Below are 72089 nucleotides of genomic sequence, written 5' to 3'. Positions count from 1 at the left end.
GTGTATATGTGTAAATAAATGAACACTGAAATTCAAGTATTTCTTTATATATATATATTTATATATATATATAAAGAGAATGGGAAATTGTGTTAGATGTAAATATAAAAGGAATACAATTATTTGCAAATCATTTTCAACCCATATTCAGTTAAATATGCTACAAGCACAACATATTTGATGTTCAAACTGATAAACCATTTTTTTTTTTGCAAATAATCATTAACTTTAGAATTTGATGCCAGCAACACGTGACAAAAAAGTTGGGAAAGGTGGCAAAAAATACTGATAAAGTTGAATGCTCATCAAACCCTTATTTGGAACATCCCACAGGTGTGCAGGCTAATTGGGAACAGGTGGGTGCCATGATTGGATATAAAACCAGCTTCCCAAAAAATGCTCAGTCTTTCACAAGAAAGGATGGGGCGAGGGAAACCCCTTTTGTCCACAACTCGTGACCAAATAGTCAAACAGTTTAAGAACAACGTTTCTCAAAGTGCAATTGCAAGAAATTTAAGGATTTCAACATCTACGGTCCATAATATCATCAGAAGGTTCAGAGAATCTGGAGAAATCACTCCACTTAAGCGGCATGGCCGGAAACCAACATTGAATGACCATGACCTTCAATCTGTATCACTGTATCAAAAACCGGCATCAATCACTAAAGGATATCACCACATGGGCTTAGGAACACTTCAGAAAACCACTGTCACTAAATACAATTAGTCGCTACATCTGTAAGTGCAAGTTAAAGCTCTACTATGCAAAGTGAAAGCCATTTAACAACAACATCCAGCAACGCCGTCGGCTTCTCTGGGCCCGAGATCATCTAAGATGGACTGATGCAAAGTGGAAACGTGTTCTGTGGTCTGAAGAGGCCACTTTTTTAATTGTTTTTGGAAATATTCAACATTGTGTCATCCGGACCAAAGAGGAAGCAACCATTCAGACTGACGCAAAGTTCAAAAGCCAGCATCTGTGATTGCATGGGGGTGCAGTAGTGCCCAAGGCATGGGTAACTTACACGTCTATGAAAGCACCATTAATGCTGAAAGGTACATACAGTTTTTGGAACAATATATGCTGCCATCTAAGCGCCGTCTGTTTCATGGACGCCCCTGCTTATTTCAGCAAGACAATGCCGAGCCACATTCAGCACATGTTACAACAGCGTGGCTTCGTAAAAAAAAAGTGCGGGTACTTTCCCGGCCCGCCTGCAGTCCAGACCTGTCTCCCATTGATAATGTGTGGCGCATTTTGAAGCATTAAATACGACAGCAGAGACCCCGGACTGTTGAATGACTGAAGCTCTACATAAAACAAGAATGAGAAAGAATTCCACTTTCAAAGCTTCAACAATTAGTTTCCTCAGTTCCCTGACACTGAGTGTTAAAAGAAAAGGTGATGTAACACAGTGGTGAACATGCCCTTTCCCAACTACTTTGGCACATTTTGCAGCCATGAAATTCTAAGTTAATTATTATTTGCAAAAAAAAAAAAAGTTTATGAGTTTGAACATCAAATATCTTGTCCTTGTAGTGCATTCAATTGAATATGGGTTGAAAAGGATTTGCAAATCATTGTATTCCGTTTATATTTACTCTAACAACATTTTGCAAATAATAATTGCCATTTATTTATATATATATATATATTGTAGCTGAGATAGGCGCCAGCGCCCCCCGCGACCCCGAAAGGGAATAAGCAGTAGAAAATGGATGGATGGATATATATATATAAAATACTTGAATTTCAGTGAATTCTAGATACAAATACCCCCCCCCCCATTCTCCCGAATTCGGAGGTCTCGAAGTTGGCAAGTATGGATGAACATGCTACCAAAACACATACTAGACAATGTGAAATTGCTTCTGCAGGTGATGTCAGCAGCCTGATGCCCCATTTTCATGCCTGCCCCACTACATAAAGTACTGGTCTAATGTTTGCAAAACTGTAAAACAATATATCTGTATTTTGTGTGTAAGAAGTACTGCAACCTGCCTGAAGGCTTGTGTAACATTCAGGTATTTAAAAAAAATGTGCCAATACTGAAATTCCCCTGCTTCTCAGTCCCCCGCGTACACCTAACCGTGCCGACGGGGGCGGGGGGGACCGCACTATTTGAGAAGCTCTGTATTAAAGTAATATTTGTTATGGCTGCTTTTCAGGGAACATTTGTCTTTTCCTTGGTTAAATACCAACCTCTGAAATTCAACAACACCATTGTGTATCCATGGTGGGGGTACGCTTTGGGCTGGTGGTTTACTCTCTCCTCCACACTCAACGTTCCTTTATGGATGATCTACAACCTCAGCACCACTTCTGGGACACTTCGACAGGTAACAAGGATTAGTCTGTTTTTTTGTTTTTTTATGTCATGGATTCTGTAGTAAAAGCTAGCATTCTTTCTCACTAGCGGGTGGCCTTTCTATGCACTTCATCTGAAGATCTTCCCATGGCCAAATCTGACAAGAAAGCACTCAAACTGCACACCTTGGTGCCCAAATCCGACATAGTGTGAGCAAGACACAGGAAACACTGAGGCACAACACACACTTTGGAACTGTCTTGGCTATCTCCGGTGATTTAACAACAGCAAAGCACAACACACATCAATGAGCATTGAGGGTGCACTGAAAGTCCGCTTGTATGGGTCCATTCCTATCAATCACCAATATTTGATGGTTTACATGAAAGGTATGAAAGAGCATGGGTGAAATTTGTATTAGTAATCAAAACACAGTTTAGCCTATAGATGGAGTTCCATGGCTCAAAATTGTGCTTGTAACTGCCTGTAAATGTTCAAATGTGTTGATTTAACCTCAATTTGTGTATTTGTGGAGGTGCTAATGAAGCCATACAGATCAGCTGATAGTTGCGACTACCTACTCTGCATACTTGAACCTTGACTAAAGCGTAAAATACAATGTGTTCAGTCCTTTCCAGTCGTTGATTGAAGAAAACGATTTGGACAGGAAGTGCCTTCAAAAAAAACTCCACTTCTTCCATTATTAACTAAGGAACTAAACGTTACGCTCCATTTGTCAAATGTATTGGATTATTCCTTAAATAAGGCGCTTTTAAATTTACTTTTTAGGGGAGTTGCAGCGTGTCTAAAACAAAAGAAAAATGTCATTTTCAAGCATACTTTATTCACTAAAGAGCGCAAAAATGCTTCAATTTTGTTTGTTTTTTTGCCTAGTCTGTGCCACACCGCTTTATTTAGTCACCAATTTAGTGGAATACTGCTGACTGCTAGCAAATGACCGTTGAAACACACTTTAACCAGGTTGAGAGGTACCTAGGAATAAAAAAAGCATTTAAATCCAGACCATTTTAAATTGAATCAGTCCACCTTTATACTTATACGTCCTTTACCATAATTTATTCACCAAGAAAAAAAAAAACGTGCACTAAAAATCCTCTATCTATCATACAAGCTTAACAAAATCTATTTTATTATCATTACTATATTTACCCAAGTATTAAAAGACCTTGAATATAGGGCTCAAAAGTGTGACATGTAAACGCAACGTCTAAATGGCTTGATTCCTAGATGCTGTCCTAAAGTTATGTTCTTTTTTAACAAGTTGAAAACATTGATTCACATAACTAGGATTTGAAATATGTTGAGTTTCTCCAGGAGTCAGCACACAGTGAAAAGTCCTACTGCCTTGAGGACCCATCAGTCTTCTCTTCCTGATGTCAATTTCCGATGTATTGGACACACGTGTTGATGTTGGTTTGTCCGTGAGCATTTACCCACTTGACATTCTGAAATGTTTGGTCCGTAGAAAAACTTGACTCCATTGACGAGCAAGATACAGGACACGTCCAGCAGTTTGCTAAAATGTTGTCTGTTGGATGTGCTCATGTGGATAATTTCTGCTAATTGTACTTATTCTTTAAGGTGGGGAGCCTTCACAACAGTTTGTTTTGTTACATTTTTTTCTTTTATACAATTTTTGTTAATCCAGTTTGTTTGTCTCTCTCACAATACTGCTGGTTGAGTACAGCCATGTCAACAAAAACTGTCTCCAGCAACAGTGACTACCCATCCCCACAATGCATTGCAAAATCACGTGCCCTTTAAAGCCCTGTAAGACCTCTTTTTATGGACCGGTTTTCATGTCTTCAAAATCATTTTTTTTTTAAATGGTAGATTGTAATATAAATATATATCTTTGTTTTGCTTCTGGACAATCATGCCTAACTGATCACCGTTATCTTTAAATGAGCAAGTTGCTAACAACCAGGCCACCTGCGTTGCCTTGACTCACATATGATTGAAGTGCCATCCCATTCCTAACCCATAGGGTTCAATATGATGTTGGTCCATCTTTTGCAGCTCCAAACTGTTCCCACAAGGTTGGGAGCATGGAATTCTCCAAAATGTGTTGGTATTCTGGAGCATTCAAAGTTTTTTTCACTAGAACTAAGGGGCAAAGTCCAACTCCCTAAAAAAACAACAACCCCACACCATAATTCCTCCTCCACCAAATTTCACACTCGGGACAATGCAGTCTGAAATGTACTGTTCTCCTGGCAACCTCCAAACACAGACTCGTCCATCAGATTGCCAGATGGACAAGCGTGATTCATCACTCCAGAAAACACATCTCTACTACTCTATAGAGTCCAGTGGCGACGTGCTTTACACCACTGCATCCGAAGCTTTGCATTGGACTTGGTGATGTATGGCTTGGATGCAACTGCTCAGCCATAGAAACCCATTCCATGAAGCTCTCTGCGTACTGTACATGGGCTAATTTGGAAGGTTGCATGAGGTTTAAAGTTTTGTAGCAACTACACTCTGCACTAAGCATCCCCTGACACCACGCCCCCCCTACCACTGGCCTACCACTCAGTGGCTGAGTTGCTGTTGTTCCCAAACTCTTCCATTTTCTTATAATAAAGCCGTCCTTGGAATATTTGGGAGTGAGGAAATTTCACGACTGGATTTGTTGCACAGGTGGCATCCTATGACAGTTTCACGCTGGAAATCACTGAAGCGGCCCATTCTTTCACAAAAGTTTGTAGAAACAGTCTGCATGCCTAAGTGCTTGATTTTATACACCACCTTGATTGTATACACCTGATTCTGATCATTTATATGGGTGGCCAAATACTTCTGGCAATATAGCGTATAAAACACAAGTATCTGTATCACACTGTCTTTGTCACTGCTGCAAGTGATGAGGAGAAAAGCTTCAGAGTCTCTTTGGGAGAAGACTTTTTGTGCCACCTTTTGGTTTGCCTGTTTAAATCTCAAGACCTCGAAATATAAGACCTGTCTTTTTTTTTTTTTTCTAGGGGAACAATACCATCGTCTTAAAGTTGCGTCTTTGTGGTATTGCTGAAATGACCCTCCATAAAATGACGCCAAGATTATATGTTTGTTGGAAGTCTTGCTAAACACAACCAACCAGCTCCTCCATCCATCTTCATCCGCTTATTCGAGGTTGTGTCGCGGGGGCAGCAGCCAAAGCAGGAAAGCCCAGACTTCGTCCAGCTCTTTCTGGTGCGTCCCGAGGTGTTCCCAGGTTTTCCTAACATGTCCTGGGTCTTCCCTGAGAGGTGTTCGGGTGGCATCCTGACCAATGCCCAAACCAACTCATCTGGCTCCTCTCGATGTGGAGGAGCAGCGCCTTTACTTTGAGCTCCCCCCAGATGGCAGAGCTTCTCACCCTATCTCTAAGGGAGAATCCCGCTACCCGGCAGAGGAAACTCTTTCCGACCGCTTGTACCCGTGATCTTGTCCTTTCGGTCATAACCCAAGGCTCATGACCATAGGTGAGGATGGGAACGTAGATCGACCGGTAAATTGAGAGCTTTGCCTTCTGGCTCAGCTCCTTCTTCACCACAACGGATCGATACAGCGTCCGCATTTCTGAAGACGCCGCACCGATCCGCCTGTCGATGTCCTGACTCCTCTACTTGGGGCAGGGTCTCCTCCACAATACGGAGATGGCACGATCAGCTCCCTGACTCAGTAAATAGAAGGGGTTTGTGCATGTGCCTCAAACACGAAGGTCCGGAGTAGTCCTGGTTTCAATCCCGGGCTCGGGATCTTTCTGTGTGGAGTTTGCATGTTCTCCCCGTGACTTTGTGGGTCCCCTCTGGGTACCTTCGGCTTCCTCCCACCTCCAAAGACATGCACCTGGGGATAGGTTGATTGGCAACACTAAATGGTCCCTAGTGTGTGAATGTGAGTGTGAATGTTGTCCGTCTGTCTGTGTTGGCCCTGCGATGAGATGGCGACTTGTCCAGGGTGTACACCGCCTTCTCCCCTATTGTAGCTGAGATAGGCTCCAGCGACCCAGAAGGGAATAAGCGGTAAAAAAATGGATGGATGGATGGACAGAAGAGTACAGACCTGTACCAAGGCTGATAAATCCTCACCAACTTTTCATGTACAGTGGAACCTCGATTCACGAACGCCTCTATTTGCCTTCTTTTCGATCGAGCCAAATATGCCTCGTGTGGGACCAATGTCTCAGTGTACAATCACTTCATTCATTGTTTCATTTTGATGACAACACTTTTTGTAATACACCATTTTTAAGAGGCGGGTACCAAACGTCACACTCTGTTTATGTTTTACTCGGGGTACTCTCCCAACGGTGCCGCCAACGGGACTTAAGAGCATCTAACATGTATGGCAAAAACAAGTCCCCAATTCCAAGCGTTATCAAAAAGGACATTTGTAAGGTTGCTGGCTTTGCCCAAGGAGTTAAACATCTTTGAAAGAATGGAAAGTTGTTGCTCGTGTAGCTAATGAGGAGCAGCGAGCCGGCGATAGGAATTCCAAGGCTATCAATTGAGAAAAGGCTTGCCATTTATACTGTATAGGGGACCTGGGCAAATTAAGGCCCGGGGGCCACATGCGGCCCGCTCGTAAAAGGCTAATAAAACCCACTACTACCGACCCAGCAGTCTGATAGAGTATATATCAATGATGAAATCTTAACATTGCAACACATGCCAATACGGCCGGTTTGGTTTACTAAATAGCAATTTTAAATTCCGCGCGGAAGTATCTTGCTAAAACGTCGCGGTATGATGACGCGTCCGCGTCATTGTAGAGGACATTTTGGTCCAGCACCGTTCACAGCTATAAGTCATGTCTTTTCATCACATCATTCCACAGTATTCTGGACATCTGTGTTGCGGAATCTTTTGCAATTTGTTCATTTAATAATGGAGACGTCAAAGAAGAAAGATGTAGGTGGGAAGCGGTGTATTGCGGCCGCCTTTAGCAACACAAACCCAGCAGGTGTTTCCTTGTTTATATTCCCGAAAGATAATAATAATAATAACAATGGATTAGATTTATATCACGCTTTTCTATTGTTAGATACTCAAAGCGCTCACAGTGAGGTGGGAACCCATCATTCAATCACACCTGGTGGTGGTAAGCTACATCAGTAGCCACAGCTGCCCTGGGGTAGACTGACGGAAGCGTGGCTGCCAGTTTGCGCCTACGGCCCCTCCGACGACAACCAATCATACATTCATCATTCATTCACCAGTGTGAGCGGCACCTGGGGCAAGGGTGAAGTGTCCTGCCCAAGGACACAACGGCAGCGATTTGGATGTCAATAGGTGGGAAGCGAACCTGCAACACTCAGGTTTCTGGCCCGGCCGCTCTACCCACTACGCCTAACGGTGAAGCTTTACTATGTAACAGAGCGGACAAGCAAACATGGTTCCCTACCACATGTCAACCGGCAGGTTTCGGTGAGAAAATTGTGGTAATAAGTCGGCTCTTACCGTAGACATGAGCGGAGAGCGTGCGTCGTTCCTCCTGCACCTGTCAAAGAGGCAGCTGCAGACTCTCTTGCCTCCTCCCACCGTCCGCCCCCGACCGTCGGATGCTTCCACCGTGGAGGAAGCATCGGCTGCCTTCGCCTCGTCGAGAAACGTGGCTTCCCTCGGAGACACCGGCGGTCACCACACCCCTCCGACTTTCAGGTTGTACAGGTACGACCATATAAATTTACTAAAACACTTGTAACAAAATAAGTAGATAAGGGTTTTTTGTCTAATAACATCTGAATCGCTCTGCCGTCTATTTTTTTTCTTCTAGTCCTTCACTCTCACTTTCCTCCTCCACGAATCTTTCATCATCGCTCAAAAAAATGGGGAAATCGTCGCTTTCTCGGTCCGAATCGCTTTTGCTGCTGGTGGCCATGATTGTAAACAATGTGAGGAGCTCCACAACCCGTGACGTCATGCGCACATCGTCTGCTACTTCCGGTACAGGCAAAGCTTTTTTATTAGCAACCAAAAGTTGAAAACTTTATCATGGATGTTCTCTACTAAATCCTTTCAGCAAAAATATGGCAATATCGCAAAATGATGAAGTATGACACATAGAGTGGACCTGCTATCCCCGTTTAAATAAGAAAATCTTATTTCAGTAGGCCTTTAAGCTTTTCAATCTGGCCCGCCGGACATTCCCAAATATTTTTTTAGATCTTTAAGAGGGAAAGTGTAGCTGCCATTATGATATGCAGTGATGTTTTCTAATGACCGTAAGTCTTGAACTATACTAAGTATTTTAATGGATGGAATATGCGCTTTTGCATGACATTTTAGTGACTAGTGTTGTCCTGATACCAATATTATTTTGATACTTTTCTGTACTTTGATACTTTTCTACATAAAGGGGACCAGAAAAATTTGCATTATTGGCTTTATTTTAATAAAAAATCTTAAGGTGCGGCGGACCGGTACTTTTCAGCGGCGGTATGGTACCGAATATGATTCAATAGTATCGAGGTGCTATACTAATACCCGTATACTGTACAACCTTACTAGTTACTATGGTAATCTACGTCACAGCAGGTCAGACGAGGCACCAAGCAGTGTGGGTAGAGAGCGTTTCCACAGAGTGTTTCCAGAGCCTGAAATGCGGGTGTCAGGGACAGATGCGGAAGGAGATTTTTACAAGAAAGTTCTAAAGCTTAGTGATACATAAAATATATCAGATTGTAGATGTTTTGTTTTTTTCACCCTTCAAGTTCATATTTTGCTGTGTTTGTTTTTGCATTTTTGTTGCATTTGGCTTGACTGTATATATGTCGATTGAGGGGGAGGGGTGTTGTGACGTACATTTTTTCCCAATATTCAGGGTTTTATCATTCACAGGAATAAATACAATTCCATTCCGTTTTAAAGCGGTCTGCCATAACATTTTCAGCATTCAGTCAGACTTTATCGTGAGGTTTTGTATTAGTTTTCCCAAAAATATATACCGGCCCCGAGACACATATTTTTTCTCCAAAAGTTTCAAAAGAGCAGCCTCTTCAACTTGCATTTAATTGCAAGAGGAGATACCTACTTGCCTTTTTTTTTTAAACTGTGACAAGACTTTTTGGGGGGCGGGGGGGAATGTTAAATGCTAGAAGGGATCTTTTTCGCCAGAACAGCAAAACACACAACATAGAGCAGTGGTTCTCAACCTTTTTTCAGTGATGTACTCCCTGTGAACATGTTTTTAATTCAAGTACCCCCTATTCAGAGCAAAGCAATTTTGGTTGAAAAAAAGAGATAAAGAAGTAAAATACAGCACTATGTCATCACTTTCTGATTTATTAAATTGTATAACAGTGCAAAATATTGCTCATTTGTAGTGGTCTTTCTTTTACTATTTGGAAAAAATATATTTGAAAATAACTAAAAACTTGCTGAAAAATAAACAAGTAATTCAATTATAAATAAAGATTTCTACATAAAGAAGTAATCATCAACTTAAAATGCCCTCTTTGGGGATTATAATAGAGATCCATCTGGATTCATGAACTTAATTCTAAACATTTCTTCACAAAAAAAGAAATCTTTAACTTCAATATTTATGGAACATGTCCACAAAAAATCTAGCTGTCAACACTGAATATTGCATTTCTTTTCACAGTTTATGAACTTAGTATTATTATTCAATAAATATATTTATAAAGGATTTATGAATTGTTGCTATTTGTAGAATATTTTTAAAAAATCTCACGTACCCCTTGGCATACCTTCAGGTACCCCCAGGGGTACGCTTTGAGAACCCCTGACTTAGACGACCACCTCACACTGCTAATTTGTGATAACTCAAGATGTGCTTGTTTACTTCTCCCAGACTCTTCACCAAATGTCACAAATATTCAAAGTCACAAGGTGAAATAATCATCTTCAGTGTGTTATGGTAACAACGTGTGTGTGTGTGTGTGTGTGTGTGTGTGTGGGTGTGTGTGTGTGTGTGTGTGTGTGTGTGTGTGTGTGTGTGTGTGTATTGACGGTTAAGCAGGCTGTTGTGATGTTTGAATAAAAAAAAGTTTAGCTATTACCCGCTCGTTAAGTTCTTTTTATACATATACAGTATATACACACACATTATAGTGTCTTCAAAGTGTGCATTTTAGAATACAAAACGGGGACTTTGATTGAGGCTGGAATCAACTATTTATGTTATTGTTCCCTGCGGAGAAATCCGTGTCACTCAACGACCGTTGCGGTTGGTAAATTATGTTCAAGAACCGATTAAGTTCGTAGATCGAGGTTCCACTGTATTAAATTTCTCGCAAATGTCCAATTTTTATTTTTATTTTTATTTCATTTTTTTACATTAAGTGTAAGACCTTTATTTAAGCGTTTGAATGTCTTGGGGATTATTTGCCATATTTTAAAAAGTCCCTCATCGACTTTTTGCTCCCTTTTCTCATTATTGTGAGAAAATACAATAAATACATTTTTAAATAATTAAATGTGTAATTAATGAATAATAATTAGAATAAAGATATCTGTTACCAAATATTTCATGAATTGTTATTAGTTGAAATACATTCAATTATTGATATAATTATTTCACAATTTAATTATTAATTTTACCGTTGCATGATTTAAATGATGACACATTTAAGTAATTATTTAAACATGTATTTATTTAATGCTGGTACTGAATCCGTCCTCCAAAAATATTGGTAATGTAATGAAATGGGAATCAAAACATGTCTGGAACATTCCACCAAATCAATACCATTTACCTATTGTATATTTCTCAAAATAAACTTCAATTTTTATAGTTTTTCTTTTTCAAGCCTGATCAAACACAAATAGAGCTACTAAAAATGTATTTTTGTCCATCTTATGTAACTTAAAACTTTTTTTTTTGCAAGTCCATAAGATGAAAATGTCTCATTTCAACAAAACACAACTGAGTGAGTTGAGGCATTTAATTAGCAAATATATCCACATAGCATTTATTGTTTATTGTGTCTTTGATGTTATTTGTTGGCACTAAGCACATTAAGATCATTAAAAATATATATTATATTTTAAAAATAGACATTTAAAAAAATAATGTGCTGAGATTTTAACAAGCAAATGGGGGTGTCCTGATCCGATAAAAAAAAAGTATTTAAAATATCTCAAGTACAAGCGAGTTAACATCTAATTGTCCTCCAATAAGCACACAATGTTGGCCCTTTTCTTCTGTTTTAGTCAAGTCATTTACAAAAGGTGTAAACGTGGTAGGCTATGCTACTAGGAGCTATAACAGCAGCGACACAACAGCTAAGCACACAATAGCGCACAAGCTAGACATATGTATGGTCCTTAATTGAAAAATATTGCAATGTATAAAAAGCACATTTGTCAATACAAACAAGTATCAAATGATCAAAGTTGCTTCACACATACAATGTCTCCAAGGATGTATCTAGTAACAAACGAGTCCGTGTCATTCAACTTACTGCATTATTAGCGCAATGAAGTGTTGTAGCTACCTAAGTGTCTGCTAAAAAGATTTAAAGTATCAGTCTACTTCACAAGGTCATTTTTAATCATTTCTTCAATTGTTGTCTTTTTAAGCCTGCTAAACTTGATCAAGCGTTTTCTAACATTACATGCTACAAAATAATAAAAAGTATGTTTAATTCCTGCTGATGTCATATCAGGTTAATATCTTTTTCTAGGCTCCAATATCGGTATTGTATCGGAAGTCAAAAAGTTGGGACACTCCAAGTAGAAAAAAGTGTATCATAGAATATCCAGAACAATAAAGGAGTCATCTTAACTGGTCTTCTTCCCATGGCCTGCAGAGAACGGAAACGATGCCAAAACATTTTTTAGAGGGTACAACGCAGGAGTCCCCAAACTACGGCCCCCCAGCGTCCAAAATCGAGAGAAGCGAGAAGTCCCAAGTTATTATTTTATTCTAATTATTTTTTTTTAAATCTGTCCTTTCTAATCCATTTTCTACCACCTGTTACTCTCGTGGTCTCCTAGCCGCTCAGGCAAATCATATTGTCTAAAAATTTCCCTGCTCTTCAGGGGATTTTATTATATATTATAAAAATCCCCTGAACAGCAGGAAAACCTGCGGAACAGGCTTGTAAGGTACACATATACGTACACGTATACATATATATATTATACATACATACAGTCCGGCCCCCAGCCAGATTTTTTTTAACCCAATGCGGCCCCCCGAGTCAAAAAGTTAGGGGACCCCTGGTCTAGCCTTGTTAGGGTAATTGAGTTAAAACCCAGGAACACCACTAAATACATTTTGACTAAATATAGATTTTTTTTTAAGGAAACTGAAAGTTTAGTTGGGATACAAAGAATGTAAAAAAAAAATTTGACATTTTTGAAATATTTTAATGATTACATTTTATGGTAAAGTCTTAATTTTAGGAAGCAGAGTCAAAAGAAAGCATTTTTTTGTGTGTGTGTTTAGCGTAATTTGCTTCTTTTAAAATGTGTTTATTAAATATGCAATCAGATCAATGTACGAGACACTTTGCTTATTATAAACTATTATTTTACTATGAAATGTACTTTACACATTTAATTTCCTGGGCACACAAATGACACAGATTTGGTGAATCTACAAACACAATCAGCCAATAAGAAGCATGATGCTCACAATCATTCAGCCTTGGAAAGAGTAAACAAGGAGACAGTTGGCTGTCCAAGAGGATTCACACTTGTGACCATTGAAAGCATGTATTAATTTTTTTGTTAGCGTCTTTTGTCTTATAAAAGACTAAACTGATTTGTATAATTTTTACATCTAATTGAAACGTGTGATCTTTGTGTAACACTACTATGCCATGATATAAAAAATAAAAGGCCTGAAATGGAAGTGTCGTGAATTATTATTGTTGTTGTTTTGTGGCAATGTACTTTCATACATTGTATATTAAATGAGTTCACCAAGTCAATAAATCACTAATCATTTTCATTTGAATTCCTGAATGATAAATTAAAAATATATACTGTTCAAACAATTAAAACTATTTGTTGTGTTACTTATAGACATTATGAATATTTTGTACTTGTTTCACAGGGAGTGTGAGATATTGATAATTGAAAAGCTTAATGGAGTATAAAACAATAGAACATGGGTGTCAAACTCTGGCCCGCAGGCCAAATTTGGCCCACAGTGTATTTTAATTTGGCCCTTGAGGCAATATCAAATTAACATTAGAACTGGCTCGCCGGTACTATACAGCGGCACTGCCGCTGTAACACAACATTCACCGCTAATACACATACTTGCTAACCCTCCCGATTTTCCCAAGAAACTCCCGAAGTTCAGTGCCACTCCAGAAAATCTCCCGGGGCAACCGTTCTCCGGACTTTCTCCTGATTTCCGCCCGGATAACAATATCCGGGGTGAGCCTTAAAAGCACCTTTAACCTGCCGTCACGTCCACTTTTCCTCCACACAAACAGCGTGCCGGCCCAGTCACATAATATATGCGGCTTCCACACACACACACACAAGTGAATGCCACGCATACTTGGTCAACAGCCATACAGGTCACACTGAGGGTGGCTGTATAAACAACTTTAACACTGTTACAAATATGCGCCACACTGTGAACCCACACCAAACAAAAATGACGGGAGAACATCCGCACCGTAACACAACATAAACACAACAGAATAAATACCCAGAACCCTTTGCGGCATTAACTCTTCCGGGACGCTACAATATACACCCCCCGCTACCACCGCATTGTTATTTTATTTTCAAATGTATTAGCCTGCGGAAAAAGTTAATGATGATATTTACCTCAGAAGGCTGCAAATAGAAAAGAGGCATTCATTTTTTTATTTGAATTTTATTCAAGATATATGTTATGTATGTTTTTCTTTTGTTTTTTGAAAGTTGATTTTGCACTATTAAGTTGTATAAGTGTTGCTTGTTCCATATTCAGTGTTAAAGCGAATCAGTGTAGCAAATTGAGAAATAATTAACGTTTTTATGCATGCACTTTCTCTTGCTACTTCAGAGCTTCAATGTTTGATTCATTCATTATTGTTATTTTATATTCAAATATATTATTAGCCGGTGGAAAAAGTTAATTTTGATGTTTCCCTCAGAAGCTTGCAAATAGAAAAGATGCATTCAATTTTTATTTAGATTTTTTTTGATATGTCATTGATATTTTGTATTATTATTATTTGAAACTTGATTTTGCATGTCACTATTAAGTTATAAGCCTTGCTGGTTCAATAGTCATTGCATAACTTGTTTTGGTCCCTATTAAAAGGTTAATTTGTTCAACCTTGGCCCGCGGCTTTGTTCAGTTTTAAATTTTGGCCCACTCTGCATTTGACTTTGACACCCCTGCAATAGAACGTTCTATTGAAGCTTTTAATTACACCGCAAGTCCACAGGATGGCGATAAACGAAGTGAAACGTGGCATAAAGCGGTTACACTTCAGATCTGGGGAGTCCAAACAACACCCTGCGTCTTCAGTTTGGCCCGAGAGACGTGAGTTTAAGAATTTTGATTTCAGTGGGTTTTTGAAAATCTGACTGCTGCAAGTGTGCCGCCATCATGTGAACAACGCAAGGAAATCAGATCAATGACCATGAAATGTGCTTCGAGACCTAATCCAATGGCGCAATAAAAAATGCTACCAACACAAAATGACTCACTGAACTTTGTGGATATTATAAAAAAGCGTCCAAGAACCATAAAAACATATACCAATTTAAATTCAATACAATGCATGATGGGAAAATACAAAAGAGTCTGTACACTTAATACATTCTAGCTGCTTGATATTTGAATGACTAAAAAAACTTTAAGGTGGTCGTCATGAAAGTTACCAAAGTCAAACTTTTACATACTCTTTAATACCCAAGTGTACTCATTAGTAAGTAAATATCCATTATATCAATGTCGTTAATTTGTTTTTTTTTCGTTTTTGTCTAGAAACTCATAGCACTTTTCATTATTAAGTAAATATCCATTGTATCAATGTAGTTAATTTGGTTTATATAGCGTTTTTGTCTAGAAACTCAAAGTTCTTTTCATGGTGAAAGCCATTATTACATCTTGAAGCTACATTTAAACCAGTGTGGGTGGCACTGGGAGCAGGTGGGTAAAGTGTCTACCAACCGACCCACGCTGCCCCCAAAAGTGACAAAACATCACATGGACAAAGATAAGACCTTCTGGAGGAAAGTTCTGTGGTCAGATGAAACAAAAATGGAGCTGTTTGGCCACGATACCGAGAAATATGTTTAAAGGAGAAAAGGTGAGGCCTTTAATCCCAGGAACACCATACCTACCATCAAGCATGGCATTGGTAGTATTATGCTCCGGGCCTGTTTTGCTGCCAATGGAACTGGTGCTTTACAGAGAGTAAAGGGGACAATGAAAAAGGATGATTACCTCCAAATTCTTCAGGACAACCTAAAATCATCAGCCCGAATGTTGGGTCTTGGCGAAGATGGGTGTTCCAACAGGACAATGAGCCCAAACACACATCAAAAGTGGTAAAGGAATGGCTAAATGAGGCTAGGATCAAGGTTTGAAAATGGCCTTCCCACAGTCCTGACTTAACGTGTGGACAATGCTGAAGAAACAAGTCCTTGTCAGAAAACCAACACATTTAGCTGAACTGCACCAATTTTGTCAAGAGGAGTGGTCACCAATTCAAGCAGAAGCTTGCCAGAAGCTTGTGGATTGCTACCAAAAGCGCCTTATTGCAGTGAAACTTGCCAAGGGACATGTAACCAAATACTAACATTGCTGTATGTTTACATTTGAGCAGATTTGGTCACATTTTCAATAGACCCATAATAAATTCATAAAAGAACCAAACTTCATGAATGTTGTGTTCCAATCACTTTGTAGCCAAAAATATGAGAACAGCCATGACAATATGTTCTATACAAGTGTATGCGTCGGAAAATGTTTTAATCTTGTTCTGACGCCGTTTTGAGATGTTAGATTTTCTGTGCTCTTAATTTGGCGATCTAGTCTCAGACGTAATTTCCTGTTTGTAGCGTTTCTTCGTAACATGGGTTCTTGGGTGATTGTGTAAACAGCATTGTGTGCCTTCTTGACTAAAATGTAAGTGTACGTCAAATATAGCAAGGTTATTAATGCTAAATGCCCATAATGTGTTAAGATGTAGCCTTAAACGAGTGTTTGTTCGCAACAATGTTTCTGCTTGATGATACAATTCGCCAGCTCAACTTTCGCCCCGTTAATACTTTACACAGTAGTTACCCTATCCAACCGCTAGAGGGCGACACAGACTACGTTTTAAACACGGTTTAAATCAACAGTGCTTATTCTCTATTTATCTCTAATGGACTGCTTTAATAGTCCATGTACATTTGTTTGTGTATTTATTTTATAACACACTGTAGAGTATATTATATTATTTATAACATTGTACATGTCCTGCTATGGTGCGGATGGTGTTCTGCTGACTTCGACTGCGGATGTTGTGGATCGGTGGAGGGAATACTTCGAAGACCTCTTCAATCCCACCAAAACGTCTTCCTTTGAGGAAGCGGTGCCTGGGGAATCTGTGGTGGACTCTCCTATTTCTGGGGCTGAGATTGCTGAGGTAGTTAAAAATCTCCTCGGCGGCAGGGCCCCGGGGGTAGATGAGATCCGCCCGGAGTTCCTTAAGGCTCTGGATGCTGTGGGGTTGTCTTGGTTGACAAGACTCTACAGCATCGCGTGGACATCGGGGGCGGTACCTCTGGATTGGCAGACCGGGGTGGTGGTCCCTCTCTTTAAGGGGGACCGGAGGGTGTGTTCCAACTATCGTGGGATCACACTCCTCAGCCTTCCCGGTAAGGTTTATTCAGGTGTACTGGAGAGGAGGCTACGCCGCATAGTCGAACCTCGGATTGAGGAGGAACAGTGTGGTTTTCGTCCTGGTCGTGGAACTGTGGACCAGCTCTTTACTCTCGGCAAGGTTCTTGAGGGTGCATGGGAGTTTGCCCAACCAGTCTACATGTGCTTTGTGGACTTGAAGGCATTCGACCGTGTCCCTCGGGAAGTCCTGTGGGGAGTGGTCAGAGAGTATGGGGTATCGGACTGTCTTATTGTGGCGGTCCGCTCCCTGTACGATCAGTGTCAGAGCTTGGTCCGCATTGCTGGCAGTAAGTCGGAAACGTTTCCAGTGAGGGTTGGACACCGCCAAGGCTGTCCTTTGTCACCGATTCTGTTCATAACTTTTATGGACAGAATTTCTAGGTGCAGTCATGGCGTTGAGGGGTTCCGGTTTGGTGGCTGCAGGATTAGGTCCCTGCTTTTTGCAGATGACGTGGTCCTGATGGCTTCATCTGGCCGGGATCTTCAGCTCTCACTGGATCGGTTCGCAGCCGATTGTGAAGCGACCGGAATGAGAATCAGTACCTCCAAGTCCGAGTCCATGGTTCTCGTAGGAAAAAGGGTGGAGTGCCATCTCCGGGTTGGGGAGGAGACCCTGCCCCAAGTGGAGGAGTTAAAGTACCTAGGAGTCTTGTTCACGAGTGGGGGAAGAGTGGATCGTGAGATCGACAGGCGGATCGGTGCGGCGTCTTCAGTAATGCGGACTTTGTATAGATCCGTTGTGGTGAAGAAGGAGCTGAGCCGGAAGGCAAAGCTCTCAATTTACCGGTCGATCTACGTTCCCATCCTCACCTATGGTCATGAGCTTTGGGTCATGACCGAAAGGACAAGATCACGGGTACAAGCGGCTGAAATGAGTTTCCTCCGCCGGGTGGCGGGGCTCTCCTTTAGAGATAGGGTGAGAAGCTCTGCCATCCGGGATGAACTCAAAGTAAAGCCGCTGCTCCTTCACATCGAGAGGAGCCAGATGAGGTGGCTCGGGCATCTGGTCAGGATGCCACCCGAACGCCTCCCTAGGGAGGTGTTTAGGGCACGTCCAACCGGTAAGAGGCCACGGGGAAGACCCAGGACACGTTGGGAAGACTATGTCTCTCGGCCGGCCTGGGGACGCCTCGGGATCCCCCGGGAAGAGCTGGACGAAGTGGCTAGGGAGAGGGAAGTCTGGGCTTCCCTGCTTAGGCTGCTGCCCCCGCGACCCGACCTCGGATAAGCGGGAGATGGATGGATGGATGGATGTCCTGCTATATTATTGCACATTATATTGCCTAAATGTATCCTAATCATTCTTTTGTGTTTCCTTTAGACCACAAACCCATACACAAGTATACCACGCTTGTTCAATTTCACCATTAAAGAGTGCCTGAAAGCCTTTCAGTGCCCTACTCTCTGACCGGAGTCCTTGTGCTAAGAAGTTATCACATCCCGCATCCAGAGTAATTTGGTGAACATCATTTTGTCCACCTCATTTCGGCGGTTCTTGAACACACCATAGTGTGGACTGTGACGCAACAGTTTGTTTACATGTATATCTGTATATGTATATCTTCCACTCCTTCTTGGTCTCATTTTGTCCACCTAAAGTTGTATGCTGTGCCTGAATGCACAAAGGTGAGCTTTGTTGATGTTATTAACTTGTTGGGAGTGCTAATCAGGCATATTTGGTCAGTGCATGACTGCAAGCTAATCGATGCTAATATCCTATTTAGGCCAGCTGTATGTACATAGTGCATCATTATGCCTATTTTGTTGGTATATTTGAGCTATTTCAAATCCTTTACTTGTATCCTCTTATATAATTTTCTCATGACACAGTATCTATATGTAAAATCGGCTGCATTTCAGATAGTTGTGTGGAGTGTTGTTGCAGACCAAAGCAAACATTACCTGTCTTGCCAAAAAAAATAATAAATCTATTAAAATACATTTCCTTTAACTTTGACACCTTTGGCCATTAAAAGCCAGTCATTTCCAGGAGTTCTCGCCTTCTGAGTAGCCTCTGAATTACAAATAGTTTCTAATGTTGTAAAAATGTGTAGAATATTACATTTCAACATTTCTGTCAGCAAAGATTAGCTTCAGCCTGTGACGACAGTCGTTTGGATAGTAGTCTATTATAGCTAATATAGACACTTACATCATGTGTTGCCTTCATTATAAGAATTATACGCTTTGGCTTTTAATTTTTTGCGGCTACAGACAAGATTTTTTTGTATTTTTGGTCCAATATGGCTCTTTCAACGTTTTGGGTTGCCGACCCCTGACTCAGTGGCACTGAAAGGCTTTGAAAGAGAAAGCAAATACAATAAACTCACTAAAATCCTCCTCTAAAGCAAAATGTCTGCAGAGTTGTGACCAAAGCACCATTATTACATGTTATGTAGACTACCATGTAGTGTTTAGCATGTACATTAATAATTATAATAAGACCTCTTATAAAATGTATAGTTGAGGGGAAAAAAGAGTAACAAGGATGTAAAACATAGAATTATTTAAAATTTCATGATAAAAGTGTCTACTTTTTGTCACGACACAATAAAGGAGCAACTTGAAAGAAAGACAACATTTCATCCTGTAATGCAAACATCGGGTTTATTAACTCATTTTCACGTGCAAAATAATACAAATAAAATATATATTTATACCACACATGACCTGCACTCTACATGGTTTGTGACTGTATTTGATTGGCAGGTCGATAAAAACAGGATTGTGTCGTTTGCAGTGTGTAAACTTTGTTGAACATAACCCGTAGCTTCCGTTTCAAAGCAATCTTGTTTTACTGTTGGTCAGAGTTACATTTGACCCGAATATGAATATAAATTAGACTACAAATGATCATTTATATTAGAAAAGGTACTTCATCCTCAACAGCCAGCACTGTACAAAATGTTTTGAGCCAAAGCAACACATTTAGAAATGAAAAAAACACTCACACAACTAATTTAAGACAGATAAGGGTTTTTTTCCCAATCTATAAACAATGTTTATAAAACATTGCAAGATTATTTATTGTCTGGTCTTTACAGACATTGAAGTCAAAAGATTGCCTCGACTCGAGTGCATCGTCTGAACAAAATGTTCACGGCATAAAAAAAAATGGTTGCTCTGTTTAAATGTTCCCAATTTCAACATTATTTTTAAAGCTCCAGAACTGTCCCTCATCATAAAACATACTTTCTGTGATCTGTCACCAAATATATGACAATGGGAGTCTGGCCCTAAGTTTCAAAAAGCTGCCACTAAACCTCATTGTTTGTATTATGCAAGAGCAAAGTTAAGCCCTGCAGTCATATTGTGGACAAATGCTGAGTTTTTATCTTTCAGTTGATAACCACGCAAAACAAGTCAAAAAAACAGCCAAGTGTGAAGACATAATAATGACAATTAGTCACACTCTGCATACGCTTTAAAATACTATTTTTGTCCTACTGTTGTTTACAATCATCCCATCCATTAATGCTGACTACCGTATTTCCCTGAATTGCCGCCAGGTATATAGTATGCAAAATAATTAGCGCATGCTTAGTATTACCGCTGGGTCAAAATCGTCACGTCACGAGTGACACTTCCCCTGTCATCATTTAAAATGGAGGAGGCTGATTTCAATAATTTGAAATCGCATAAAGGGAAGATTAAGAGCTATTCAGTAGCATTTAACGTCCAAGCTATTGACACAGAGAGTTTTAAAACTGAAGAAAGATAAGGAAGACTTCTATAAACAAGTTATCGATGGTTTTGATCAGAAAAGAGCTGCGCAAGGACTTTATAAGTAAAGGTAAGACCATAATAACGTTTTTGTTTATTGTGCTTTTCATGATGGTATCCTTACATCACACTAAATTTTTAAGCGCAGGCCTAAATTTAACGCATGCCTTTGGTTAGTGCCGGAGTGAGAAGAGGTTTTAAAATAATTAGCGCATGCTTGCCTTTACCGCATGCATGCCTTTGATAAGCGCCGGAGTGAGAAGAGGTTTTAAATTAATTAGCGCCCCGGCAGCAATTCAAGGGAAATACAGTAAGTAGTTTGCCAGTAAAATTGGGGCAATTTACATCCAAAAAAATGTTCGCACTTTATTCAGTCCCTCCAACATTTTGAGATGTCACAATTGGGCCAATTCATGAACGAGTTTTAGAACACTTCTTTTAAGTGAACAATAAGAACGTTGAACAATAAGAACCTATTCGCATTTGCGTGTCGCTTTTTTGGGAGCCATTTAAATAAAAAATACCCAGGCATGTTTGAAAGTAGTCCAGGTAATATTTTGCATTCACAATTTTACCCCTACACATTTTTTTAGGTCATGTTTGTGTACTACAAAGTTTTCTTATAAATATTTTTACTGGATATGGGATATGGTATTTCCTAATGGCATTTGTTGTAAAACATTAGCAAAAATCTATTATTATTGATGTTTCAGAATAATTAATCACCAATATTGGGCTTCACAGTGGCAGAGGGGTTAGTGCGTCTGCCTCACAATACGAAGTTCCTGCAGTCCTGGGTTCAAATCCAGGCTCGGGATCTTTCTGTGTGGAGTTTGCATGTTCTCCCCGTGAATGCGTGGGTTCCCTCCGGGTACTCCGGCTTCCTCCCACTTCCAAAGACGTGCACCTGGGGTATAGGTTGATTGGCAACACTAAATTGGCCCTAGTGTGTGAATGTGAGTGTGAATGTTGTCTGTCTATCTGTGTTGGCCCTGCGATGAGGTGGCGACTTGTCCAGGGTGTACCCCGCCTTCCGCCCGATTGTAGCTGAGATGGCGCCAGCGCCCCCGCGACCCCAAAAGGGAATAAGCGGTAGAAAATGGATGGATGGATAATCACCAATATTGTACTGTATACATAACTTTGAATTATTCTGATTTAAATCTTATAACTTCTACCTGTGATTCCCTGATAAATACAACTTAATAATAAACGAAAATAAGATTTCAGAATATTTAATCACCATTAGTGTACTGTATATATAACTTTGAATTGTTCCGATCTAAATATCCTAACTTCTACATCCAATTCCTTGATTAAAAAAAACAACAACTTAATAATAAACAAAAAAAAGAAATACAACAATGAGTCAGTCTTTTTTTTTTAAAGGAACGGTTCCTCAAGATCTGGCTCCCTTCAAAGAGCCATAAATACCATCTCTACTATCAACGCTTAGCTGAGTCCGACTCCTTTTTCCTGTCTAAAAGCGCTGAGCCTTCTGTGTAATGTAGTATATTTTTATTTGCAATGCATAACCTAGCAAAGAGGCCGCAGTTACATATTAGAGATGTTGGAGTGTGATGATAACCTCTCATACGCCAACAAAAAGGAGCACTATAGGTTGCTTTTAACAGTTCACAAAAGGTGAATGTGTTTGAACAAATAGTAATAAATAAATGAATGTTTAGATGGACAAATACTTTTCCAAGCAAATTGTGGGTGACAGCGGACAATAAAGAAGTCTTTCGGTAGTGTTTCTCTCTGTAATTGGAATTACTATTACTCTAGTTATAATGAATTAAAACAGTACAAACCTCTTTGAGTATGCCTTTTTACTAGAATCTGGTGTCTACTTTTAAAGTTTGTGCAGTATGAAATGAGTAAAACATCCATACGGTATTTCTGTTGAAATCCTGTGCTTTTTGAGGTTACTTTCTGAAAAAAATGCAGCAAAAGCCGACAACGACATCTGCAAAATCCTGGAGGCGCTGTTTATTTGTGTGAAATCATTGTCATAATATATGACTCAGACTTGAAATTAAAAATACATTTTGGCCCTGATTAACGTGAATTCCGCTATATCAGGGGTCGGCAACCCGCGGCTCCGGAGCCGCATGCGGCTCTTTGGCCACTCTGATGTGGCTCAGCTGCATATGGCTCAGCTGCATAATCGCCGACCCCCCCGATTGTTTCGGGGTGTTTCCGGATTTTGGTGCCTCTCCCGGACATCACCTAGGGTTAACATCTCCGATTTTCACTTGGACTACAATATTGAGGGCGTGCCGTGATGGCTTTACTTTTAACGACCTCTACAACATGTCATCGCCCGCCTTTACACCATGCTATCCGCGTGCGGGCCTGACGCATGCATCTCGCTGCTTCTATCGTCACACGTACGAGATTGCAAGGCATATAGTCAACAGCCATACAGGTTACACTGAAGGTTGTGATATAAACAACTTTAACACTCTTACTAATATGCGCCACACTGTGAACCCATTGTCACAACTTTAACACTCTTACTAATATGCGCCACACTGTGAACCCACACCAAACAAGAATGACAAACATATTTTGGGAGAACATCCTCACAGTAACACAACATAAACGCAACATAACAATTACCCAGAATCCCATGCATCCATTACTCTTCCAAGCTATATTACACCCCCGCGCCTCCAACCCCGCCCACTTCAACCGACGCACGGAAGGGGGGGATTGGTGCTAGCGGGGTTTATAATATACCCTGGAAGAGTCATGGATGCATGGGATTAATTGTAATTGTTATGTTGTGTTACTGTGAGGATGTTCTCCCGAAATTGTGTTTGTCATACTTGTTTGGTGTGGGTTCACAGTGTGGCGCATATTAGTAAGAGTGTTAAAGTTGTTTATATCACAACCTTCAGTGTAACCTGTGTGGCTGTTGACTATATGCCTTGCAGTCGTGTACGTGTATCAGCGGAAGCCACGTACAACATGTTACTGGGCTGGCAAGCTGTTTGTACATGTTGAAGGCGTCAAAGGCAATGGCTTCATAGCACGTCCTTATTGTTATCTGGGTGACCATCAGTAGATATTAGCGAGGATGGTTGCGGCTCCCATTATCTTCTTTATTTTGTGAAACAGGTCAAAATGGCTCTTTGAGTGGTAAAGGTTACCGACCCCTGCACTATATCTAGCCTACAAGACCAGTGCATGAAATTTGACAACTACAATAATCGGGGGAAATTTGCTGTTTACAGTGACAAAGCATGAAGCGGCGAGGAATAACATTTCATATGAAGCGCCCCTTCATTCATTGGCATTTTACATTCGCTTCTCCGCGCACAGCGCATGATCCGCAGATAAGATTGCTCCTCGCCAACATTGGTTCTGTTGCTGCTGCGCTATACTTGATGAAATACACTTTACGTTTGCCACTTTCTCATGCACTCCTGAGACTTATCCTTATAAAAATGACCATACATGTGTTATACAATGAAACATGTTTGTTTTTTCGTGAATATCTACAAACACAACCACTAGTGGTCTTTTGTTGTGGGGTATTTTTTTGCTAAAATATACCCATTCAACTAGTAAAATAATGCATTTTGACTCAGAATTTGTCCACTTTATGACTGATTTTAGGGTGGATACAGAATGGTACTGTATGTGTGTGTTCCAGTGGCAGCTGTGTTCTAGCAATGCATTTAAGCTGAAATAAATGTAGGCTATTTCTGAACTGATCCTTGTTTGTGTAAAAACATGCTGATGTACATCATTGCTAGGGTGGCAAAACTGGAAATTTCAGAGCTGTATGAAGATTTTTTACAGGAATGCGCAGGGAGTTTGCATGTTCATCGGGACTACAAAACGTGTACTTCTTGTTTGTACTTTACAGGTAAAGGGGACGCTATGATGTTCTAAAAGTAACACTGTATGTCTAGATTACTCACTTGTTTGCTCCACTTTCAAGAGGAAAGACGCTCAAACGCCCGCTTTCCAAGTTGGGGGTTTTCATTACGTCATGAAGAATGGAACCACCGTCTGGCTAAATAAACTCGGTAAGTTCAGCACTTTGTGAAAAGTATGTCATCTACACCTCTTAAAATTCTACCGAGAGCTTCGCCAAGCATACAGTATATCAGTCAGCTACAGACGTGTAAGTTTGATCATGTTGTTCTTCAGTGATTACGCTAACCTAGCATGGTGGTAGCATGTATGTTAGCATGTAGCTCACATAGCTAAGCTAGTGTTGCTAACGTTTGTGTCTCCCCGTCTCACTCTTGTTTCAAAGGGACATTCAAATGAACCAATTTTTTTTTTTTCTATTATGAGACAAAACTATCAATTACCAAAACATACACTGATTTTTCCATTTGAAACTACTGATAAAAAAATGGATTGCTACAGACCAGGGGTGTCCAAAGTGCTGCCTGCACCTAATGCGGCACATTCTAAAGAAATATTTGAAAAATATTGAAAAATAAAAACAAACTAAGAAAGTGGAAGAGCAGGTGAAATGTCATGAAAAAAGTTGCAATCTTGGCTGAAATAACAAGGCTGCCATGTGCTCAGGTTACAATAAAGAATCAAAATAAATTGTTGTTGACCAATTACTGCAAATCAAATATTCCACTTTGAAATATTGTTTAGGAGCAAATACTGCATATTTTGTTAGTTTGCCAAATAATAAAATATTATTTGACCCAAAAATTTTAGTGGGATTTAAAAAAAAATGTCATTGCTCAAAAAACAGTCAATGGTGTTTTGAATTATTGAATTTTTTAGGCCTGTAAATACTTAAAATATTTTGGGGAGGAAATACTGCATATTTTGTTTGCCAAATTTTATTTGACCGAAATAATAAAAAAAAAAACTGATCTGAAGTTGATCTCGAGACCAAAGAGTTGTTTTTTTTGTTTTTTAAATGTAAGACTTTTTTTATAATCATTTTTTGATGGACCCCCAAGAATTGTAGTGTGATTTAAAAAAAATTAATCGCTCAAAAAATTATGAGAATTAGCGACCTTTTTAGGCCTGTAAATAATTCACATAAAAATCTTCCACTTGTAAATGTTTTTTTGAGAAAATACTGCATATTGTTTGTTTGCCAAATTGACCAAAAGGACATCAAATAAACAAAAATAAGAACAGATCTGAAGTCTACCTTGAGACCAAAGGGGGTTGACTTTTAATTTTTTATGCAAGACTTTTTTTTAGCATTTTTTTATTATGATGGACCCCCAAGAATTTTAGTGGGATTTTAAAAAAATGTCATTGCTCAAAAAATAATGAATCAACGTCTTATGAATTATTGACCTTTTTAGACCTGCAAATACTTCACATCAAATATTTTGCTTGGAATTTTGTGGAATATGTTGTGTTTTTGACAAAAAGGGCATGTAACAAAACATTTTTTAACACTTTATATCACCAGATAGACCTGCAGTTGATCTAGAGATTCAAGCGTTGAATAGTAAAAAATACGTAATTCATTTTTAACATTTTTATGACTCAGACCCTACTGGGTCCTTAGCCCAAAAGATGGGGAAAAAAACTATACATTGTATTGGTTTTGAAAATGAAAAATATCAAAATGGCCCTCGTATGATTAATGTTTGTGGCCTTCAGTGGAAAAAGTTTGGACACCCCTGCTATAGACCCTTTTCGTGTGATGTCATACATCTTCCGATTTTGAAGGCGTTGACATATTGCATGGGTGAATGCAAGTAAACAGCACGTAACCAATCGTCGGTGTGGGCAGTGTGCGGCATCGTTCTTTTGACTTCAGCCTTTCCACTTTTCAAATATAGCTAGTATTATATGAGGCACATTCTTAGGTAAGTTGTTTATCCTTTTTACCAACATGGACTAAAAGCTGTGGCTGTATTTGAATTGTTTTTCCAGACATCTGCAGCACATAAATTAGACATTTTGTCAGAAGAAGAAATTGTACATGTGGTTCAAGTCATAACACACAGTAATACTTGCAAGTCGTAATGTTTTTGGATGTGATTTCCCTGTTGATGCCCATCTCATCATAGAAGCATTATAAAATGGAGCTCAGTGTGTTGTAATGGTAATAAAACAAAAAGTTACAGGAATAGGCAGTCTGTGTGACCAAATAGTGGAAATATCGGAGTATTTGAGTGTGCAAGAGCTCTTATTCCTGCCTGTTGGGAGTCTTCTTGGTTTTGACATAGATGTCACTGTTGTGAGCGGCGGTCCTGACTCCTTCGGCGTTTAACGCCCACTTCTCCGTTCATGCTGCTGCTCACACTCTCCTCTTGCTTCCTTTTCATCCTCCCAGTCTGCTTACAAAAGCACAAAGTTGTCATTAAGCTATCAAAATGTTCCATTGAATCTTTATTTGTGGGACGAGTTGTATTAGAGTTACGGTTCAAAATAAATGTATTACAGTACAACTTTTTATAGCAGGGGTAGGGAACCTATGGCTCTAGAGCCAGATGTGGCTCTTTTGATGACTGCACCTGGCTCTCAGATAAATCTTAGCTGACATTGCTTAACAAGGTAAGTAAGGAATAATTCCGCTGGTAATCACAGTGTCAAAAATAACATTCAAAATATAAAACATTCTCATGCATTTTCATCCATCTATTCGGTTTCTACCGCACCTGTTCAAGAAGTCGCATTAATGGTAAGAAGTATTTATTTATTTTTGGTTAGCCTCAGAATAACAATGTTATTAAAAAGAATAAGAGACTTATTATACTCTAAAAATGTTGGTCTTTCTTAAAAATGCACGCATATAGTTGTATTCAGTGTTAAAAAAAAAAAAAATGATATGGCTCTCACGGAAATACTTTTAAAAATATTTGGCTTGTATGGCTCTCTCAGCCAAAAAGGTTCCCGACCCCTGTATTATAGCATCGTTTATTTGAGTAAAAAAGTGATATATATCGATTAGTTTTTGTCCATATATACACTTTATAGCCTCAATGCATATTTTAAGGAAGATAGTTTAATTAAACAAAACATTCTACAACAACTTTTTTTCCTCATTTGAAATTTAACTAACGCAATAATAATTTAAAAAAAAACAGCACCTGCACACCACCGCTGTCAGGTGCACTCCATGCAGTCCAGATATAACAATTGTAATGCTCATTAACGATTAATCAAAGCAACACAATTTAATTCCATGCTTTTTACTGTTCCATTCATTCTTGCAGCCCTACATAACAGTTCATTAGTATGTTTCCATGCACTAAATTAGACTGATTTTTGTATTTTCTCACACCCGTGTGGGGCACTTATTTCCTTTTAGCGCAGATAAATGTATAGGTGTTTTCGTTTGACCTTGACGTCACACCAAAACAACGCATCTGAGGCGCCTTTACAAGTCAACAGCACAGTTCTTGCTGCACCTAGAGTCTGCTGTAATATTGGCAAATATGACATCTGTAATGTCTATGCTGATACAAAAAAATGATCTTACTGCGCTAGTTTTAAAGACATTTCCGGACGCAGAATCATGGAAAGAAAACGAATGTCCTGGAGTTCATTCAAAAAGGCTATGTGGTTTGATGGAAGGAGTTTTAAATTGAAGGAAAAGACCGTCCGTGCCCCGACCTGTTCCAGATGAGGACTATCTTGGCAGATATTGTTTATCAGTTTGGAGCGCACATATCCAGCATGAAGAGGTTTGTGTACACTTTCTTCTTTGCCTTGTAACATTCAGTACCTGCTTTATTCTCCATCTCAATCGTATTTGGTTTGGCAGCCCGTATGAAGTCAACGTTCCCAATTTTTATAGCCACCTTCTTAAGTAAATCTGTTTGTTTTTTCTCCCATCTTTTAGCTTGTAAACTGTCTCTTCTTCATTCTTGTCGTTTCCTCTTTTAGCTTGTAAACAGTCTCTTCTTCATTCTTGTCGTTTCCTATGTTTTGATTGAAGGATGTCAGTGGTTTGTGTTGTGGTTTGTGCAGCCTTTGAGACACTAGGTATTTAGGGCTATATAAATAATCATTGATTGATTGATGGATATGAGAGTGACATGTGCGATACAAAGGATCCCCTTTGAAAGAAACTCCCACTTGAGAGATATGGTTTCCAAACCCATAATCTAGGTGGGCTGGTCTGGTTTCACAAAAGCCAAACATGATCAGATTAAGGTGTTTCCATGGCTCGTAGGATGCTTTTTTTAAGCCGAACTATTTGATGAATCAGACTGATTTATTATGTAAACGTAATCAGTATTTTTATTTTTTTCCCCTAGCAGAGAAGAGCATCTTCTGGCAAGAACATCTACAAGCTCCGCACATGACCGCCAGAGGTCAGTGCAGTACTAAAGCAAGCATTCATGCAACTTTAGAATTTCTCAAAAATATTATGACATCTACCATATTCTAAAAACCCAAAATAACAAAATCCTGCCTTTTTTATTTTGGAAAATAAATCTAGAGGCACCTTATAGGAACTGGCATTTGCTCATTTTATTGATTCTCTATAAATGCTGTCCGACGATTTTAATCAGATTAAGCACAGGGTTGCTGGAAATTAAATTTGATTGATCATGATTAAATATCAAATGTTATACTTGTGAGGAATGATTAAAGCATACTGTACTTAAAACAAATACCTGACAGTGCCAATCAAAATGTTATGTTATTATTATCTTTGTGAGGTTAAATGTGAGCAGGTGTGAAAAGACAAGATCCTACAGGTGATTATTTGTCAAACCACTTCATGTGTGAGAGGAAGCGAACATTTACAGACCTTGGCATCCCGCTCAGCAAACTTCTGGAACATGTTGGCGTAAGTCTTCTTGTCCAGCTCGTGATATTCCTTCATTTTGCTCCGACAGATTGTTATCCGAGTTCGGGCAGCACGATTGGCAGCGTTGACCTGCAGCACTTGTTGAAAATCCGCCAAGGCCAAGGTGAACTCGTTACGGAGCAGACGGGCCTCACCGCGGCGATACAGAGCCTTCTCGTTGCAAGGGTCTATCTCAATCACCTGTGGTACACAAAACAGGTGAGTTGAAGTACATATCTAACTTCATGAATCTTTTCACACAAAAAGGTGAAAATGTATCAAGCCTTTGTTGCCTGTAGAGTGGCAAGAGGTGGAACATTGCCATGAGAAACTAAATTGGGGAATTTCGTGTTGTCATTTCCTGTCTACTACATCGTATATCACAGTTGATCTTAAAATGCAATAATGTTTTAACCAAATAAATCAAGTCTCTAATCTGGAATATTTCCAAAACTCTTCAGGTTAAATTCCAATTGAAATGCTGATGAAAACTTCCCGTAACCTTCCACCCAATCGCAATCCTAGCTCTAAGTAGGAAAAAAAGTAAATATTTTAGTATCAGCGCCACCATGGGGTGTATTTGTCAGAAAAACAATAGCCCAGGCAACTACAGTTGCAAAGGATTAATACTTTTTCTGTAGATATCGGTACTTTTTTTCCTACTTAGAGCTTGGATTGCGATTGGGTAGAAGATTTACAGAAAGTTTCCATCAGCATACATATATATATATACATACATATATATATATATATACACACACACATATATATATATATATATATATATATACACATATATATATATATACATACATATATATACATATGTATATATATATACATACATATATATACATATGTATGTATATACATACATATATATATATACACATGTATATATATATATATACATACATACATATATATATGTACATACGGTGTTAGCTTTCACTGTTATGCTGATGACACCCAACTCTACATGCCCCTAAAGCTGACCAACACGCCGGATTGTAGTCAGCTGGAGGCGTGTCTTAATGAAATTAAACAATGGATGTCCGCTAACTTTTTGCAACTCAATGCCAAAAAAACGGAAATGCTGATTATCGGTCCTGCTAGACACCGAACTCTATTTAATAATACAACTCTAACATTTGACAACCAAACAATTAAACAAGGCGACACGGTAAAGAATCTGGGTATTATCTTCGACCCAACTCTCTCCTTTGAGGCACACATTAAAAGCGTTACTAAAACGGCCTTCTTTCATCTCCGTAATATCGCTAAAATTCGCTCCATTCTGTCCACTAAGGACGCTGAGATCATTATCCATGCGTTTGTTACGTCTCGCCTCGACTACTGTAACGTATTATTTTCGGGTCTCCCCATGTCTAGCATTAAAAGATTACAGTTGGTACAAAATGCGGCTGCTAGACTTTTGACAAGAACAAGAAAGTTTGATCACATTACGCCTGTACTGGCTCACCTGCACTGGCTTCCTGTGCACTTAAGATGTGACTTTAAGGTTTTACTACTTACGTATAAAATACTACACGGTCTAGCTCCATCCTATCTTGCCGATTGTATTGTACCATATGTCCCGGCAAGAAATCTGCGTTCAAAGGATTCCGGCTTGTTAGTGATTCCCAAAGCCCAAAAAAAGTCTGCGGGCTATAGAGCGTTTTCCGTTCGGGCTCCAGTACTCTGGAATGCCCTCCCGGTAACAGTTCGAGATGCCACCTCAGTAGAAGCATTTAAGTCTCACCTTAAAACTCATTTGTATACTGTAGCCTTTAAATAGACTCCCTTTTTAGACCAGTTGATCTGCTGTTTCTTTTCTTTTTCTTCTATGTCCCACTCTCCCCTGTGGAGGGGGTCCGGTCCGATCCGGTGGCCATGTACTGCTTGCCTGTGTATCGGCTGGGGACATCTCTGCGCTGCTGATCCGCCTCGACATCTCTGCGCTGCTGATCCGCCTCCGCTTGGGATGGTTTCCTGCTGGCTCCGCTGTGAACGGGACTCTCGCTGCTGAGTTGGACCCGCTTTGGACTGGACTCTCGCGACCGTGTTGGATCCATTGTGGATTGAACTTTCACAGTATCATGTTAGACCCGCTCGACATCCATTGCTTTCCTCCTCTCTAAGGTTCTCATAATCATTATTGTCACAGACGTCCCACTGGATCATTATTGTCACCGATGTCCCACTGGGTGTGAGTTTTCCTTGCCCTTATGTGGGCCTACCGAGGATGTCGTGGTGGTTTGTGCAGCCCTTTGAGACACTAGTGATTTAGGGCTATATAAGTAAACATTGATTGATTGATTGATGTATATATACATACATATATATATATACATATGTATATATATATATATATATATATATATATATATACATACATATATATATACATATGTATATATATATATATATATATATATATATATATGTATATATATATACACACATTTATATAGTGTGTGTGTGTGTGTGTGTGTGTGTGTGTGTGTGTGTGTGTGTGTGTGTGTGTGTGTGTGTGTGTGTGTGTGTGTGTCCATTCATCCATCCTTTTTGTACCGCTTTTCTTGTTCGGAGTCGCATGGGGTACTGGAGCCTATGTCAGCTGCATTCGGGCAGAAGGTGGGATTACCCGGAGGCAGAGGTGGGTAGAGTAGCCAGAAATTGTACTCAAGTAAGAGTACTGTTACTTTAGAGATGTATTACTCAAGTTAAAGTAAGGAGTAGTCACCTTTACTTGAGTAAAAGTAAAAAGTATGTTGTGAAAAAACTACTCAAGTACTGAGTAACTGATGAGTGACCTGTTTGTTTAATGATTACGGCAACAAATAATGCACAAAAACATAAAAATAGCAACGAGCAAATTTAAAGCCAGGAATATCTCTTAACCAACTAAAACAATAATATATATTAAATAATAAATTACAATTAAAAAAAATAAGGCAAATTGAGCCACAATAACAGCACCATAGGCTCAGTAGGCATTCATTGATTGATTTATTGATTGATTGATTGAAACTTGTATTAGTAGATTGCACAGTACAGTACATATTCTGTACAATTGACCACTAAATGGTAACACCCCAATAAGTTTTTCAAATTGTTTAAAGTCGGGCTCCACGTGTGACGGTCATGTGACCACCTGGCTCTGTTTGATTGATCCAACGTCACCAGTGACTGCATGTGATTGGTGAAACGCAGGCATGCGTAATCCTACTTTGAAGGTCTGTCATAAATCAAAACAAACACTAACATATCGATAAAAAAAGTAGCGAGTAGCGAGCTGAGTGTAGATAAATGGAGCGGAGTAAAAGTAGCATTTCTTCTCTATAAATATACTCAAGTAAAAGTAAAAGTATGTTGCATAAAAACTACTCTTAGAAGTACAATTTTTCCCAAAAGTTACTCAAGTAGATGTAACGGAGTAAATGCAGCTCGTTACTACCCACCTATGCCCGGAGGGAACCCACGCAGTCACGGGAGAGCGTGCAAACTCCACACAGAAAGATCCCAAGCCCAGGATCGAACCCAGGACTTTCGTGTTGTAAGGCATATGCACTAACCCCTGTGCCAAATGTGCATTCTTGAAACCATCCCACTATAAATACAAACCCTGTTTCCATTTGAGTTGGGAAATTGTGTTGGATGTAAATATAAACGGAATACAATGATTTGCAAATCCTTTTCAACCCATATTCAGTTGAATATGCTACAAAGACAAGATATTTGATGTTCAAACTCATAAACTTTATTTTTTTTGCAAATAATAATTAACTTAGAATTTCATGGCTGCAACACGTGCCAAAGTAGTTGGGAAAGGGCATGTTCACCCCTGTGTTACATCACCTTTTCTTTTAACAACACTCAATAAACATTTGGGATCTGAGGAAACTAATTGTTGAAGCTTTGAAAGTGAAATTCTTTCCTATTTTTGTTTTATGTATAGCTTAAGTTGTTCAACAGTACGGGGTCTCCGCTGTCGTATTTTACGCTTCATAATGCGCCACACATTTTTCATGGGAGACAGTTCTGGACCGCAGGCGGGCCAGGAAAGTACCCGCACTCTTTTTTTACGAAGCCACGCTGTCATAACACGTGCTGAATTTGGCTTGGCATTGTCTTGCTGATAAGCAGGGGCGTCCATGAAAAAGATGGCGCTTAGATGGCAGCATATGTTGTTCCAAAAGCTGTACCTTTCAGCAATAATGGTGCCTTCACAGATGTGTAAGTTACCCATGCCTTGGCCACTAATGCACCCCCATACCATCACAGAAGCTGGCTGTTGAACTTTGCGTCGATAACAGTCTGGATGGTTTGCTTCCCCTTTAGTCCCGATGACACGATGTCGAATATTTCCGAAAACAATTCGAAATGTCTGTGATGAGATGGCGACTTTTGGTGAGTTTTGAAGCATGTTAAGGGGGTCAAATTATTTGTGATGAGATGGCGATTTGGTGAGTTTTGAAGCATGTTAAGGGGGTCAAATTATTTGTGATGAGATGGCGACTTCATTCCGCCCGATTGTACCTGAGATAGGCACCAGCGACCCCAAAGGGAATAAGCGGAAGAAAATGGACGGATGGATGGATGGAATTTGAAATGTGGACGTCAAGACCACAGAACACTTTTCCACTTTGCATCAGTCCATCTTAGATGATCTCGGGCCAATAGAAGCCGGCAGCGTTTCTGGATGTTGTTGATAAACGGCTTCCGCTTTGCATAGTAGAGCTTTAACTTGCACTTACAGATGTAGCGACGAACGGTATTTAGTGACAGTGGTTTTCTGTTTCTGAAGTGTTCCTTAGCCCATGTGGTGATATCCTATAGAGATTGATGTCGGTTTTTGATACAGTGCCGTCTGAGGGATCGAAGGTCACAGTCATTCAATGTTGGTTTCCGTGGAGTGATTTCTCCGGATTCTCTGAACCTTTTGAAGATATTATGGACCGTAGATGTTGAAATCCCTAAATTTCTTGCTATTGGACTTTGAGAAACGTTGTTCTTAAAACTGTTTGACTATTTGCTCACGCAGTTGTGGACAAAGGGGTGTACCTCGCCTCATCCTTTCTTGTGAAAAACTGAGCATTTTTTGGGAAGCTGTTTTTATACCCAATCATGGCACCCATCTGTTCCTAATTAGCCTGCACACGTGTGGGATGTTCCAAATAAATACTTTATCAATATTTATTGCCACCTTTCCGAACTTCTTTGTCACGTGTTGCTGGCATCAAATTCTAAAGTTGATGATTATTTGCGAAAAATTATTGTTTATCAGTTTGAACATTAAATATGTTGTCTTTGTAGCATATTCAACTGAATATGGGTTGAAAAGGATTTGCAAATAATTGTATTCCGTTTATATTTACATCTAACACAATTTCCCAACTCATATGGAAACGGGGTTTGTAAACAATGTTTACTAAACATTGTATTTTGCCGAATCACAACAAAATTTGGTGCACACCTTTTTGGACTAACAAGGACGTGTGTGAAATCTGATCCAAGATTGGTTCAAAAACGAGACGTCATCAAGCAAAATGTCTTTGTAAGGTCACAGGCGATTAAGTACTTAATACATTGTCAAAAGGCATTGATCATTTGTCTAATATTGATAAAGTTTTAAAGGGGTCATATTATGATTTTTTTTATGTTTAAAACACTTTATTGTGGTCTACCTAACATGTAACAGCTATTTGGTCAAAATGTTTGCATGGACTATGTTTTACAGACCAACTTCAAGGCGCTTTCTGAATGTCTCTTCAGAATGAAGCCATTTTGTAGGCGGTCCTATTTACATGCCCCCACTTCTACAGCGTTTTTCTCCGAGTCGGCCATGTTGTAGTTTTTTGTGCTTCCATGTTGAGTCTACTGACAGTTGGCAACTATACACTAATTCGTATAAGAAATGTCAACAACGGAGGATGAATGTGCATGTACGAGACAGTCTGCCCCACAAAAAGATAGAGAAAAAGAAACTTATTGATCACAATGGCTGTCACGTAAGGGTCGCATGGTGATGCATTTTTTTCTCCCAGTGACGCAAAGGACAATCCGGACAGGACTTGCAGGTAAGGACTTGATTTAATGGTAAAAATAACAACACTGGTACAAAAACAGAAAACAAACCGACTGGATGAGGTGCTGAGCGCACCAGAGGCTAAGGCTAACACTTACCACAGACTAAGACAACTAACTAGCAGGGGCTAGGAGACAAGACTTACGTGGCAGTCGCGTGATGCAAAAACAAAGAAGCCAGACCGACTAACTGGCAAAGACAGGCTTAAATAAAAATGTCAGTGATGACAAAAAGTTGTGCGTCAGGAACACAAGCGGCAGGTGAAAGTAATAAGTTGCTATGGTAACAAACTCAGAGGTGCATAAACAGGAACTAAACAGAGTCTAACACTGACAGAAAAACAAAAGTGACCCGAAAAACCCAAACAGAATATGATCCGCATAGCGGATCATAACAATGGCGACCTCGCACAAAGATCTTTTGGTAAATTTCAATCCATATATGGAGAGATATCCACTGCCTACACCAATTTGAAAAATGTTATAAATTGGGCAATTTTATTCCAAATACACAAACATGGGTAAAAAGGTAAGAAAAATGTAAAGATAAAAGGTAAGAATAATTGGTTTCGCATAATAGGGCCCCTTTAAGGATATATGTATTACATTTACACTAATATGTCTTCCAAAATGTTACACACAACCCACAGGGGCCTGAGGCGGTCTTACCTTGTTGCAGTTCTGCACCACTTGGGAGAAGTCTTTGATGCGCAGGAAACACAAAGCTAGGTTGAGGTGGGCCGTCGAGAGCAAGTCATTAATGCGATTTTGCTGCTCCAAACCGTTACCACACTCCATCTCCAACCAGGAAACGATGCGCTGGTACTGTACTACCGCCTGGTAGTAGTGCCCCCCCTAAAAAAACATAGGATTCATGTGTCAGCATGCTTAACAGGCTGAGTACTATAAATGAAAACAAAGTCAAAAATACTTATCACTGACAAGCATTTTTTTCTGACCCAGTTTGCTTACCATAAGAACTATGTACTTACACACTGAGGGTCAGATCCGGCCCGCCAGCCTTCGAGATATGGCTTGCCCCGCGGTAAAAAAGTTAAAAAATGTTTTTTTTTTTGTTTTTTTAATCTGTCCTTTCTAATCCATTTTCTACCGTTTGTTGCTTGTTATCTCATAGTCTCCTAGCCGCTCAGGCAAATCACGTTGTCTAAAAATGCATTTTACATTCAATGACGTGATATCATATGTGTGTATATTTATACATATATATATATATATATATATATATATTATATATATATTTATATATATATATTATATATATATATTATATATATATAAATAAACAGCCCTGCCCCCGGCCAAATTATTTTAACGCAATGCGGCCCCCGACTCAAAAAGTTCGGGGACCCCGGCTACATAGAATAAGCAAAAAAAACAACAAAAAACATTCAACCTGCAAAACAATATTTCGCAAGCATTTTGGCATTGTTTGATCCAAAAAGTCTAAGTGCATGTTGGAATTTCCCTGAGTAGCCTGCCTTTCCCCAGTGTCGGCAGTGCTCGTGTGAACCCAAGACAATTATTTTGTTCCTCACTTTTTTTGCCAGATATTTAGACCATGACTGCGTGTTGATTCATTTTCAGCAGATAGTACACCTAGTGTTTCCTATACGTTTATTAATTTGTAGCAGCCCACCAGGGATAAATTTGGCGGCATCTGCTTTGTTTTTATTAAACTGCTCACAAACACGTTTAAATAGAGCTGTCTGAGTGGCTTTTGGTACAACTTTGTCCGCCGTTTCAAAATTATTTTGGCGCCCTTGTCTGGCGTTATCAACTCCTACTGCATCAGTGTGGTGCAGACAAGTGAGAACGTTACAATTCCCATTAAAGGGGCTGTTTGCAACATTTACACAGATGGAGCTAACTTTCCATTGTTTTTCACACAGTAAATCCCGCCCGCCCTCTTCCGGCTTCTAGGACGTAATGACGCAACTATATATGTATGTACCACTTGAAAGTACGCGGATGACATGGCCCTGGTAGCCCACCTTACTAACTCCCAAACCATGACAGTACCAGCAGGAAATGTGGTGTAAACTTTTGCCAAAAGCTCAATAGAGCTCAATATATCAAAATCGAAGGAGCCGTGCTACAGACCCAGAGGGAAACACCCAGAGGACCTGTTTTAACGGCTAAGCATACAAAGTCAGCTGGTAGAGCAGGTACAGAATTTGAAATATCTTGGGATTAAGATTGACACTTGCATGTCCTTCTCACAACATGCTGAGTCAGTCTACAAAAAGGTCAAATACTTTAATCTATAACAGTGGTGTCAAACGTACGGCCCACGGGCGATATCTAGTCACAAGCCTGCTCAGTGGCATTGTGGATAGAGTGTCCGCCCTGAGTTCAGTAGGTCGTGAGTTCAAACCGACCGGCAGAGTCATACCAAAGACTATACAAATGGGACCGTCACCTCCCTGCTTCGCACTCAGCATCAAGGGTTGGAATTGGGGGTTAAATCACCAAAATTATTCCATAGCGCAGCCACCACTTCTGCTCACTGCTCCCCTCATCTCCCAGGGGATGGAACAAGGGGATGGGTCAAATGCAGAGGTTAATTTCACCACACCAAGTGTGTGTGTGTGTGACTATCAGTGGTACTTTCATTTTAACTTTATCCGGCCCGCGAGATGAGTTTTCTAAATACTAAATATTAAAATAGAAATGAGCTATACAAAAATGTGTCCACTAGAAGCAATTCTTTGTATGCCCTGCACTAGGTGTACATGACCTCAGAGCTATGTGCCTTGTCAACACTTCCGTGTTTGGACACTATGTACTTTCGCTGCTTATTAGTGATAGTTACAACATGTGGATTGTTACATTCATGTTGGGAATGTAACTCGGGATATTTCTACCCAAATAAATGCCTTCGATAATCTGTACTTTGTGTGAAATTTTTAATCCATTTTCCGGGGGGACATAAATACGCTGAAATACTGTGTATCCCCTTTTAACTTCATGTGTGATTATGAATTGAGTCTAAATTCACAAGTTTTGTTCAAGATGATGCTACATATGTACAGAATAAACCACATGATGTCAGTACATCATCCATCCATTTTCTACCGCTTATTCCCTTTCGGGGTCGCGGGGGGCGCTGGCGCCTATCTCAGCTACAATCGGGCGGAAGGCAGGGTACACCCTGGACAAGTCGCCACCTCATCGCAGGGCCAACACAGATAGACAGACAACATTCACACTCACATTCACACACCAGGGCCAATTTAGTGTTGCCAATCAACCTATCCCCAGGTGCATGTCTTTGGAAGTGGGAGGAAGCCGGAGTACCCGGAGGGAACCCACGCATTCACGGGGAGAACATGCAAACTCCACACAGAAAGATCCCGAGCCTGGGTACATCAATTGAGGAAAATTAGTCAATAATAATAACATCCTGTAATGTGATTTTGATGTTTATTTCATTTTCTGACGGATTAAAAATGACCTTAAAGGCCTACTGAAATGAGATTTTCTTATTTAAACGGGGATAGCAGATCCATTCTATTTCATACTTGATCATTTCGCGATATTGCCATATTTTTGCTGAAAGGATTTAGTAGAGAACATCCACGATAAAAGTTCGCAACTTGTTAAGACAAACTCCCTGCCTCTACCGGAAGTCGCAGACGATGACGTCGCAAGTGTGGGGGCTCCTCACATATTCACATTGTTTTTAATGGGAGCCTCCAAACAAAAAGTGCTATTCGGACCGAGAAAACAACAATTTCCCCCATTAATTTGAGCGAGGATGAAATATTTGTGTGTGAGGATATTGATAGCGACGGACTAGAAAAAAAAAACGAGTTAAAAAAAAAAAACGCAAATGCATTGGGACGGATTCCGTTTTTAAACACATTTACTAGGATAATTCTGGGAAATCCCTTATCTTTCTATTGTGTTGCTAGTGTTTTAGTGAGTCAAATAGTACCTGATAGTCGGAAGGGTGTCTCCACGGGTGTCTTGACGCGCAGTGTCTCAGGGGAGTTGACGGCAGCTATGGACGGCACAAGCTCAGCTGATCTCCGGTAAGAAGCTCATTTTTAACCACAATTTTCTCACCGAAACCAGCTGGTTGACATGTGGTTGGGATCCATGTTGGCTTGACCGCACTCTGATCCATAGTAAATTTTCACTTCCGGGAATTTTAAACAAGGAATCACTGTGTGTTTGTGTGGCTAAAGGCTAAAGCTTCCCAACTCCATCTTTCTACTTTGACTTCTCCAATATTAATTGAACAAATTGCAAAAGATTCAGCAACACAGATGTCCAAAATAATGTGTAATTATGCCGTTAAAGCAGACGACATTTAGCTGTGTGTGTGCGTAGCGCTCATACTACGTCTTGCGTACACGTCATCATTACACAACGTTTTCAAGACGAAACTCCCGGGAAATTTAAAATTGTAGTTTAGTAAACTAAAAAGGCCGTATTGGCATGTGTTGCAATGTTAATATTTCATCATTGATATATAAACTATCAGACTGCGTGGTGGGTAGTAGTGGGTTTCAGTAGGCCTTTAAAACTGTCAGATTAAATTCCATGTATTTGACTGATGAACATTATCACATAATTTATTCCGAAAGTATAAATAACGTCAAACAGAGATAGAATAGTATTAAAGGACTGTCAAAGTCAACTATAAGTTCCTGTAATGGCAATATTTTTTTTAACACGCAATTAATGTTTTTGACCCTCTGCACCATCCGTAGCTTGGGGAAATGTGTAATGGTGTAGTTACTCATGAGCAACAGGCTCGAAAATGATTCGCTGAACTGCCCAAAGAAAGGGGGACTTGATGGAAATCTCAGAACCACAGCCACAGCGAATCGTTCTCTGGACAAGACAAGACAATTTTACCTTCAATCGACATCATTGGAGCAAACGCTGCTAAGCCAAATTGCTGCTTGGAGTGAGAAGCTTCATGTTCGTGGTTGGATTACAGTTAAAGGAGCCGTATATAATAATTTAATGTCAAGTCATCATTAAACGGCTTATGTCAGAAGGCATTATTAAATCATGCTCTTTTTGAATACCTTTATAACTGATAACGGTAGTTCAGCAGGGATATGTTAATTTCCAAATTACATTTACAGGCCCGATATATTGTTATTGTTTTCATTTCGATGGGCCGCCCTCCACCGTTTAACTAAATTGGAAATTCTGAGTGTGTCACATCCAGGTTGCCAGTTACACACCGCCACCTTCGTCGAGCTACTGCCACTGGTAAACTTACTAAACATGTCAAACCTTAGTAAATCTAAAAGGTGTTGTTACGATTCTCAACTTCTTCATGACAAAGCTGGGCCAGGAACATGAGGATTTGTATTGGCGATGCCTTTGAAAGATGGAGACGGTTGAAGGCAGAGAAGATTTTTTTCTCGAATCATATAGGTAAGTAAGGCATTCACGTTTTCTAACTACTTTACTAGTTTAAAGGGGAATGGACATTTTGTATGCATATAATATAGTCTGTAATCTTGTCTAACAAAGCTAATATGTATGTGCAACGAATGCTTAAGAGCGAAGCACCATCACACTAAGATGTAGCTTAGCATGCGAGTCCGGTCAATGACACATCGACATAACGGGGGAATTATAAGCCCGTTAGCCTGTATGTCAATGTGTATTCCAACTGACAGGGCAACATATATTTTTGACAAATAAAACCTAAATGGAAATGCGTAGTGTCAATGCCTATTTCGTTCTCAATATGCCAACACGCTGAGGAAATACGTTCCAATAGATGTCAAGTCTTTTCTCATACCAATCACACACGTCCGTTTGGCGGCTTCACAATAATAGCGCTACGCTCATACTTGCCAACCCACCCGGATTTTCCAGGAGACTCACGAAATTTAGCGCCTCTCCCGAAAACCTCCCGGGACAAATTTTCTTCCGAAAATCTCCCGAAATTCAAGATGAGCCGGAGGCCACGCCCCCTCCAGCTCCGTGCAGACCTGAGTGACGTGTATAAAGAGCGTGTCTGCCCAATGACGTTATAACTGTAGAATGATCAAGGGTGAGTTCTTGGTTTCTTATGTGGGTTTATTGTTAGGCAGTTTCATTGACGTCCTCCCAGCGCAGTAATAACACACAACAACAGCAGTCAGGTTTACGTCTACCGTAAGGCAGTTGTCTGCAGTAAACAGCATGTGACATTAAACAGGACAATACTGCCATCTACTGTACATGCACCACAACACCTCCAGGCAACTTCAACCCTTTACTAAACCTCCTCCATTCACATCCCATCTCCCCGGATTATAAATACCCTAATGTAAATAATCAAATTAATTTCTAATGTATATGCTTGTTCTTATGCTATCTGAACTCACTATGTTCTCTGCTCGCTGTACATATCCTACTAAGTAAGACCTACAGTAATACAATTTCAATGTCCACTTCTCTGTTGAAGCAATTGTTGATGACTGAAGTACTGATATCAACCAAAACTCCTCATCCCACCCCCCGGATTGTATATAATTCAATGTATATACTATGATGATTAACTTGTGTGATGACTGTATTATGCTGATAGTATATATTTGTACCGTAAATTGATTAACGTGGACCCCGACTTAAAACAAGTTGAAAAACTTATTCGGGTGTTACCATTTAGTGGTCAATATGTACTGTACTGTTCAATCTACTAATAAAAGTTTCAATCAATCAATCATGCATATGTGACAATAACATCTACAGCTTTTAGAAAGTGCAGCGCACAACTGTGCACACAACAGCTGTAAATATACTCCTCCCCTCTTAACCATGCCCCCAACCACACCCCCCGCCCCACCCCTGACCACACACCCCACCCCCCACCTCCCGAAATCGGAGGTCTCAAGGTTAGCAAGAAAGGGTACGCTTCACATCCTAGCTTCACATCCTAGCTTCACATCCTACCTAACCAACAAAACAACGAAAAATGGTCTTACACAACGATTATGCTTTTCTGTTACTCTGGGATGTTTCTACCTAAATAAATGTATTCTGGCAGATTGAGATTAAGTGCATTGTAATGGCAGCAGCAATATGAAGGAGGGATCTTTGAACAATCTCGCTTCTTCTCTACCACTGAGACAAGGTCTAATACTGCATGCATGCCTGCCACTGCCCTCTGCAGCCCACATCAGATAATTACAGTTCACTACACAATATTACCATCGCTATGGTGTATTATTTTACAACCTGTTCTGATTGATAGTCCGCAATTGCAGAATGTTTACCAAGCTGAATATTACATTTTATTAATAAGTAAGTAGAGAAGGTTAAAACATGGTCATGCAGATATATGAATGCCATTAACTTCTTGCACTACTGTGCAGAAGTTTTGGGCGAAAAATTGCATAAGCACACTATATCCGCTCATGACCCTGCATAAAAAAGCAGTAAGGGTCATTCATAAGGCAGGATAGTGATCACACAAATACATTTTTATAACATTCAAAATTATTGAAATGTGTAACTACAAACAGTACAAATGACATATAAAGCAAAAAAAAGTGTAGATTGGGTAAAGGATTATTGATAATATATTTTATTAAGACCGGTAAGTTTATCATTGTTTATATTATAGAAAGCTAGTTCTTTGATATATAAGATATGGGGTAGAAGTAAATAAGTTTCCCTCCTTCCCATTCCTTTTTGGTTTTGAAATAACCATATTTACTTTTTAATGTGTTCATATAGTGAAATATTTGTTTCTATTGATTTACCTTACTGTAATGTTATCAAGATTATTTCTTTTTTTCGATTGTTTTTTCTTTTGCTTTGTTTTTAACATGTCCAAAATAAACTACTACTCCTACCACCAACTTGTACCACATGTAAAAGTACAGAATACAGAAACATTTAATCATATTCAAAAAATATTATCCAACATTTTTGACAATCAAAGCATTCTCAAAACAATTTACTATGTAGTGTTATTAAAGCAAGAAACTTCTATATAAACATGGAAGTGTAGCTCCACTGCTCGAATTGCAAGTGCTCCTAAAGCAGGAATACAAATGATGTTATTCCTACAAAATACAAAATCTGGCAAGACACCAGCGCTCCGCAAGTATTTTTTTATTATCTTTAAAAAACAGTTACACTAACCGTCCGAAGTTTTACCGCCTAATTATTACAGTTTATCATTACATCCCTTGTCCGCACTAGATCCGCATTTTATAACTGTCTATTTTACCTCCTGTATTAAACTTGTAATAAATGTATTAAAATCATCAATATTTGGACATATCTCCATCGATTCAGGGACATCCATGTCCTAATCGTACGGTGTGACTCCTTCACTAAGTCTGCTACATATGTTTTTGATTATTTCTTATTTCAATGAATATTATCCGCTACTTTTCAGCACTGTCCTTCACACTCAATTTCGTTGTTCCAATGGTTGGAAAAACAAAGTTATGTGCCTCTTTGGCTTGCAACTAAACCGGATATTTTGTTCAGAACTCAAGTATGTACCATTGTGGCATTCACTACACAAAGGCTTTTTCTTGCAACCTAAAGAATAACAATCAGCAGAGTGACATCTCGCTGAAAAACTCCTACGTTGGGACTCATATCCCAAGGTAGCACTGTGCTCTAATAAAAACGCTTGTGAAATGTGATGATAACCTTGATATGATTTGACTTTTTTTCTAACAGTAAATTCAATATAAAAGCAAGCAGAATCTACCTTGTAATACAGATTCCCTTTATGCTTTGTTTCAGAGGCCAGACTCAGCTTTTCTTGCAAGTCCATTTCCCAGGATTCCTTAGCCTTGACACAACACACGGTAGTCAGACGACTGTCTTTAATTTAAGTTTCATTCTGAAGCACACTTACCCTTTTAAAGTCTTTGAGCGTAACCTCGTACACAACTTCTTTGTCTGGTTCAATTTTAAATTCTGGTTTTCCTTTATGGCCAAAGCCATACCTGTGAGGAACAAACATATGTAAATAAAAAATAAAATTAAATGACACTTCCTGAATGGTATTGTCAAATTAGGGACAAAGGTATTGGCAGATGTCACAGACGATGGTTCCAGAGGTTGAAATACCCTCTGTGATGTCGTAAATACCAACAAACAGCTGCTAGCAATGAAACGATGCCTGAGTGACACACGTCGTATGTTATAACTTTAATTCTGATGCTTTGAAAACACATGTTTGAAAAATAAGACGTGAAAGTCTTTGAAGCATCATTGCGTGTGACGTCAGCAAATCTCATACAATTTGGGCTCATTGAGCCTCGAAGTTGTGCGTTTTACTTACAACTCCACAATGCCAACCATTTCAATGGTGACTACGCAATTAATTGCGGAGCCGGAAGGCAAAGCTCTCAATTTACTGGTCGATCTACGTTCCCATCCACACCTATGGTCATGAGCTCTGGGTTATGACCGAAAGGACAAGATCACGGGTACAAGCGCCCGAAGTTAGTTTCCTCCGCCGGGTGGCGGGTCTCTCCCTTAGAGATAGGGGAAGCTCTGTCATCCGGGAGGAGCTCAAACTAAAGCCGCTGCTCCTCCACATCGAGAGGAGTCAGATGAGGTAGTTCGGGCATCTGCTCAGGATGCCACTCGAATGCCTCCCTAGGGACGTGTTTCGGGCACATCCGACCGGTAGGAGGCCACAGGGAAGACCCAGGACACGTTTGGTAGACTACCTCTCCCGGCTGGCCTGGGAACGCTTAGGGATCCCCCGGGAGGAGCTGAACAAAATGGCTGGGGAGAGGGAAGTCTGGGCTTCCCTGCTTAGGCTGCTGCTCCCGCGACCCTACCTCGGATAAGCGGAAGATGATGGATAGATAAGAGGAAACCAATCAGAGCGTACTGTTCAGTTTCTTACCCGCTGATTGACTCAGCCTTAGGGCAGCATTATTTTATTAGATTAAACGAGTATGACTCTGTGGGTCTTATTTCATGTCAAGAGAGCTCCCAGTGTTAAACATGTAGAAGGTTGTAAACATGTTTTATGCTCCGGTTACAAAAAAGGTTTCCTTTATTGTGAACAATTCCTACCTTGTGGGAATTAATTCCAGGAATTACCAAACATGTTCATGCTATGAGGCGCTTAAATTAATTCCAGGAATTACCAAACATGTTCATGCTATGAGGCGCTTTTATCGGCTGAGGCACTACAACTATATATATACATTGAAGCATAATGAATGTCTAAGCCTCTTATGCAGATGCTTAAATATATATTCTGTTTTATCATCAAAATCCAATGCAAAAAAAAAAAAGCACTCACTTTGGTGATAAGTGAAGTATACAGCACTCTCCCTTCTGCATCTTGTCCATGGCACGGTCCACTCCAAGAGGAACACCTTTATCCTCCGACTCACTGACCACAAATGTGACATCTCTTTTGTCAAACAATCGGCCGTCGCAGCTTCCCTCCAGATGAACTGATGATGGATTTCAAACACATATATCTACATTTATTGTACAGTATTTCACACTTTAGCAATCATTTTATGTGAAGTGAAGTGAAGTATATTTATATAGCGCTTTTCTCTAGTGACTCAAAGCGCTCTACATAATGAAACCCATTATAGTTGCATTTAAACCAGTATGGGTGGCACCGGGAGCAGGTGGGTAGGTAAAGTACAGTTTGTATCCTGTCCGAGGACAACGGCTGTGACTAGGTTGGCAGAAGCACAAACTCTCAAGTTGCTGGCACGTCTGCTCTACCAAACCCCATTATCACAGTATATCTTCTCAAGGTACTTTCAAAAGTAAATTTGGATACACTTTAAAGTAGTCAGTGTACAGATTTTGTACAGCAGTACAAACTGTACCATCCGTTGACAATAAGACCACACAAAAAAAGTTTTGCCTAATACTCCAGCTGGCAACACAAGTGAGCAAGCAGCAAGATCAATTTGTCTAGGGTTGCATGAGTGCTTCTGGTAACTGGAGAGCTGCGGGTAACTGAGGGAAATTCCAATGAGTGCTGATGACATTCTGCAGCAGAGCCTGCCAAAATGCTTGAACAAATCAAGTATTGCTTTGAAAGGTCAATGCGCGGCAAAAATGATTTTCTCTTGCCTGGTTTGGGGCTGCATGAGTGCTGCCGGCACCGGGGAGATGCGGTTCATTGATGGAAACAGACATTTTCAACAGGTAAAGCGAAATTGTGAAAAGCAAGTGCTTGCTTAAAAAAATACCGATATACACCCCTGGTGTACAGTATGTCATCATAAATTGACAGAAAATGTGTCAAGGGAGGGTTTACCTTCGACGGTCGCACCGTCATTAGGATTTAAGTAGTTGTCCCCTTTGACTTTGATCCTTCGTACGATGCCGCCATCTTCTGTCAGCGTCTCTCCTTCGAACTTGAGCAGCTCGATCTGTGTGGACGCAAACAAACAGTGTTAACTGAACAATTTCAGTGAAGGAAAAATAGCCTTTCAGTGGGCACAGGAAGTTGTGGTGTGGGAGGACAAAACTCTCATACATATAAAAAACCTGTAGGAGTTGTCACAAAAGAACAATTGCAGAAAGTCAAAATGTAATGTTTTGATCCTGGAAAAGTGTATTACTGATTCTGCATGTATATTTATGGTATAAAAAGTCAGCATCTGATTCTGCATGTATATTTATGGCATAAAAAGTCAGCATCAAGGTGGACTACAGAAGATGCTCGCTCAGCAAAGTCGTTAATCCATACCTACCTCAAATATCACTGAAGAGTTGGGAGGAATTTTGTCCGAACTTCCAGTGGAACCATAAGCGTACCCTGGCTTACACAGTATAGTGCACACCTCGCCTTTCTGCATGGATAGAACGCCAATATCCCAGGCTTTGAGGACCTGTCCTGTTGACAAAGAAGATTTTGATCATTAACATTAATTAACAACTATGTTGAGACTCACAACATAATATATAGTAAAAATAGAGAGCATGAGAAAGTATATTGCACAATATTGTAGCAACAAAACCAATGTTGTAATTAGGATCATTAATAGCACTGATGAGTTGAAGTTGAACAGTACTATTACTATTGTTGAACACTGTTCAACAAATCTTGAACACTAGTCAACAAATGTTGAACAGCAAAACAATCGTTACATATGCATGACTCAAAAAATTTTATAAAACAAACATACCCAATAATAAAACTTCAAAAAAGGGTAATTAGAATAATACACAAAGCGTGCTACTATGAACATACCATTCCAGTATTTATAAGTTCAAATGTATTAAAATTTTCATAAGTTCAAATGTATTAAAATTTTCAGACATTGTGTTTTTAAAAACAATGGAAATTATGTTTCGAGTAAAGAACAGCCTTCCAGCTTGTATTCTTGGTTTATTTCATTTAAGAGGAGAAAACTAATTTACGGGGATCTTGATTTTTGAAATAGGTAAAGCGAGAATGAATATGAATACAAATGTTTTTTTCAGTTTTAGGAGTTAAATGGTGTAACAAGCTCAGTGATGAGCTGAAGACATGCACTTCTTTGGTAAGGTTTAAGGAAACCCTGAAATGTGAAATAATTGAAAATTATAAAATATAGTAACAATTACTTTCATCCCATTGATTTTTTTTTTTTTTTTTAACGTTGATGTTCAAGGCATTCTAATTTTCAGTGAAGGTATAGGATAGGCAAATATAAGCTTTGGCTTCAGCGTATTCCTTTTTCGGTCATTGTTTCTTTTCTTTTTTGTGTATGTGTATGATTGTTTATTTATAACCTGTACTGTAAAACTGATCACACAAAATGGTTGATTGATTATATGACCGAAATAAACTTTATTTCTTTCATTCAATCATTCATTCATTCATTCATTCATTCATTCATTCACTCACACCAAGAATTTTAGGGTGCATGCCGAGGTAGATAAAGCTGCTGGATACTAACCATTATGGGTATATTACGTTTTTTAGACAATGTAAATCGGAATAGGATAAATAGCTATAGAGCACAGTTTCTTTACGGTTTGGCCGTACGCACCTACTAAAAAGATCTGTTTCTGAGCTGTGTTCCGTATAGTACGCAGTTGTAATCCACTTTTCCACCACTTGTAGCTGTTACGACATTCAGATGACAGGCATGTGATTTCAACTTAATGAAAAAGACTCAAAATGTGCCACGGGTCTGGGGGTCACAGGTCCCCCCAGCCAGGTTCAGGGCAGTGCCCTGGTGGGACTCCTGTTTTTCAGTAATTGAACATGCAAAAATTGGCCAAAAAAAAACACAATTTAAAGATGTTAAGAGTTTTTAAAGAATTGAAAAATTATCTGTTTACAGAGTTTACATATACATGCCTCATTCATCCAAATGAATCACTATGTCTGTTTAAGTCTCCAGTAATTACAACTTGTGTTCACATCCACAGGAACCACATGGGTTAGCCTACTCCATACAGTATTTACAACCTTACTAGTGTTTACTTCTCAGCCACAGATGGTTCATCCAGTTATTTACATTATTTACACATTACTTTGGTTCATTCACACATTAATTTGGCATTTTTGCTTTGATGGCTCCAACATGGAAAAATTTCGGAGCAGCTTGCATTTTCCTTTTTGTCTCTGCTTTAGCGGATTCTACCTTGGATTTTATAGCCAATTTCCGTCTCTTCGACTCTCTCTCCACTTCTAACTGCTCCAAATGCAAAAATCTTAAAGAGTACAAACAATGTTTATTCTATTAGCTAACTTCCTGATTCTGAATAGCCATTTGTGATTTATAGCATGAAATAACAAATGTTGCACTCATGATGTGTTGTTTCAAAATGATTCAACTATTCAAGGTAAAAATATAAAAAGTTGAAATAATTAACAAAATGTCAGCTACTGTCTTGTTCTAAAACACCAATGACAATTAAATTTAGCATTTAGACAGACTATACTGTAGCAAATGTCATCACATGTCTTCCACAATCATGTGTGTTCTTAAATGTGCATTCCACATCTTACATGTCGAGAACAGTTTAGATTTGGGCTTACATGGTAAACAACTAAATAAGCAAAGAAGCCCAGACATCCCTTTCCCCAGCCACTTCGTTCACTTCTCCCAGGGGATCCTGAGGCGTTCCCTGGCCAGTCAGGAGACAGTCTTCCCAACGTGTTCTGGGTCTTTCTCGTGGCCTCCTACCGGTCGGATGTGCCCTAAACACCTGCCCAGGGAGGCGTCCGGGTGGCATTCTGACCGGATGCCTGAACCACCTCTTCTGGCTCCTCTCAAAGTGGAGGATATGATATCATATACTGTGGGGGTAGTCAACGAAGGTGCAGTTGAAACGCGCAATTTCTACAACCACACTTTGCATATCATTTGTTTTTTGACAAAAATGTCATAAACAGTTTTGGTTATCGTTATACATTGCGCATAACAAACTTGTCCATTTTTTTGCGTCGGAGTGAAGTGCCCAAACAAAGAATCCCATTTGTTGATGACTTCGTACAATACTTTTTTTTGTGTAAAACTGCAAAATAATCCACCATGGAACCTGAGAAAGTTGCGAGTGCTCACATCTTTAAATTCGGGGAAGGTGGCGTCCGCATGGCTTTCTCCTCCCCTTTGCCCTTTTTGCTCATCACAATCTTTGCCAATAAGTAGTAGTAGTTTATTTCATGCTTACAAATTTACATCATAATTGTTTACAGTTCATTATATATCCGAAAGTGAGGAGGAAGAAGCAAAGTTTACATACTCTTCCCCCTATTTCATATCACAGCAATTAAGTGTTCAAAAACAAGATAAAAGTCTTCATAAAAAGTAAAACTGTTACACAATCTTACATACATTTCATTCATTATTTATATGTATTTGAATGTTAATTTCTTCATGTAAAACCATAACATCCATTAAATGTGTTTTGTGGTAATATTTTGGGGGGTTGGGAACGTATTAAATAGACATACATAATTTCTTAAGGAAAAAATATTTGTATGATGTTATGTGATTACTAAGGAAAACAAAGTACTACTGTAGTTATTTGAGAAGCAAGTGGAACAAAGGAAAAAGTACCCTACCCTTGCCAACATTGAAGGAAAAAGACTCCTTGCGATCTCTGCTGCAGTCAAACTTCTTCCCAGTGAGGAATTTTCCAGTGTAATGGATGGTCACTTTGTCCCCAATCATTGGGGACTCTCCATCTTGTCCCTGACGTTTCACAACCTGCCAGTAAACGCAAAAACCTATCAGTCAATCTGATTTGAATTTTTTTTTTTTTTTTAAACACAATACCTTGATTATTCCTTGGTCTTTTTTAGGCGTGACATCAACGCCTTTTGTAGCAAACTCAGCTGAGACTGCCGGGCCGTCCATTGAAAGATCCTGATCAGTGGTCATGTCTGCCTGTGTGCATCACAGTGACGCTGGAGAACTTATTGATGTTCTGATGCGTCCAATTTGCTTTGAAAAAAGGAAATCAACCATTAGTAAATCAATCTACCGTAAATTACAGCTTCTTTTTTCCTACACTTTGTGCCCTGCAGCTTTTTTTCCCAGCTGGGGTTCTGTCCTCCAGCCGCCGTTCCTACTTGTATGGATTCTTCATTCATCACTCCATGCAACATTGTAGTACACTTAAAACTTTTTATATTTACTAAATGTCCCGTGTGTGATGTCTTTAAGTGTTTTCATGCATATTTGTATATGCTATAGTAATGCAATGATGCTACGTGAACGTGCTAGCGTCGTTCACCATAGCTAATATGCTAACATGTTTACTAGTGTCTGTGTTAGTATTGTTAACTTACAATGTCATTCTTTCTGCATTGTTTCATTTTCACATATTCCACAGTAAACTCACCAAGACGTCACCCTAGAGTTTGTTTAGCTAATTGGAGAGCTAGCTTCCGCAGCTAGTGAAGTGAAGTGTATTATATATATAGCGTTTTTCTCTAGTGACTCAAAGCGCTTTTACTTAGTGAAACCCAATATCTAAAGTGTCTTGCCCAAGGACAGAACAACAGTGGCTAGGATGGCGGAAGCGGGGATTGAACCTGGAATCCTGAAGTTGATGGCACGGCCACTCTACCAACCAGTGGGTCCATGAAGATGACTTCGGTTTTGTTTGATCATCTGTTTTACTGCCAAGTTACCGAAATCCTTTGGAAACAATTCAGGTAAGTAAATAAACATTTTCCTTTTTTATAAGTAACTCATTTCACAAAGTATATATCTGCGGCTTATAGTCTGATAAGGCTAATATTTGGAAAAAATATGTTTTCCTATAGTTTAGTGGGTGCACCTAATATACCGTTCCGCTCTGCAGTCCGGAAAATATGGTATGTGGGGCTTTATGGTTTTGGAAAATCAAAGATGTCAATCGCAGAGCTCCATAATTCACAAAGCAAGGTATATCCTCCGTATGACAAAAGTCAGTATGTACTAGGGATGTCACGATAGGAAAATTTCATATCAGTTATTATCGCCGTATTGTTGAACCTGCTCAGAAAGTACTCAAACACACGCAAATCTTCCGACCAAGGCAATATTTTATAATAACTAAAATACACACACTGTTAAAAAAAAGCCATTATTTTTTTTGTTCAGTGTTTTTTATGCTTCACTGATAAGAGTTTTGGTCTGAGTACTTTAAACTCTGTTTTATTGGCTAAGCTTTTACTGTTTTGAATATTGGTTTGTATTTACATGAAATGTGTTTAAAAAATAAAATGTATTATTATCATCTATTATTTTTGGAAGGCGTTGTGGCGCCCTAGGATGTTTATTGCATACTCATTAGGGCTGCGAATCTTTGGGTGTCCCACGATTCGATTCAATATCTATTCTTGGGGTCACGATTCGATTCCAAATCAATTTTTTTTTTCAATTCAACACGATTCTTTATTCAAAAACAATTTTTTACCGTTGTATTTAAATGAAATGTGTTTAACACATAAAATGTATTCTTATCATCTATTATTTTTGGAAGGCGTTGTGGCGCCCTAGGCTTTTTCATGCATACTCATTCGGGCTGCAAATCTTTGGGTGTCCCACGATTCGATTCAATATCGATTCTTGGGGTCATGATTCGATTAAAAATCGATTTTTTTTCAATGCAACACAATTCTTGACTCAAAAACTATTTTTTCCCGATTTAAAAGAATTCTCTATTCGTTCAATATATAGGATTTCAGCAGGATCTACCCCAGTCTGCTGACATGCAAGCAGAGTAGTAGATTTTTGTAAAAAGCTTTTATAATTGTAAAGGACAATGTTTTATCAACTGATTGCATATAATGTAAATTTGTTTTAACTATTAAACGAACCAAAAATATGATTTATTTTATCTTTGTGAAAATATTGGACACAGTGTGTTGTCAAACTTATGAGATTCGATGCAAGTGTAAGCCACTGTGACACTATTGTTCTTTTTTTTTATCTTTATACATGTCTAATGATAATGTCAGTGAGGGATTTTTAATCACTGCTATGCTGAAATTATAACTAATATTGATACTGTTGTTGATAATATTCATATTTGTTTCACTACTTTTGGTTTGTTCTTTGTCGTGTTTGTGTCTTCTCTCAATTACTCTGTTTATTGCAGTTCTGAGTGTTGCTGGGTCAGGTTTGGTTTTGGAATTGTTGGAATGATAAAAAAATAAATAAATAAAAAATAAATACATTTAAAAAATCGATTTTTTAAAAATGTGAATCGATTCTGAATCGCACAACGTGAGAATCGCGATTCAAATTCGAATCGATTTTTTCCCACACCCCTAATACTCAACATTTGTATTTTACACAATATGGGAAATTTCCCACACAAATCGCTTTTAGATGAATAAAGAAATTAAATGAAATACTAAATGTGTTATACTGGAATTGAACATATGTGCATGTCCACACGACAAGGTCTTTAACCATTGTGCCATCATCTCTAATGAAAGCTAGGTCCTCCAGTTATCTAGTTCAATATTAGGCTTCCTTGTGAGGAACTTTAAATATCAATCAATTAATCAAAGTTTACCTATAAAGCCCTAAATCACAAGTGTCTCAAAGGGCTGCACAAGCCACAACGACTGTCTGCTCAGATCCCACATCACAAATATAGCATGAATTAAAGTACAAACTATTCTGGGTACCTTCACAGTGTCTATAATTGAGAAATGTTTTGAGAAAGTGTGAGCTGCTGTCAGCTCTTTGTTGAAAAAAAAAGGTGTCCTATTTGTCAGGATATTTACACAAAGTAGGGCTGGGCAATATATCGATATACACGATATATCGCGGGTTTGTCTGTGCGATATAGAAAATGACATTCGTGATATTCCAGTAAACGTTCTCACACAGTTGCTTCTAGCTGCGGGCATTACATTACAGGCGCTTCTCGCTCTTTCCTGTCTCTACTTCTCACAGAGAGCAATCAATCAATCAATCAATCAATGTTTATTTATATAACCCTAAATCACAAGTGTCTCAATGAGCTGCACAAACCACGACATCCTCGGTAGAGCCCACATAAGGGCAAGGAAAAACTCACCCCAGTGGGACGTCGGTGACAGTGACATTGATGACTATGAGAAAACTTGAGAGGACCGCATATGTGGGAAACCCCCCCTAGGGGACCTAAAGCAATGGATGTCGAGCGGGTCTAACATGGTATTGTGAAAGTCCAATCCATAGAGGATCTAACATAATGGTGAGAGTCCAGTTTAAAGTGGATGCAATATAGAAGCGAGAGTCCCATCCAAAGTGGAGCCAGCAGCAAACCATCCCAAGCGGAGACGGATCAGCAGCGCAGAGATGTGCCCAATCAATACACAGGTGAGCAGTCCATCCTGGGTCCCGACTCTGGACGAGCGGTCCATCCTGGGTCCCGACTCTGGACAGCCAGTACTTCATCCATGGCCACAGGACCTGTGTCCTTCCCTCCTCCACAAGGGAGAGTGGGACAGAAGAGAAAAAGAAAAGAAACGGCAGATCAACTGGTCTAAAAAGGGGGTCTATTTAAAGGCTAGAGTATAACAAATGAGTTTTAAGGTGAGACTGAAATGCTTCTACTGAGGTGGCATCTCAAACTGTTACCATGAATTGATTAACGTGGACCCCGACTTAAACAAGTTGAAAAACTTATTCGGGTGTTACCATTTAGTGGTCAATTGTACGGAATATGTACTGTACTGTGCAATCTACTAATAAAAGTATCAATCAATCAATCAATCAACCGGGAGGGCATTCCAGAGTACTGGAGCCCGAATGGAAAATGCTCTATAGCCCGCAGACTTTTTTGTGGCTCTGGGAATCATTAATAAGCCAGAGTCCTTTGAACGCAGATTTCGTGCCGGGACATATGGTACAATACAATCGGCAAGACAGGCTGGAGCTAGATCGTGTAGTTTTCTATACGTAAGTAGTAAAACCTTAAAGTCACATCTTAATTGCACAGGAAGCCAGTGCAGGTGAGCCAGTATAGGCGGAATGTGATCAAACTTTGATGTTCTTGTCAAAAGTCTAGCAGCCGCATTTTGTACCAACTGTAATCTTTTAATGCTAGACATGGGGAGACCGGAAAATAATATGTCACAGTAATAAAAACGAGACGTAACAAACGCATGGATAATGATCTCGGCGTCGCTAGTGGACAAAATGGAGCGAATTTTTGCGATATTAGGGAGATGAAAGAAGGCCGTTTTAGTAACGCTTTTAATGTGTGACTCAAAGGAGAGAGTTGGGTCGATGATAATACCCAGATTCTTTACCGAGTCGCCTTGTTTAATTGTTTGGTTGTCAAATGTTAAAGTTGTATTATTAAATAGAGGTCGGTGTCTAGCAGGACCGATAATCAGCATTTACGTTTTCTTGGCATTGAGTTGCAAAAAGTTAGCGGACATCCATTGTTTAATTTCATTAAGACACACCTCCAGCTGACTACAGTCCAGTGTGTTGATCAGCTTTAGGGGCATGTAGAGTTGGGTGTCACCTAGCGGCACAATGTAGATGCTGAAGAGTGCAGGGCCAAAGACCAAACCCTGGGGAACTCCACACATTACCTTAACATAGTCCGAGGTCACATTGTTATGGGAGACGCACTGCATTCTGTCAGTAAGATAAGAGTTAAACCAAGACAGGGCTAAGTCTGACATACCAATTTGTGTTTTGATACGCTCTAATAAAATATTATGATCGACGGTATCGAAAGCAGCGCTAAAATCGAGGAGCAGCAACATAGATGAAGCATCAGAATCCATCGTTAGCAATAGATCATGGGTCATTTTTGCGAGGGCTGTCTCCGTAGAGTGATTTGCCCTGAAACCGGATTGAAAGGTTTCACATAGATTGTTAGACGCTAAGTGTTCATTTAGCTGCAATTTTTTCGAGGATTTTCGAAATAAAGGGAAGGTGAGACACCGGTCGTTAGTTTACCATGAGGTCACGATTGAGGTTAGGTCTTTTAAGGAGAGGATGAATAACCGCTTTTTTGAATGCTAGGGGAGCAGTGCCAGAGGAAAGTGATAAGTTTATAATATTTAGCACTGATGGACCTAATAATACAAAGAGCTCCTTGATAAGTTTCCCAGGAAGTGGGTCAAGTAAACATGTTGTTTGTTTCATTCCATTTACACGTAACAATTCTTCTAATTTCATTTCATCAAAAAGAGAAACTATTTGAGGGCAGTATCCGCCGTATATACAGTTGTATCTGTGTTAATAGAACCCAGTTGTAGCTGTGACGCATTGTCTTTAATCTCCTGTCTAATGACTTCAATGTTCTTATTAAAGAATTGCATAAAGTCATCGACCGAGTGGGTGGAGCTAATGGAAGGAGTTCCATTTAGAATTGTTTTTATTAAGGCGGATGATATTTGAGTAATATTTAGCTTTAGCTAAGGTAAGCATGCGTTTATAAGTTATTAAACTATCACTCCATGCTTGATGGAAAACCTCAAGTTTAGTCGCGCGCCATTTGCGTTCGATCTTTCTACATGATAATTTATGAGCTCTAATTTCTTCTGCAAACCATGGGGTTCGCCTTTTTGGAGCTTTTTTTTTGATTCAACGCTGCTATACTATCAATGGTTTCGCGCAGGGCGTAGTTAAAGTTGTTAGTGAGGTTATCAATAGAGCCCACATAAATTTGAAAATGGTGCCATTACCGAGGGCAGTAGGCCAGCAAGAGTCGTCGTTGTGGCAGCATTAATGTTACGGCTGCTATAGCAGTTATTATTATTATTAGCTTGCCGAACATGAGTCTGAACTTCGAATTTTAAAAGGTAATGATCGGACGTTACTTTAGCAAGCGCAGCTTCCTACACACATAGCGTACTGTCACGTCATACTGTACGTCAGTGGTCCCCAAACACCGTGCCGCAGAATAATTTTTTATATATATATATATTTTTTTTTATTATTAAGTCAACATAAAAAACACAATATATACTTACAATTAGTGCACGAACCACAAAAACCTCCCTTTTTCATGACAAAATTGTCCCTTCTTCATGACGAACAAAATGATAAATGGTAAATGGGTTGTACTTGTATAGCGCTTTTCTACCTTCAAGGTACTCAAAGCGCTTTGACACTACATCCACATTTACCCATTCACACACACATTCACACACTGATGGAGGGAGCTGCCATGCAAGGCGCCAACCAGCACCCATCAGGAGCAAGGGTGAAGTGTCTTGCTCAGGACACAACGGACGTGACAAGGTTGGTTCTAGGTGGGATTTGAACCAGTGACCCTCGGGTTGCGCACGGCCACTCTCCCACTGCGCCACGCCGTCCCTAAGAAAAAAAAAAGGAAAAAAAAGGTCGCCACCTCATCGCAGGGCCAACACAGATAGACAACATTCACACACTAGAACCAATTTAATGTTGTAAATCAACCTATCCCCAGGTGCATGTCTTTGGACGTGGGAGGAAGCCGGAGTACCCGGAGGGAACCCACGCATTCACGGGGAGAACATGCAAACTCCACGCAGAAAGATCCCAAGCCTGGGTTTGAACCCAGGACTGCAGGACCTTCGTGTTGTGAGGCAGACACACTGACCCCTCTCCCACCATGAAGCCCTATATATATATATATATATATATATATATATATATATATATATATATATATATATATATATATATATATATATAAATATAAATATAAATATAAATATAAATATAAATATCTCTATCTCTATCTATATATAGATATAGATATAGATATATATATATGAATATATATATATATACATATATGAATATATACATATGAATATATACAGAGAGAGAGAGAGAGAGAGAGAGAGAGAGAGAGAGCAAGCCAAAAGTTTGGACACACCTTGTATATTGTAGATTGTCACTGAAGGCATCAAAACTATGAATGAACAATGAACACGTGGAGTAATGTACTTCACAAAAAAGGTAAAGAAACTAAAAACATGTTTTATATTGTAGTTTCTTCAAAACAGCCACTCTTTGCTCTGATTACTGCTTTGCACACTCTTGGCATTCTCTCGATGAGCTTCAAGAGGTAGTCACCTATAATGGTTTTAATTTCACAAGTGTCATAGTTTTGATGCCTTCAGTGAAAATCTACAATGTAAATAGTCATAAATGGGTTGTACTTGTATAGCGCTTTTCTGAATGAAAATAATATATATATATATATATATATATATATATATATATATATATATATATATATATATATATACACACACACACACACAAATATAATTTTATTGTAGACTATATGGAGACACTACACAGTTAAATATAACATATTCAGTGGAGAATAACACTATCATTTGTTTCTCCTTGTGATTTTTTATTGTTTGAAGATCATTCCTCAAGAGCAGCAAAACTTACGTTTCCATATGAGTTGGGAAATTGTGTTAGATGTAAATATAAACGGAATGCAATGATTTGCAAATCATTCTCAACCCATATTCAGTTGAATATGCTTCAAAGACAACATATTTGATGTTCAAACTGAAAAACTTTTTTTTTTTGGCAAATAATCCTTAACTTTAGAATTTGATGCCAGCAACACGTGACAAAAAGTTGGGAAAGGTGGCAATAAACTTTGATAAAGTTGAGGAATGCTCATTAAACACTTATTTGGAACATCCCACAAGTGTGCAGGCTAATTGGGAACATGATTGGGTATAAAAACAGCTTCCCATAAAATGCTTAGTCTTTCACAAGAAAGGATGGGGCGAGGTATACCCCTTTGTTCACAACTGCGTGAGCAAATATTCACAGTTTAAGAACAACGTTTCTCAAAGTGCAATTGCAAGAAATTTAGGGATTTCAACATCTACGGTCCATAATATCATCCAACGGTTCAGAGAATCCAGAGAAATCACTCCACGTAAACGGCATGGCCGGAAACCAACACTGAATGACCGTGACCTTCGATCCCTCCGACGGCACTGTATCAAAAACCGACATCAATCTCTAAAGGATATCACCCCATTGGCTCAGGAACACTTCAGAAAACCACTGTCAATAAATACACTTTGTCACTACATCTGTAAATGCAAGTTAGAGCTCTACTATGCGAAGCGAAAGCCATTTATCAACAACATCCAGAAACGCCGCCAGCTTCTCTGGGCCCGAGATCATGTAAGATGGACTGATGCAAAGTGGAAAAGTGTTCTGTGGTCTGACGAGTCCACATTTCAAATTGTTTTTGGAAATATTCGACATTGTGTCATCCGGACCAAAGGGGGAAGCGAACCATCCAGACTTATCAACGCAAATTTCAAAAGCCAGCATCTGTGATGGTATGGGGGTGCATTAGTGCCTAAGGCATGGGTAACTTACACATCTGTGAAGGCACCATTAATGCTGAAAGGTACATACAGGTTTTGGAACACATGCTGCAATCTGAGCGCCGTCTTTTCTTGCTTATGTCAGCAAGACAATTTCAAGCCACATTTAGCACGTGTTACAACAGCGTGGCTTCGTAAAAAAAAGAGTGCGGGTACTTTCCTGGCCCGCCTGCAGTCCAGACCTGTCTCCCATCGAAAATGTGTGGCACATTAGGAAGCGTAAAATACGACAGCGGAGACCCCGAATTGTTGAACAACTGGAGCTCTACACAAAACAATAATGGGAAATAATTCCACTTTCAAAGCTTCAACAATTAGTTTCCTCAATTTCCAAACGTTTATATAGTGTTGTTAAAAGAAAAGGTGATGTAACACAGTGGTGAACATGCCCTTTCCCAACTACTTTTGCACGTGTTGCAGCCATGAAATTCTAAGTTAATTATTATTTGCAAAAAAAAATAAAGTTTATGAGTTTGAACATCAAATATCTTGTCTTTGTAGTGCATTCAATTGAATATGGGTTGCAAAGGGTTTTGCAAATCATTGTATTCCGTTTATATTTACATCTAACACAATTTCCAACTCGTATGGAAACGGGGTTTTGTACTACATTTAAAATTTTACCAAACACATTAGGTATATTTGCACAAATTTTTCTGTATCGGATTGGATTAACCAATACCAGCCTGAATTTCACTTTTTTTGGATCAGAAAGACAATCAGTCGCATTGCACATTAATATCTGGTTGGTTTGGTCCCATCGAGTAGCCAATACTAGGCAACCCAAAGTGGTTTACAGGAAATTAAAAGGCAAAAATAAAGATATAAAATCATAAAATTATATTTAAAATTCAAAAACATCAAACAATCATATTTAATTAAAATATATCAAATACTGTAGATAAAGTACTTTCAGTTGTCATACGCACAATTTTTAAAAAAAAGTGTTTTCTGCTTGGATTTGAACATTGCCAACGCTGAAGAGGCCTGTCTCACATCTTCAGGGAGACTATTCCAGATTTTAGGAGCATAAAACTGAAACTCGGATTCACCATGTTTGGTCCTTGACTAACATGCTTATTAACATGTCAAGAGATGTACTTTTGGCACAAGACTATGAAAAGAATTAGACTACAACTGCTTGATTTAGGGCAAAAATGTTGCATAATATGCTAAAAAAAAACATTTCCCATATGTGATCTAGCGACAGCTATAATCTTACATGACTGGAATTGTTCCTACCTTCGCTATCTCTGCCAGTGATCAATTGAAGTAAATTGATAATACTGTGGCGCAAGTGATAAACGTTCAGGAAGAAGTCTTAAGAAAAAGTGGTCCAAGTGTAACTAACACAACCCACAAACAAAATATGAACAGGGAGGTGACTACACATGACACCATCCAGTCATTGTGTCAGAGATGAAAGCGATCAAATGATATAAAGATAATTTTACACATAAAAAAGGGAACACACTAGTCTTGGAACACACTAGTCTTAGCATTAAAAGACAACAAAGCAACTTTGAAAAATAAAAAACAGACAATTTAATGCCTAAAGCTCTGAAATCAAGCAGCTGGCTCAAAGTATTTGCAGTGAAGCATGATGGGAACAAAAAAGTCGTGCCGCTACAATGCAATAATAAATGCTCGCAGACTGTCGACAATAGTCTACGATTACATTGGGAAAAGCGTGCTGACAAATCAAAATCTGTTCAGAAGGACAGTTTGGGCTTGCTTTAAAATAAGAAATTATAGAAAAATAAACTTTTTGTTCATTCTTCCAGAACCTACTTTAAGCCACTGTCTTATATTCTTTGAAACTGTAGCACTGATCAAAAGCAGAAACGTGCAACGCCTTGGAACTTGGGAGTCCAGTATGAAAGAATCGTAACACATTCATGTAAAGCACATGTGCGTTCACTCAGGATTATATGGATTTTGGAGCTAAACAAAAAGTTGATGCTAATAACACAAAGCTACACGTCGCTTGTTCTTTTCTTTAAAAATATATATATTGCATCGTCTGCAATGAGATGGCGACTTGTCCAGGGTATGCACTACCTTCCGCCCGATTGTAGCTGAGATAGGCACCAGCGCCCCCTGCGACCGCAAAGGAAATAAGCGGTAGGAAATGGATGGATGGATATTGCATCGTCTTGAAAGTAACAAATCAAAGTATCCACTGCATCCTTTGATGTTTCAGCGTGCAATATAATTTCTACAAGCGGTAGAAAAATGGATGGATTGAAAAATTGCTCGTTCTGGCTTGTCACTCAGTGTTGAAACACACACACACACACATATTAAAAGCACTCCGAGAGAAGCAGCAAATAATTTGCCAAACTGGTATGAGCTGACAAGACATAAAAAAATCACTGAAGTTGACTTGCGTTTGTGTGTGTTTGTACATGCTCAAAGCCAGAAAACCGCAGGATTTAATGCTTGCACTTTGTAAAGTTAGTACGCTCTGGGCAGCTGCTTAATGGTTGCAAACAGCTCCTTTAACTTTGAGGTCTATGAAATGTACAGAGTCAGGCAATTATGTGATTACAGTATGTGGAAGAAATAAAATGGAACAAAAGTGAACATTAAAAGGACCTGTATCATCCAGATGCCCATTATTTCACTAACAAGTTTTCGATATGTGCTTTTTGCTCAGGAAAATTAAAATTGCAGTAATTTGCCTTAATATCCTTTTTGACCAATCAGTAGATTTGGTCGTAGTTGGAAGGGCCGTAGGCACACATTGGCAACCACTCTGCTGTCAGTCTACCTAAGGCAGGTGTGGTTACAAATGTAGCTTACCACCATCAAAGAGTGCATGTGGAGTGAATGAATGATGGGTTCTCAGTTTTATGTAAAGCGCTTTTGGTGTCTAGAAAAAACATTATCCATTATTATTATATTTATCAATATGAATATATAAATTAAATTGACACTTGTCCAGGGTGTACACAGCCTACCTCCCAAATGCAGCTGAGATAGGCTCCAGCACACCATTTTTCCAACCAGCACCCCATTTTTCCAAAATGGAAAAATTCAATGTTATGGTTGTCAGGTTAGCATAGAGACACGTCTCCCCTGATTACATTCTAACGGTCATCAGCAAGAATTGGATATAATTGGGTACATTTTGGAAATTCAGCATGCAAACTGTACTTTGGTGAAGTAGCAAGAGCAGAGGAGCAGTGACGGTGAGGAAGGTATTCATCTCCCAAGAAAACCATCTTTCTATTGCTCCCTTACTCTGATTTAAAGACAATTCTTACAACCTGAAATAGTAGGCATGAATTATATTTTTGTCAAGCCAATGCAGTCAATTTGCTTCTCAAGACCGATACTGATAAACAGTAAATAACTAATCTTTTTTTTTTTTTTAATTTAACTAGTTTGCGAACACCTTTCTTCGCGGTTGGCAGGCGTCCTCCTAAGGTTTCAAAACACTGCTGCAGCAATGCTGGAATTTCAGATGGCTGATAAGGTTTGATTTGATGTCCGCAGACTATTTGGTACAAATAGCACACGTGTCCAAATTCCTCTTGAACAGTGAAGATGTCCCACACAATCGTCGCCTTCTTTGTTTAAAGTGAGCTCAGGGGAAGTTTACAACACGGTTCACAAAACAGGTAGGAAAACAAGCGCACTGGATTTGCTCGCCCTAACAAGTTATTTTGAACGTTATTTGATGAATTGGTGTGGCATCATAATTCCTCATATAGCCTGTAAAATTACCTGTCTTGCGCCCCTACAAAAAACAGTTTTCAAGAAAAAGCGACCAACATTAATAAGCAGCAATTATTGCTGGACATTCGACGAGGCGCTATACATGGATCTCACCAATTAGTGGAATCTTGTGACGTTCTTGCAAGCCAACCATCGACGAGACTAGTGGCATGAAAATTAAAACAGAATGATAGTGTTGAGGGGAAGAGGCGGATTATATTTACTAAATCAAAGCAAGAAATCATCAAAGAATGAAAGAGGCTGTAAGGAGTGTACGACTTGCGTCCGTACAAATTCAAAGTCTGCACCATACTGATGGAGGCGGAGACATAGCGCCAGCCAAAGACGTTAAAAAACACATCTAAATGGCAAACATTTATCCATATATGGAGAAATGTGTTCCGTAATCGTATTATATAGATAGTTCTTTGAAATACATTATATTTTCACTCAATATTTCTGCACTAATTAGTTGTTATTTTAAAAGGCATGTAGCATGTTAAAAGTGTGGTGTTTTTTGAGCTGGGCAAGCAGTAATTTATCCATCTATCCATTGTTCTACTGCTTGTCCCTTTCGCAGTCGCAAGTGGGGCAGGAGCCTATCCCAGCTGTATTCGGGCGGAAGGCAGGGGTCCCACCTGGACAAGTCATCCATCTATCCATTGTTCTACTGCTTGTCCCTTTCGCGGTCGCAAGTGGGGCAGGAGCCTATCCCAGCTGTATTCGGGCGGAAGGCAGGGGTCCCAACTGGACAAGTCACCACCACATCGCAGGTTGTACTTGTATAGCGCCTTTCTACCCCTTTTTAAGGAGCCCAAAGCGCTTTGACGGTATTTCCACATTCGCCCATTCATGCAAGGCGCTCACCAGGACCCATCAGGAGCAAGGGTGAAGTGTCTTGCCCAAGGACACAACGGACGTGACTAGGATGGTAGAAGGTGGGGATTGAATCAACAACCCTCAGATTGCTGGCACAGCCACTCTACCAACTTCACCACGCCGTCCCCAGATAGACAACATTTACAAACTAGGGCCAATTTAGTGTTGCCCATCAGCCTATCGCCATTCATTTTTAATTTATTTTGATCTGAGAGTGTTTGGAGCTAAGAGCTGTCACGATCGGCCTTAGTCGGAGTAGGACTCCAATGCAGAGAATAATTAAAATAATGCATAGACTTGTGAGCTTACAGATAAGAGAAGTGTGTGGAGGTAGCCTGGAGGTGGAGATACCCCGTAGCCTGAAAACCTGGCACTGCAAAAAAAAAAAGCAGACAGGCGGCAGCAGTGGTGCCAGATCATGACAAGAGTTCCATTATAGAACCAATTAAACTTATAAGTTGAAAAATATAAATATAAATTTATATTTAGGTAATCTTTAAAAGCGCCCCATAAATATGACCAGCGTCACATGATACCGATCAAAGAGACAAAGTTAGATAGATTGTCAGGAGAGCCTGAAAAAAACCTTGGGTGTTTCACGCAGACAAGCTGGACAAACAACCTCCGTATGAAATACAAAATGGAGACAGAGTATGTTGTGATTATATCTATGAATTTGATCAAACACCTGAATGCAAAACTGTTCATGCTCAAATGGTCTGCAATAACATACAATAAAGTCTCTTCAGTCATTTGATGCAAATGATCACCAAAGTACCCATTTTCCTGCATCCTTTTTCCTCAACGACCTTCTCCCTAGTTTAACACGTCTCACTTATTAGGTGTCAAAGATGAGAGATTTGATTAAATCTCAGCGAAGCATAAAGACAAATTGATCCAACCATCGATAGAACCTTAGCGTCAAGTGCCTCGTGCGTCATCTTTGTCTTTTGGAAAAGTAAACAGTGAACGCCATGTCGTGATTTGAGGTGCTGGGACAATGTCAGACATGCCATTTGTGGAAAAGAAGCATTGTTATGGTTACAGGTGCACTGAAGTCTATGTGAAATGAATGCAAGTCAACGCAGTGTCCTTAAAAGAACCGAACTGTGCATGTGTGTGTGTGTGTTTGTGTTGCTGAACACAATGTTCCTTCTATTCACATGTTCCCCACCGGTGTAGGCTGATGGCTCAGAACACCCTGTCCTTAAAACAATTTCATTGGATTTATCTCACAAACATTCATCTTCTTCAAAGCTGTCATCAAAATGATGACTGTGTTGAGTTACCTCAAATAACCTTTGAATTGTCCCACACAACGGCAATATAGAATACAACAGAATGGACTTTATTGTCATTATATGTGCATATAACGAGATTAAGGACTCCAACTTAGTGGGAACAAATATGGGGTAAAAATATAGGGAATTAGAAGTGAAAATAAATTATTAAAATCAAAAAGTGGCAAGAGATGACATAATGTACCTGAACTTAAAAGCATGGAATGTGAGAACATTTAACACGTCTAATTTTTAATGGCCAAAGATCTCAAAAAATCATAAATATGCTTTAAAAAATATATAAATAAATACAATTTATATGCTTAAAACTTGGTGAAAAGGTGCAACAAGGAGGATATGTTGGCACATTGATGGTAGATTTCTTAAACGTTGGCCACAACTTAAAAAAGAAACACATGTAGCTCTTTGATATGGCTTTTATAATTATTTTAAAAAATGACTTTCCTAGAAGATGCTAAATCTCCATCCCCTCGGTGTAAATACATGTTTCAATAACAATTCCCAGCAGTTCCAGCTTAAAAGTACACCCTGCTCTGGTTCAGAATGTTCTACTCCGCTTAGTGGCTTAATTGAACGTGAGGGGGACAATAATAATTTATTATAATGTCATTCTAACATGATTTATACATGAAGTCGTTTAACCATCTGCGATACAGCTTGTTAAGTCATTTCTATTTATTCTGACAATTAAATTACATCTAACGCTCTGACCATGTCCTCATAATGCATAGTAATAGAGTAAGAAACACTTTTCCTAAGTAAGTGACAGCGGAGGAGAATGAATTAAAACACTCACATGTTCTTGCTGCTTTCTCGGGGGGAGGTGAAGAAAGATCCACCTGGCGAAGTAAAGGAGCGGCAGTGTCTGCTGCTTGAAGGCTGCGCGTCGCAGCTCACGTCCCGGGTACGAGATGTTCCTCCGTGTGGGCGTCGCACTTCCGCTTTTCTCGCCCGAGACCGGCGTCCTTTGCTCGGCTTGATGACAACAAACATACCCGTACAGCGATCACATGGAGCGCACACGTCGAAGTGAGTTCGGGGGAGGGACAGAGGCGGAAAAAACGCGTAGAGAGGAGCGGTGGGAGGGATTTTTTTTTAGTACGAAATGAAAGGCAGGTCTTGGAAGGCAGCCACAAAGTAACACAATGTTCCGGCTGTACTGTGGCCGCACCGCCGCTGACGAGAACACAATGTTCCAAATAGACGGCCTGACCTGTAACCCGTTCTGTGCCGAGCCTATAGCTGGCTGGTCGGGAACAGGCTGTTCCGCGGCCGGCTGTCCTCCGCCTCCGGTCGGTCAGCTGATGTTCTGGATCCTCCACACCAATATGCAACGTCCACGACCCGCACCGCCGCCGACATGAGTCTGACACCATGGTGTCAAAGCGAGATGCCCGCAGCCCGGGAAGGAGCGCCTGGGGGCCGGCTTGTTGTTGCGCTACAGCGCGCTGGTTGGACTTGTGTTTACTCCGGGCCGATGGAATCGATACAACTGTCGATATATCAATGCGAAGGATACTACATTATGTGACATGATCGGTATTTTTTGGGAATCGTTTATATATTTCTTTTTTACTTACATTACAAAGTCAGGAAACAGGAGGGCGTTGTGGGAAATAATTATTTAACAGCTTTGGTCCCGCGACCCCAAAAGGAATAAGCGATAGAAAATGGTTGGATGGATGGATGGTTTGCTAATGTAAAATGTTAAAATTAATACATTATTTGGTCATATGTATAACACAAATTTGGAATGTTGTATTAAATATGGATAAATTGTTTAAAAATAAGTTTTTTGACTTTTTTCTTGATAGCCTAAAACAGTGGTTCTCAAATGGGAGTACTTAAAGGTATGCCAAGGGGTACGTGAGATTTTTTTTTAAATATTATAAAAAAAAATAGGAACAATTCAAAAATCCTTTATAAATATATGTATGTAATAATACTTCAACAAAATATGAATGTAAGTTCATAAACTGTGAAAAGAAATGCAACAATGCAGTGTTGACAGCTAGATTTTTTTGTGGACATGTTCCATAAATATTGATGTTAAAGATTAATTTTTTTGTGAAGAAATGTTTAGAATTCGTTCATGAATCCAGATGGATCTCTATTACAATCCCCAAAGAGGGCACTTTAAAGGCCTACTGAAATTAGATTTTCTTATTCAAACGGAGCTAACAGGTCCATTCTACTGTATGTGTCATACTTGATCATTTCGCAATATTGCCATATTTTTGCTGAAAGGATTTAGTAGAGAACATCGGAGATAAAGTTCGCAACTTTTGGTCGCTAATAAAAAAGCTTTACCTGTACCGGAAGTAGCAGACGATGTGTGCGTGACGTCACGGGTTGTGGAGTTCCTCACATCTGAACATTGTTTACAATCATGGCCACCAGCAGCGAGAGCGATTCGGACTGAAAAAAACGACGATTGCCCGAATAATTTGAGCAAGGATGAAAGATTCATGGATGAGGAAAGTGAGAGTGAAAGACTAGGGGGGGAGGAGGACAAGGGCAGTGGCAGCAATTCAGATGTTATTAGACACATTTACTAGGATAATTCTGGAAAATCCCTTATCTGCTTATTGTGTTACTAGTGTTTTAGTGAGATTATATGGTCGTAAATGTACAACCTGAAGGTCGGCCCCGCACCTTTCTTCAGCACTAGTCGACGGGTGGTGGTGATGCCCATCCCTGCCCTTCGCAAGGGACCCTCTTTGCTGCATAATACACTGTACTTTGTGTGTGTGGTCCAATCCAACCGTGTTTGCTTGACATCTCTGTTCCATAGTAAACCTTGACTGTCATCTTTCAGGAATGTAAACAATGAAACACCGGCTGTGTTTGTGTTGCTAAAGCCGGCTGCAATACACCGCTTCCCACCTACAGCTTTCTTCTTTGATGTCTCCATTGTCCATTGAACAAATTGCAATAGATTCAGCAACACAGATGTCCAGAATACTGTGGAATTTCTGGATGAAAACAGACGAGGTAATAGCTGGGAACGATGCTGGAACAAAATGTCTTTGACAATCCGTGACATCACGCGTACGCGTCATCATACCGAGACGTTTCTGCCGGATATTTCGTCGCGAAATTTCAAATTGCAATTTGGTAAACTAACCCGGCCATATTGGCATGTGTTGCAATGTTAAGATTTCATCATTGATGTATAAAATATCCGACTGCGTGGTCGGTAGTAGCGGGTTTCAGTAGGCCTGATGATTACTTCTATGTGTAGAAATCTTTATTTATAATTGAATCACTTGTTTATTTTTCAACAAGTTTTTAGTTATTTTTATATCTTTTTCCAAATAGTTCAAGAAAGACCACTATAAATGAGCAATATTTTGCACTGTTACACAATTTGATAAATCAGAAACTGATGACATAGTGCTGTATTTTACTTTTTATCTCTTTTTTTCAACCAAAAATGCTTTGCTGTGATTAGGGGATACTTGAATTAAAAAAATCTTCACAGGGGGTACATCACTGAAAAAAGGTTGAGAACCACTGGCCTAAAATCTCAGAATCAGAGTCAGACATACTTTATTAATCCCCGAGGGGGAATTAAAAATTTCAGCCCAATCCCATTAAAGATCAGACAAACATTACAGGGAGACAGAACAGGATTGCTGACGGGTCTGACGACTTCCGGCGCCCCTTACAAAAAAGGTGAGATAAAGGTAAACAAGTGGGGGGGAATAAAATAAAAATAAAAATAGGTCTTAGCCTAGGGCCCTGGAGATGGGGTCCAGGCTGAGGCCAAGGGAAAAAAACAACTCATAGCCATAACACACATGTAAGAGGGAAACATCAAAGAAAACAAAGCATTAAATACATTAAAAGAGGACAGCTGATGCAACCAGCCACTTCTACATACAGCTATGAATAAAAACTAAAAGACACATATACACTGTGGTGACCTCTGCGGTGTTCCACGCCATCGTCTGCTGGGGTGGAGGGAGCATGGCCAGAGACAGGAGCAGACCCAACAAACCAACCAAGAGAGCTGACTCCACTCTCGGCCGCCAACCAACTTTCGGCCAGTGTCCAGTCCGCATAGATGAGCGAGGATACGTCCAAGGAAACTGAGGTGTCCAATACCTGCTCATCTGTCCTGTGTTCTGATTTGAATCATGCTCAACAAATGAAAAGCAAGATCAATATCCATCTATCCATCCATTTTCTACCTCTTATTCCCTTTTGGGGTTGTGGGGGTGCTGGTGCCTATCTTAGCTACAATCGGGCGGAAGGCAGGGTATACCCAGGACAAGTCGCCACCTTATCGCAGGGCAGGCAAAATCAATAGATGGATCAAATTAAAAATAGATTGAAATGTTCAACTAAAACGTATCAATTCAATTTCCTTTATTTTTAACCAGGTAAAGACTCATTGAGATTAAAATCTCAAGAGCGGCCTGACAAAGAGAGTGACACAAACAAAGTAATTACAAAATAATAATAAATAAACAAAATAATTACAAACAAGACAATACAAAAAAACCGCAGCAGTCATACCACAACAGGTCAAAAATAATCTAAAACGATTAGGTGGCGGCTTGTCCAGGGGGTACCCCGCCTTTCGCCCCAATGCAGCTGAGATAGGCTCCAGCAACGCCCCGCGACCCCAAAAGGGACCAGCGGTAGAAAATGGATGGATGGATGGATTAAGTAATAATTCAATTTTAGAGCAAGTACATTGCCCAAGAAAATTGGTATCAGTATTGACAATACTGGCCCTTTATTTATTTGATATTGGATCAATGCCAAAATGTGAAGTATCACCCAACCCTATTGTTTATAAGTGATGGGTGAGACAGTTACAGCAGTATACAGGTAAATACATGCATAGTGTTGCCTCAGCACTCTTGTTAACTTACTGCGACATTTGAGTGTCCTTGGTTTTTGCTAAAATTATAGACATACTTTTATTTATCCCACAACAGGGTTATTTAGTTTCTGCAGAGCAGGTTTATACATACAGTAAAAGACGTAAATGTACTGAAAAACTAAAATTGAGTAAGAAATAATGCATATTGTACACCAACAATTGCACTAGGTATAAATAAAACAAAAAACATCTTATCACCAAGAAAAAAAGCAGAGGAGAGTAATAAGCATACTAAATGTGTTAAGTCTTATGGCTGTGGGTAAAAAAGAGCTGCGGTAGCGCTCCTTCTTGCACTGTGGATGTAATAGTCTAATGCTGAAGGGGCTCCTCAGGGCCTCTCCACAGTGTTGTGTATGGGGTGAGAGGGTTTGGACATCATAGATGTCAAATTGGTCAACATTCTCCTGTCAGCCATCTCCTCAATGCTGTCCAGTGCTCATGCTCCCTCCACCCTAGTAGACGATGGCGTGAAACACCGCAGAGGCCACCACAGTGTATATGTCTCTTTTACTTTTTATTCATGTACGTATGTAGAAGTGGCTGGTTGTATCCGCTGCTTTAATGTCTTTAATGTCCTTTGTCTTCTTTGATGTTTGATGTTTCCCTCTTACACACATGTGAGAGGGATGTGTACTATGGCTATGAGTTGTTGTTTTTTTCCCTTGCCCTCAGTCTGGACCCCCTCTCCAGGGCCCAGGCTTTGACCGATTTTTTTATTATATTTTATTTCATTTTGATCTTCTATTTTTTAATTTTTTTTCCCCCCATTCCCTCCACTTGTTTACCTGTATGTCAACTTTTTTGTAAGGGGCGCTGGAAGCCGGCAGACCCGTCAGCGATCCTGTTCTGTAACGTTTGTCTGATCTTGAATGGGATTGTGCTGAAAATTTAAATTTTCCTGAAAGAACTGTCCTGAAGGAATAAATAAAGTACTATCTAATTTAATCTAATGTAATCTAGTGGGCAGTTTAGGACGGAGTCAGCTCTCTCTGCCCGAGCTGCCCCAACCACAGCAAACGCTGGTATAGAACGCCGCACAAATCATTACACTCACTACGTTTCTATGCACTAAATTAGTTTGATTTGTCAAATTGTTCATTTTTTATTTTTTTTTTCACACCTACTTATGAAGTCCAAGTGTCCATGTACACTCTCTAATTCAACTATTGGTCATACGCTATGTATTGAGTATGTCAGAGTCAGCTGCACATCATACATGTAGTGTATAATTTACATACTGTACATATCTGCAGTGAACAATCCTATACTCAATGGCAATATTATTATTTAAAAAAAAAAAACAAGAAAAGTGAATTAAGAAAATTTATTTAAATTAAACATATCTTAAAAGGGGCTTCAAGGTGGAGGAGGGGTTGGTGCGTCTGCCTCACAATACGAACGCCCTGAGTAGTCAGGGTTCAATCCCGGGCTCGGGATCTTTCTGATTGGAGTTTGCATGTCCTCCCCGTGAATGCGTGGGTTCCTTCCGGGTACTCCGGCTTCCTCCCACTTCCAAAGACATGCACCTGGGGATAGGTAGATTGGCAACACTAAATCGGCCCTAGTGTGTGAATGTGAGTGTGAATGTTGTCTGTCTATCTTTGTTGGCTCTGCGATGAGGTGGAGTCTTGTCCAGGGTGTACACCGCCTTCCGCCAGATTGTAGCTGAGATAGGCACCAGCGCCCCCCGCGACCCCAAAGGGGAATAAGCGGTAGAAAATGGATGGATGGATATCTTAAAAGGGTAATGGGAAGAAGTATAAACGTTTTGGAATCCGCCTCTTTTTCAGCTAGTCACTTTAACTAGTATCCAG

General features: G+C 39.5%; 2 protein-coding genes across 7 annotated transcripts in view; one reads left to right on the top strand and one right to left on the bottom strand.

Moving 5' to 3' along the window:
* The window catches only part of LOC133535011 (sodium- and chloride-dependent GABA transporter 2-like), a 94513-nt gene extending 81372 nt beyond the window's left edge, over positions 1-13141 (top strand). For all 4 annotated transcript variants that reach the window (XM_061874412.1, XM_061874409.1, XM_061874410.1 and 1 more), the window contains 2 exons: positions 2172-2342; positions 2420-13141. In XM_061874412.1, the coding sequence (XP_061730396.1) occupies positions 2172-2342; positions 2420-2524 (276 nt within the window). In that variant the 3' untranslated portion in view covers positions 2525-13141. The remainder of the gene's footprint in view (positions 1-2171; positions 2343-2419) is intronic.
* A 6586-nt stretch (positions 13142-19727) lies between these two features.
* fkbp5 (FKBP prolyl isomerase 5) lies at positions 19728-66589 on the bottom strand. Of its 3 annotated transcripts, XM_061874414.1 has the most exons (13): positions 66175-66589; positions 64387-64450; positions 50936-51103; positions 50722-50866; positions 47411-47553; positions 46972-47086; positions 45985-46141; positions 44575-44665; positions 44425-44508; positions 39670-39735; positions 36381-36566; positions 29583-29822; positions 19728-27153 (listed from the first exon to the last, which is right to left on the bottom strand). In XM_061874414.1, exons 3-13 carry the CDS (start codon positions 51038-51040, stop codon positions 27049-27051), a joined length of 1437 nt encoding a protein of 478 aa, XP_061730398.1. In that variant the 5' UTR covers positions 51041-51103; positions 64387-64450; positions 66175-66589; the 3' UTR covers positions 19728-27048. The 3 variants fall into 3 exon arrangements, with proteins under 3 accessions (XP_061730398.1, XP_061730397.1, XP_061730399.1); XM_061874413.1 differs by lacking the exon at positions 64387-64450 and having other exon boundaries at positions 66175-66584; XM_061874415.1 differs by lacking the exons at positions 39670-39735; positions 64387-64450 and having other exon boundaries at positions 66175-66571.
* Positions 66590-72089: the final 5500 nt, after the last annotated feature.

The sequence above is a fragment of the Nerophis ophidion genome, linkage group LG16 (assembly GCF_033978795.1).
Source record: "Nerophis ophidion isolate RoL-2023_Sa linkage group LG16, RoL_Noph_v1.0, whole genome shotgun sequence".
Taxonomy (NCBI): Eukaryota; Metazoa; Chordata; class Actinopteri; order Syngnathiformes; family Syngnathidae; genus Nerophis; species Nerophis ophidion.
Note: the sequence above shows the minus strand (reverse complement) of the source record. Positions and strands in the feature narration are given on the sequence as shown.

Excerpts from the sequence above, each read along its gene's own strand:
- fkbp5 (XM_061874414.1), bottom strand. The coding sequence starts at position 51,040 with ATGACCACTGATCAGGATCTTTCAATGGACGGCCCGGCAGTCTCAGCT. Across the intron at positions 47,554-50,721 it reads TTCCTTCAATGTTGGCAAGG|GACAGGTCCTCAAAGCCTGG; the intron begins GTAGGGTACTTT and ends CTTTGTCAACAG. Across the intron at positions 44,666-45,984 it reads ATACTTCACTTATCACCAAA|GTATGGCTTTGGCCATAAAG; the intron begins GTGAGTGCTTTT and ends TGTTCCTCACAG.